This window comes from Lolium rigidum, chromosome 1 (assembly GCF_022539505.1).
Source record: "Lolium rigidum isolate FL_2022 chromosome 1, APGP_CSIRO_Lrig_0.1, whole genome shotgun sequence".
Lineage (NCBI taxonomy): Eukaryota > Viridiplantae > Streptophyta > Magnoliopsida > Poales > Poaceae > Lolium > Lolium rigidum.
Window position 1 is genome coordinate 62,618,696 of NC_061508.1, and position 56,846 is coordinate 62,675,541.

The following is a 56,846-nucleotide window of genomic DNA, read 5'->3' on the forward strand; positions in this document are numbered from 1 at the left end:
TACTTTGTTTTTGTCTTGCTTTATTTTATTTACTACTTTGTTTGCTGCACTTATATCAAAACACAAAAAAATTAGTTGCTAGCTTTACTTTATTTGCTATCTTGTTTGCTATATCAAAAACACAAAAAAAAATTAGTTTACTTGCATTTACTTTATCTAGTTTGCTTTATTTACTACCGCTAAAATGAGTAATCCCGAAGTTGAAGTTCGTTCATTTAAGCAACAAGGGGGAGAATGTTTAAAAGATGCTTGGTATAGAATTAGTGATGCCCATAATAGGTGCACTAAGAAACACTCCACCACTATCCTACTCAGGAATTTTTATGTTGGTATCTCTAGCTGGAATAGATATGTTCTTGATTGTCTCGTGGGAGGTAACTTCCTAGGTGCTCCCGCTTTAGAAGCTAGTTGCATTATTGAGAGTTTATTTGGAACATCACCTGTTAATGAAATTAAAATTGAAACCTCCCTTGAGGATGTTATGAAAAAATTGGAAACCATAGAGAAAAAGTTTAGTGTTGAAACTAAGTTGGAGATGTTACTTGTTAAAACGGATAAACTTGATAAATCCTTAGGAGGAATTGATGAAAGAATTAGTGTCCTAGGAACTTGTGTTGACCATGATAATCAAATTAATAGGATTGGCAAACTTGAAAAAGCTATGGGAACCTTGGGTTCAACCTTTTCATCTTTACGAGTTTAGAGAGAAAGCTTATGTGGGGAAGGAGCAAAAGTTTATGTATGCCTCTAAAGTACCTAAACCAAAGAAATATTATTATAGGCCTAAAGCTGACAAAGCCCCTAGTACCACTGCTAATGGGGGAGCTTATGATATCAATGCTTCAGCCTCTTGATGTTACTTGAGTTACAATTTACTAGCGCCTAGGTGAAGGCGTTAAAGAAAAGCGCTTATGGGAGACAACCCATGTTTTTACTACAGTATTTTTGTTTTATATTTGTGTCTTGGAAGTTGTTTACTACTGTAGCAACCTCTCCTTATCTTAGTTTTGATGTTTTGTTGTGCCAAGTAAAGTCTTTGATAGAAAAGTAAGTACTAGATTTGGATTACTGCGCGAGTTCCAGATTTCTTTGCTGTCACGAATCTGGGTCTATCTCCTGTAGGTAGCTCAGAAAATTAAGCCAATTTACGAGCATGATCCTCAGATATGTACGCAACTTTCATTCAATTTGAGCATTTTCGTTTGAGCAAGTCTGGTGGCCTAATAAAATCCATCTTTACGGACTGTTCTGTTTTGACAGATTCTGTCTTTTATTTCGCATTGCCTCTTTTGCTATGTTGGATGAATTTCTTTGATCCATTAATGTCCAGTAGCTTTATGCAATGTCCAGAAGTGTTAAGAATGATTGTGTCACCTCTGAACATGTGAATTTTTATTATGCACTAACCCTCTAATGAGTTGTTTCGAGTTTGGTGTGGAGGAAGTTTTCAAGGATCAAGAGAGGAGTATGATGCAATATGATCAAGGAGAGTGAAAGCTCTAAGCTTGGGGATGCCCGGTGGTTCACCCCTGCATATTCTAAGAAGACTCAAGCGTCTAAGCTTGGGGATGCCCAAGGCATCCCCTTCTTCATCGACAACATTATCGGGTTCCTCCCTGAAACTATATTTTTATTCCGTCACATCTTATGCACTTTGCTTGGAGCGTCGGTTTGTTTTTGTTTTTTGTTTTGTTTGAATAAAATGGATCCTAGCATTCACTTTATGGGAGAGAGACACGCTCATGCTGTAGCATATGGACAAATATGTCCTTAGGCTCTACTCATAGTATTCATGGCGAAGTTTCTTCTTCGTTAAATTGTTATATGGTTGGAATTGGAAAATGCTACATGTAGTAACTCTAAAATGTCTTGGATAATTTGATACTTGGCAATTGTTGTGCTCATGTTTAAGCTCTTGCATCATATACTTTGCACCCATTAATGAAGAAATACTTAGAGCTTGCTGATACGTCTCCGACGTATCGATAATTTCTTATGTTCTATGCCATATTATTGATGATACCTACATGTTTTATGCACACTTTATGTCATATTCAGTGCATTTTACGGAACTAACCTATTAACAAGATGCTCGAAGTGCCGGTTCTTGTTTTTCTGCTTGTTTTGGTTTCAGAAATCCTAGTAACGAAATATTCTCGGAATTGGACGAAACGAAGACCCGAGGTGCCTATTTTTCCACGGAGCTTCCGAAAGACCGAAGAACATACGAAGTGGGGCCACGAGGTGGCGCCACCACAGGGCGGCGCGGCCCGGGGGGCCCGCGCCGCCCTATGGTGGGCCCCTCGTGTGGCCCCCGACTCCGCCCTTCCGCCTACTTAAAGCCTCGTCGCGAAACCCCTGATGCGAAAAACCACGCTACGGAAAACCTTGCCGAGACGCCGCCGCCGCCAGTCCCATCTCGGGGGATTCCGGAGATCTCCTCCGGCACCCTGCCGAGAGGATTCATCTCCGGGAGGACTCTACACCGCCATGGTCGCCTCGGAGTGATGAGTGAGTAGTTCACCCCTGGACTATGGGTCCATAGCAGTAGCTAGATGGTTGTCTTCTCCTCATTGTGCTTCATTGTTGGATCTTGTGAGCTGCCTAACATGATCAAGATCATCTATCTGTAATACTCTATGTTGTGTTTGTCGGGATCAGATGGATAGAGAATACCATGTCATGTTAATTATCAAGTTATTACATATGTGTTGTTTATGATCTTGCATGCTCTCCGTTATTAGTAGAGGCTCTGGCCAAGTTTTTGCTTTTAACTCCAAGAGGGAGTATTTATGCTCGATAGTGGGTTCATGCCTGCATTGACACCTGGGACGATGATGAAAGTTCTAAGGTTGTGTTGTCTGTTGTTGCCACTAGGGATAAAACATTGGCGCTATGTCTAAGGATGTAGTTGTTGATTACATTACGCACCATACTTAATGCAATTGTCTGTTGCTTTGCAACTTAATACTGGAAGGGGTTCGGATGATAACTTGAAGGTGGACTTTTAGGCATAGATGCGGTTGGATGGCGGTCTATGTACTTTGTCGTAATGCCCAATTAAATCTCACTATACTTATCATGTCATGTATGTGCATTGTTATGCCCTCTCTATTTGTCAATTGCCTGACTGTAATTTGTTCACCCAACATGCTTTTATCTTATGGGAGAGACACCTCTAGTGAGCTGTGGACCCCGGTCCATTCTTTTATACTTGAAATACAAATCTGTTGCAATACTTGTTTTACTTGTTTTCTCTGCAAACAATCATCTTCCACACAATACGGTTAATCCTTTGTTACAGCAAGCCGGTGAGATTGACAACCTCATCTGTTTCGTTGGGGCAAAGTACTTTGGTTGTGTTGTGCGGGTTCCACGTTGGCGCGGAATCTACGGTGTTGCGCGCACTACATCCCGCCGCCATCAACCTTCAACGTGCTTCTTGACTCCTCCTGGTTCGATTAAACCTTGGTTTCTAACGAGGAAACTTGCCGCTGTGCGCATCACACCTTCCTCTTGGGGTTCCCAACGGACGTGTCAACTACACGCATCAAGCAAATTTCGGCGCCGTTGCCGGGGAGATCAAGACACGCTTGCAAGGGGAGTCTCCACTTCTCAATCTCTTTACTTTGTTTTTGTCTTGCTTTATTTTATTTACTACTTTGTTTGCTGCATTATATCAAAACACAAAAAAATTAGTTGCTAGCTTTACTTTATTTGCTTGTCTTGTTTGCTATATCAAAAACACAAAAAAATTAGTTTACTTGCATTTACTTTATCTAGTTTGCTTTATTTACTACTACTAAAATGGCCAACCCTGAAAATACTAAGTTGTGTGACTTCACTAGCACAAATAATAATGATTTCCTATGCACACCTATTTCTCCACCTGCTACTACAGCAGAATTCTTTGAAATTAAACTACCTTTACTTAATCTTGTCATGAGAGAGCAATTTACGGTGGTTAAGTGTTCCACACCTGTTAATAATTTTCCTTGAACATAAGTGTAAGTCTTGAATAGTCGTGACATTTATAAAATTAAAATTGTTTCCTTTCTCATTAAAGAGGAAGAGCTAAAAGATTAGTTATATCTCTTGCCTAAGAATAGTGATTCTTAGACTAAATGCAAGGATACTTTTGTTGGTAAGATATTATCCCCCCTGCTAAAATTATATCTTTGAGAGTAGCATAATGGATTTTTTAAACAATTGGACTTCCCTCGAAGACTGTTGCGATCCCCTATACTTGTGGGTCATCATTATGTCTATGCTTGCGAATGGTAGATCTAATGTTGATCCAAATAATGTTCCTTTAGCTTCATTTGTTGCCTAAGAAGAACATGTTGATGTGAACTTCATTAAAAACAACAATTTCAATAACAATGCTTATAGGAATAATTCTGGTAACAACTATAGGCCATATCCTGCTGCTAATGGTAATAGTTATGGTAATTCTTATGGGAATTCTTACAACAATAATAGGAGTGTACCCCCTGGTCTTGAAGCCATGCTTAAAGAATTTATTAGTACACAAACTGCTTTTAACAAATCTGTTGAGGAAAAGCTCAATAAAATTGATATTCTCGCTTCTAAGGTTGATAGTCTTGCCTCTGATGTTGATCTTTTAAAATTGAAAGTTATGCCTAATAGGGATATTGAAAATAAAATTGTTACTACAGCAAATGCCATCCAAGTTCGAATTAATGAGAATATTAGATTGATGGCCGAATTGCATGCTAGGTGGGAAAGAGAAGAAAATGAAAAACTAGCTAAAGAGAATAATGTAGCTAAAGTTTGGACTATTACCACCACTAGTAATGTTAATGATTCACATGTTGCTATACCTCCTACTATCAATGGTAAAATAATTGGTGTTGGCAATGTTACTACTCCTAGTGCAAAGCGTGCAAAATTGCCCGAAACTGCTAAAACTGCTGAATTTTTTTAAAATATTTGGGATAATGATCCCATTGCTGTAGATCATAATGGTTTAGACTTTGATGATTGTCACATCTCTGAAGTTATAAAGTTCTTACAAAAGCTTGCTAAAAGTCCCAACGCTAGTGCTATAAATTTGGCCTTTACAAAACATATTACAAATGCTCTCATAAAAGCTAGAGAGGAGAAACTAAAACTTGAAACTTCTATTCCTAGAAAGTTAGAAGATGGTTGGGAGCCTATCATTAAGATGAGGGTCAATGATTTTGATTGTAATGCTTTATGTGATCTTGGTGCAAGTATTTACGTTATGCCTAAGAAAATTTATGATATGCTTGACTTGCCACCATTGAAAAATTGTTATTTGGATGTTAATCTTGTTGATAATGCTATAAAGAAACCTTTGGGGAGGATTGATAATGTTCGTATTATGGTTAACAATAACCTTGTCCCCGTTGATTTTGTTGTCTTGGATATTGAATGCAATGCATCTTGTCCCATTATATTGGGAAGACCTTTTCTTCGAACTGTTGGTGCTACCACTGATATGAAGGAAGGTAATATTAAATATCAATTTCCTCTCAAGAAAGGTATGGAACACTTCCCTAGAAAGAGAATGAAGTTACCTTATGATTCTATTATTAGAACAAATTATGATGTTGATGCTTCGTCTCTTTATGTTACTTGATACACACTTTCTGCGCCTAGCTGAAAGGCGTTAAAGAAAAGCGCTTATGGGAGACAACCCATTATTTTACTTCTGCAATTTATTTTATATTTAAGTCTTGGAAGTTGTTTACTACTGTAGCAACCTCTCCTTATCTTTATTTTATTGCATTGTTGTGCCAAGTAAAGTCTTTGATAGTAAAGCCAATACTAGATTTGGATTGCTGCGTAGAAACGATTTCTTCTTCGTCACGAATTTCGACCTGCCTCTCTGTAGGTAGCTCAGAAATATCTGCCAATTTACGTGCGTGATCCTCAAATATGTACGCAACTTTCATTCAATTTTGGCATTTTCATCTGAGCAAGTCTGGTGCCACTTTAAAATTCGTCTTTACGAACTGTTCTGTTTTGACAGATTCTGCCTTTTATTTCGCATTGCCTGTTTTGCTATGTTAGATGGATTTCTTTGTTCCATTAACTTTCAGTAGCTTTGTGCAATGTCCGGAAGTGTTAAGAATGATTATGTCACCTCTGAATATATGAATTATGCACCGACCCTCTAATGAGTTTGTTTCGAGTTTGGTGTGGAGGAAGTTTTCAAGGGTCAAGAGAGGAGGATGATACAATATGATCAAGAAGAGTGAAAAGTCAAAGCTTGGGGATGCCCCCGTGGTTCATCCCTGCATATTTTAAGAAGACTCAAGCGTCTAAGCTTGGGGATGCCCAAAGCATCCCTTCTTCATCGACAACTTATTAGGTTCCTCTAGTGAAACTATATTTTTATTCTGTCACATCTTATGTGCTTTGCTTGGAGCGTCTGTTTGTTTTTATTTTTGTTTTGTTTGAATAAATCGGATCCTAGCATTCTTTGTTTGGGAGAGAGACACGCTCCGCTGTTTCGTATGAACACATATGTTCTTATCTTCATCTTTAATGTTCATTGCGAAAGTTGAACTATTTCATTCATTGTTATATGGTTGGAAACGGAAAATGCCGCATGTGGTAAATGGTTTAATGTCTTGAATAATGTGATACTTGGCAATTGTTGTGCTCATATAGATCTTGTTTAAGCTCTTGCATCATGTACCTTGTACTCATTAATGAATAACTACATAGAGCTTGTTAAAATTTGGTTTGCATGATTGATCTCTAGAGTCTAGATATTTTCTGGTTGAGGTGTTTGAACAATAAGGAGACAATGTAAAGTCTTATAATAGTTACAATATGTTCATATGTGAGCTTTGTTGCACCTTTTATATACTTGAGTTTGCTTCAAACAACCTTGCTAGCCTAGCCTTGTATTGAGAGGAATTCTTCTCGTGCATCCAAATCCTTGAGCCAATAACTATGCCATTTGTGTCCACCATACCTACCTACCACATGGTATTTCTCCGCCATTCCAAAGTAAATTACTTGAGTGCTACCTTTAAAATTTCTATTCTTTGCCTTTGCAATATATAGCTCATGGGACAAAATAGCTTAAAACTATCGTGGTGAAGAATATGTACTTATGTGTCTTATTTCTTAATAAGTTGCTTGTTGAGCGGTAACCATGTTTTCTGGGGACGCCATCAACTCTTTTACCTTTTTTGAATATCATGTGAGTTGCTATGCATGTTCGTCTTGTCTAAAGTAAGGGCGGTTTTCACAATCAAATGGTTTGAGTATGCATACTGTTAGAGAAGAACATTGGGCCGCTAACTAAAGCCATGATTCATGGTGGAAGTTTCGGTATGGACAGACTAATCCTCAATCTCTTATGAGAATAATAACTGTTGTTGAATGCTTATGCATTAAAGAGGAGTCCATTATCTCGTTGTCTATGTTGTCCCGGTATGGATGTCTAAGTTGAGAATAATCAAAAGCGAGAAATCCAATGCGAGCTTTCTCCTTAGACCTTTGTACGAGCGGCATAGAGGTACCCCTTTGTGACACTTGGTTGAAACATATGCTATGCAATGATAATCCGTGTTAACCCAAGCTAATTAGGACAAGGTGCGAGCACTATTAGTATACTATGCATTAGGCTTGCAACTTATAAGATGTCTTATACATAACTCATATGCTTTATTACTACCGTTGACAAAATTGTTTCTTGTTTTCAAAATGAAAATCTCTAGCACAAATATAGTAATCAATGCTTCCCCTGCGAAGGGCCTATCTTCTACTTTATTGTTGAGTCGGTTTGCCTATTCTTTCTATCTTAGAAGCAAACACTTGTATCAACTGTGTGCATTGATTCTTACATGTTTACCTATTGCACTTGTTATATTACTTTGTGTTGACAATTATCCATGAGATAAATATGTTGAAGTTGAAAGCAACTGCTGAAACTTATATCTCCTTTGTGTTGCTTCAATGCCTTTACTTCGAATTTATTGATTTATGAGTAACTCTTATGCAAGTCTTATTGATGCTTGTCTTGAAAGTATTATTCATGAAAAGTCTTTGCTATATGATTCATTAGTTTACTCATTATCTTCATCATTGCTTCGAATCGCTGCATTCATCTCATATGCTTTACAATAGTATGATCAAGATTATGATAGCATGTCACTTCAGAAATTATCTTTGTTATCGTTTACCTACTCGAGGGCGAGTAGGAACTAAGCTTGGGGATGCTTGATACGTTCCAAACGTATCTATAATTTCTTATGTTCCATGATACTTTTATGATGATACTCACATGTTTTATACACATTATATGTCATTATTATGCATTTTCCGGCACTAACCTATTGACGAGATGCCGAAGAGCCGATTCTTTGTTTTCTGCTGTTTTTGGTTTCAGAAATCCTAGTAAGGAAATATTCTCGGAATTGGACGAAATCAACACCCAGGGGCCTATTTTTCCACGAAGCTTCCAGAAGACCTGAGGACTTACGAAGTGGGGCGACGAGGTGGCGCCACACTAGGGCGGCGCGGCCCAAGCCTTGGCCGCGCCGGCCTGTTGTGTGGGCCCCTCGTGTGGCCCCCTGACCTGCCCTTCCGCCTACTTATAGTCTTCGTCGCGAAACCCCCAGTACCGAGAGCCACGATACGGAAAACCTTCCAGAGACGCCGCCGCCGCCAATCCCATCTCGAAGAATTCAGGAGATCACCTTCGGCACCCTGCCGGAGAGGGGAATCATCTCCCGGAGGTCTCTTCATCGCCATGATCGCCTCCGAATCGATGTGTGAGTAGTTCACCCCTGGACTATGGGTCCATAGCAGTTGCTAGATGGTCGTCTTCTCCCCATTGTGCTATCATGTCAGATCTTGTGAGCTGCCTATCATGATCAAGATCATCTATTTGTAATCCTTCATGTTGTGTTTGTTGGGATCCGATGAATATTGAATACTATGTCAAGTTGATTATCAATCTATCATATATGTTATTTATGTTCTTGCATGCTCTCCGTTGCTAGTAGAGGCTCGGCCAAGTTGATACTTGTGACTCCAAGAGGGAGTATTTATGCTCGATAGTGGGTTCATGCCTCCATTAAATGCGGGACAGTGACAAAAAGTTCTAAGGTTGTGGATGTGCTTGTTGCCACTAGGGATAAAACATCGATGCTTTGTCTAAGGATATTTGTGTTGATTACATTACGCACCATACTTAATGCAATTGTCTCGTTGTTTACAACTTAATACTGGAGGGGTTCGGATGATAACTCTGAAGGTGGACTTTTTAGGCATAGATGCATGTTTGGATAGCGGTCTATGTACTTTGTCGTAATGCCACGATTAAATCTCATAGTACTCATCATGATATATGTATGTGCATTGTTATGCCTTCTTTATTTGTCAAATGCCCAACCGTAATTTGTTCACCCAACATCTGCTATCTTATGGGAGAGACACCGCTAGTGAACTGTGGACCCCGGTCCTATTCTTTACATCCGAAATACAATCTGCTGCCATTGTTCTTTACTTGTTCTTCGCAAACAATCATCATCATCCACACTATACATCTAATCCTTTGTTTACGGCAAGCCGGTGAGATTGACAACCTCGATGTTACGTTGGGGCAAAGTTACGTGATTGTGTTGTGCGGGTTCCACGTTGGCGCCGGAATCCCTGGTGTTGCGCCGCACTACACTCCTCCGCCATCAACCTTCAACGTGCTTCTTGGCTCCTACTGGTTCGATAACCTTGGTTTCTTACTGAGGGAAAACTTGCTGCTGTGCGCATCATACCTTCGTCTTGGGGTTCCCAACGGATGTGTTAATTACGCGCAATCAATAGGTTAGTCCCGGAAAATGCATAAAATCATTATAAAGTGTGAGCAAAACATGTAGGTATTGTCATAAAACTAGCATGGAACATCAGAAATTATAGATACGCTGGAGACGTATCACCTAGCTAATTAAAGCAGAAGTCAGAAGTGATAAAGATATATGTACATGATGACCTTAGACGTGGGATCGCTGAAAGGTTGAATATATGTTTATTCTATATTAAATATTGTGTTAGCTAGAATTTGACCATTAGACATTGTGAATACGCTAGACAACTCAACCAAAAGTCCTAACTAAATAAAAATTGCCAGATAACATGTTTTAGCATGGTCTTAGAATATTTAACAGTGTCTTAGAATTTTAAATGCTAGACAACTCAACTATGAGCATTTCGCGGAAAATGTATGGAGTGAAGAAGAAATACACATAGAACCAACTTGTGATTGTATAGTTAGGAGGGCAGTAGCACCCCTAATCCGTCAGGAAATAAACCCCATGTTGACGATTTGGTGTCTCATAAAAATATGAAATATTATTTTAGTAGAAGGCAACATTTGAATCAATAGGAAGATATATGTGGTGACTTCGTTAATTTTAAGACCCACTAAACTAGTCTCTAGTATACCTGGCCATGTGTCAGAACCGGACCAAGCCTTGGGCCAGGCCGAGAAAAGCTCTACGCTGTAAAATAGGCTCAAGCCTGACCCAGCCAGGCCAAATCCCCACAAACCTCGCCAGGCCATGGGCCAGGCCACAGTGTTAAATGCGGCTTTTGGGCTACCCAGGCCCAGGCCAGCTCGGCTGTTGGGCCATCATTTTCAGGCACAAGCCCGAGTTTTTTGGGCCCGCCTGCAGGTGCGGTCTCTAGTATATCCAGGGGTACGTATGGAAGACACGGTGATGGCGTGGATTCCCATCTCTCACGTGGCCATGTGGGATACGTTCTTTATTTGGTTTTTCCCTTTTGTGTCTCTACCATGACCTCTACGAATATTGAATTGGCCGAGAACCTGACCTTTGCTCCATTTAAGTTGACTACTGCCAGCCAAAACAATATCCTCCCTGCCCAACGACCTAGCTAATCACTCGCAGCCTTTTGCACTGGTCTGCCTCCGACCATTCTCCCTCGCACCCGTTATGTCGTTGCCACGGACATTTACACGAAGAGGTTGCAGTTTAAGAAGAGAACTAGATCGATCCATCGAGTCGTGGCATCGCGCAAAACAAATGGCGCGATTCGAAAGGGCTAGCTGCAACTTGCTGATGCTTCCGGCCGGCCGATAATAATATAACTACTACTCACTTTACAGAAACACCTTTTTATTGTCATTTGACACTTGGATTCCTAAAGATGGATTGCTCGATTTGTGACTCGTGACTCGAAGGGAAAAAAATAATGATATAAGTGTTTCTTCAATTATTTTTTCATAAGCAAGGGAAAGATAATGCCTAAATTCTAAACGACAGTAGAAGCTCAAAGCCTAATAAATTTAATTATCTCTTCTATTTCATGGACCCAAGAATGCCACTGTTAGCATGAATCATACCGAAATGTAAGTAGGTATTCAAACAAATATTCAGAGTCGGCTTAGTTCTGACTAATAGTTTTTGGCAAAGTGAGCAATAAAAAGACATATCAGGGTTGGCAAAGTGAGCAACAATAATATTTTTTTATGTCGCACAATGTTATAAAAAGATGGATGTTGTGTTGAGAGATGTACTTAGACCTCACCGCTAAATATAGGATCCAGACATACTTTTTCGGAGGATAAATGGGCAGCATGGTTGCAGCTAGTAGAAAGATTGATGGGGGTTGTTTTGACTAATGAGGCTGATAAATTTTGATGGAAATTAACAACATCAGGGTTGTCTTATGGATGGCAACACTAGATATTTGCGCTGGTACCTATGAAAGCTAAAAGTTTGACTCAAAATAAAGTTTCTCATGTAGTTCTTAAATAGACAATTGTTTCTTACTAAAGGTAATTTAATAAAAAAGATGGACATGGTGCAGAAAATGTTTTTCTATTCACAAGCATCGAACATCTATTTATTTCTTGTCGTTTCCGATATCTGTTTGGAGAGTTGTTCATTTCACATTTAACATAACTCCATCTGGTAATGTTATTAATATGTTTGGAAATTGGTTGAATGGTATTGAACACCTATCCATTTATGCTATATAAATTTGTTGGTAGGATAAACTATTTCCTTCCAAAAACTTAAAAAAAGTAATTTTTTTAAACTAAGTAGGGTAATTATTTACCTTAACTTCTTTGTAGTATCATTCGATTTGAAAAATAGACAGGTTAGCAAGAGAGACTAACAGAAGTTTGATTTAAACATATCAATGTGTCTTGTGTAATTTCTGTAAATGTCACAACTACGGTTGAAGAAGATTGTTCTATCCCTTTAGGCATCCCTAAATTACCTAGGAAATCAACTGGCCATTGATCATTAAGCAATGATCATGTATGTTCCGGGAGTTGAAATGATTATCTACATCTAATTTTTATCGGTGGACATTTACAAATTCACTAATATGAACTTCTTATGGAGCAGGGAACAAGTGGTGGCTGGCTAATGCAGTTGCGAGGGCAACAACAAGGTTCATCTTGTCCCCGCACCATATCGACGACATGGCTGCTTCGGCGGCGCAGCTGACGGCGTGGTCAACGCTCTCCAGCTAGATCAGGGTGAATGACGTGGCCCTGTGGCTGCTACGCATAATGGTGGTGAGGTGGTCCGCCAGTGAGAGCCAGGCTCCGATGTTGTCCGAGCCGATGATGGCCGTGGTGGCGGTAATTTCCTGTGTATAAAATTCACATTGTCTATCTGTTATACATGTCTAGTGAGCGACGGGAGATGTCATGAAGATGCAAAATTTTTGGGGGTAATATTTCATTTATGTCTCTATTCTTGATTTAATTTTGTGGTATCTAACTATGAGAAAAAAAAGACTTCGTTTACATTCCATGTGTCTATGTTTCATGTCGTATCAGGTGGTTAACTATGTTCCATACTATGTTTTCGTGGAATATGCTTGTTACTGTATACTTTTATATACCAAAATTCATACCAGTGACTCATCACAAAATAATAGGCCAGTCATGGGAAAACCCAATATGTTTGCGGTCTTTGATCAATGGTAGTGACATAAATCTCTTATGTATGCACTAGATACACCTACTAGTGACAGGCATCCTGCCCGTCACTAGACACTATACATACTAGTGACGGGCAAGATGCTCGTCACTGATGAGCAAAATGTGCTTGTTACTAGTAAGGATTTCTGCAACAATGCTTGCTTTTCGAACAAAAACCACCTGGGAACTCGTGGGGATCCTCCTCTCGTGGTGTTGTTCTCGTCTCCCTCGCTATTTTCCTCATTGCCGTACACAAGCTCGACCACTTGGTTTCCGACAGATACATGCAAGGGCTTGAGCTTTTCCACGGAAGGCCAACTCGCACGGGAGGGTAGCGAGCTCAAGCCCTTGCGTGCATATCGGGTTGTACAACCAGTACCATCTCAAGCGCGGTGCTGGAGGAGGACATGTCTCCTAGCTAGAGCAGGTGGTGGCGCCCATGACTCGCAAGGTCACTGTGGCTTAAGTTGCTTATCAATTTTAATTAACTTACTCACTGCTACTTTGTTAAGATTCTTTATGGTAATGTTTAACATGGCTAAACATTGATACTAAGTTGCTTTCTAGGTAATATTAAAGTTGTATTAACATTGATGCTAAGTTGTTTACCGAGTAATGTTTAAGTTGTGGAAACATTGATAAATACTTGATATATATGCAATGTATAATTTGTGTAAGAATTGATGCTAAGTTGTCTGAGGGATAATGTCTAAGTTGTATCAACTAGCTAGTCATGAAGTTGATGATCTGGATATATTTTCCATACCACAAGACATCTTTAGCTTTTCTTTGGCCTATATGTTGGACAAGAGACATAAACAAGTTAGTAATGATAACTTTGTAATTTTCTTGCTTGTTTTGGTGGAAGGACTATCTCGTGTTGTTTTTCTTGGTGGAAATCTTCTGTTGTAGAGAATATGATGGTGGAGACCAAGATCAAGGAGGCTTGAAGATACGGGTGAAAACTTTCCTTTTTGGGGGAGAGGTCTGGGTTAGACAAAACCAGTATCAGTCATGCAATTGGGATCTTTGGATCCAACAAAATTGTTGCAAGGGGTTGTTTGTTCTCGATGCTAATGATTTGGGGTTTAATACGAATTGTGTACCTAAGTTCATGCAGATCTGCACTTTGTTGCATTCATCTGGGATCTTAATTTGGATCCAACAAAGTACGTTGTGGCAATGATTGTTTGTTTTTCAATGCAGAAGATCTATGGTTTCTTTGCATTTTGGACCTATGTTCATGCATGTTTGCACTTCATTGCATTCACCTGTGATCTTTGGATTCAATAAAGTTTTTAGAAGGTGTAGTTCTTCTTCTTGGCAAGGATGTAGGGTTTCTTTGAATTATTATGTTCAGAATTGCAGCATTCACCTGGGATCTTAGGATCCAACAATGGTTAGTTTGAGACCAACTTTGGGGGATTTATTTTTGATTTCCTTGGGAGCACAGGGAAATGTCCTTTATTTTTTCCATTCTCGTCGGTCAAGCAACCACGAGTCCTTGACGATCCTAGAGAAGGGGGCGATGCGGTAGTGGATATAGGTCTCGATAAGGGTGGTTGGTTGTAGGTGCTTGGTTTGGGTGGCATGGAGCGTCGATGTTGTACGCATGTGGTTGTGGGACGTTTTCTTCCCGCCCTTTCCAAAAAATTGGGTTGGGTGGGTTGGACTAACCGGCCCTCGTTTGATCCATAGTTGCCATATTTCCGGTACGGAGGGTACGGGGGACGGAAACGGGGATGGTAATCAGAGGATGGAAAAAATAGGAAACAGTAGGGATACACATCTCTAGATCGAATCTTATACGTCGGGGACGCGAACCGAGCCATTTCGGCAGTGAACCCGGTACGGTCATGTGGTACGGGAGAAGAAATTGAAGGAAACTTGGGATTCCAGCTACCTCCCTTAATGAAGAATTGAAGATATGGAAGGGAAACGAGGAGTCGAATGGGAGAGGAAAAGATACAGCGTCTCAGGATTCTACCTCGGGAGTTAATACGATTTAGGGAAGGGAAACTTCTATCTCACCGTTTTTTTCTAAGTCGTTGAACCTGGGACGATCCCAAGTAGAGGAAACGCGAATCTGCTGCGATTTTGACCGAATCGCGAGGCATATCCGAATCCGTTTCCGATTCATCGAATCCGGTACAAGGGACGGACCACCGTACCCCGAATCCGACTACTATGGTTTGATCACCCAAAAGCTTATTTCAAATTATTTGACACTTATAAATTAAAATTTGAGAAGTGGTATCATGTATATATATTTTCCTCTCCAAAAGCATTGGACAACTCGTACGAGTATGATACTATATACTCCGTACTAAAGAGGACAGATCACATATGCAAAGTTTTTGCCAAGTTGACAATTGTTCTACTATCCCCATGCCATGCCCAAGCAAGTTGCCAAGTTGACCATTGTATTACCACGCCCACCGGGATTATGAGCCAGGCAGCGTCGTCAGCAATGATGTCAAAGTCAGTTTCTCCGCTACTTCTGTTTCTTGAAGGAAACTCTTTGGCTACTGCTCACTCCACTCCAAAAAGCTGCAGGCATATATACATTCATTCGGTAATCGGCTTAGCCATCGAATTAATTCAAGCTCACAATCAAGCACACCATAGTCTTCACAGATCAGTAGATACAAAATGCAACCGCAGGACGCCACCGAGGACATCGTCATTGCTGGCGCCGGCTTGGCCGGCCTCGGCGTTGCCCTGGGTCTCCACAGGTATGCCTGGAATCAGTTGAATTCCTCGTGTTCCGCTTTTCATCGTGCTGTCTGAACTTTTCCCGTGGATGCAGGAAAGGCGTTCGGAGCGTGGTGCTGGAGTCGGCGCCGTCGCTTCGGACATCTGGGTTCGCGTTCATGACATGGACGAACGCCTTCCGCGCGCTTGATGCCCTTGGGGTAGGAGACAAGATGAGGAGCCAGCATGTGCAGGTTCAAGGGTACATCTCGATCTAGCTAGTCACTCAACCTTTCTGTCCGTTCTTCAGCCGTGATGCATGACCGTCTGATCTCTGATGTCGTCCTTGACAGGGTGCGTGTCATGTCTTCGATTACCGGCGAAGTAGTGCGAGAAATTGACATACGGGTGCAGGGAAAATGGTGAGAACGACCTTAATCCGAGCTTCCTTTACACATGAACACTGAACAACTCTGTTCTTCCGTGAAGAAACTGATTCTTGTACTCCCTGATGCAGCGGGCCGCACGAAGCCCGGTGCGTGCAGCGCAATGTTCTGTTGCAGGCACTTGAAGAGGAGCTGCCGAGAGACACCATCCGCTACTCATCCAAGATCGTTTCCATCGACCAAGACACCGGCAGCGATGCCAAGATCCTCCACCTCGCCGACGGCTCGACTCTCAGGGCGAAGGTTGTGATCGGGTGCGACGGCATCAACTCGGTGGTGGCGAACTGGCTGGGGCTCGCCAAGCCGTGCGACTCGGGGCGCAGGGCCACGCGGGGACATGTCAAGTACCCTGACGGCCATGGTTTCCAGCCCAAGTTCATGCAGTTCACCGGCAAAGGCTTCCGAGCTGGTCTGGTGCCCTGCGGCGAGACAGACGTCTACTGGTTCTTGACATGGTCTCCTTCCTGTCCAGATGAAGATGGTTAGTAGGAGTGTACTTCCTAGTGCAGGCACTTGACATGAATCTAATCTAATCAAAGATTGGATCTGAATCTTAATATGTCCATTGTCCAGGCAAGGATGACGTCGAGCAGAGTGCGGCGGCGATGAAGCAGTTCGTGCTGACCAAGCTGAGGAGCATCAACGCCCCTTCCGAGGTGCTGGACGCGGTGGAGAGGAGCCAGATGAACGACGTGCTCGTGGCGCCGCTGCGCTACCGGCCGCCACTCTCGCTCCTGCTCGCCAGCATCAGCAAGGGCAACGTGTGCGTGGCCGGCGACGCGCTCCACCCTACGACGCCGGACCTGGCGCAGGGCGCGTGCGCGGCGCTCGAGGATGCCGTCGTCCTCGCACGCTGCCTCGGCGACGCCATCGTCGGAGACGGGAGCGAGAGCGTCGAGGCGGCGCTGCTCAAGTACGCAGGGATCAGGCGGTGGAGGAGCGCTCAGCTGATCGCGGCGTCCTACATGGTGGGGTTCCTGCAGCAGAGCGAGCACGGCGTGGTGAGGTTTGTGCGGGACAAGTTGCTGGCCGGGGTGCTCGCCAAGGGGCTCCTCATGATGCCGGACTACGACTGCGGAACGCTCTGATCCATCGCCCATTTCAGTGGGTGACTCGCTATCAGACTATACCATCAGTTGTTCAAAGTGTACTATATTTTCGTCACCTCAGAGACAAAGATTGGCCCAGCGTTTTCGGAAAACTAATTCTCCATGTTCCAGTTCAGTTTATGTAAAGTTGTGTAGGCCACTTCTTTTTGAGTTCAATTATCATAGATAAACTGGCTCATGGACTCCGGTGGGGTGAAACTCCAACAAGCTATCCCTCCTATTTTCTTGGACGTGTGTAGGGAGCAATTTTTTTTTAAAAAAAGGGTCTAGGGAGCAAATGTTGGCTCGTTAGTCAATTCCAACCCTCGTTAAAATATGACAAGTTTCCCTTGATGTCGAGTGAAGAATTAAAAGTCATGTATCGTGTAGTCCTACTTGATAATTATATAAGGGCATCACATAAAACGTAAAACGATGCCCAACTTAACCATCTGCATTGGCTGAAGTAGTCGAATTCGATGGCATGTCCGTTCGCGCATAGGGATGGCCCGGCGCAATATTTTTTTTAATTTTGCATTCAAGAGAAACATGAACTCCCGTTGCAGAAACTCCAAGAAGCTATCCCTCCCTTTTTTTCCTTGTTGGGCGTGTCTAGTGAGCAAACCTTGCCTCGTTAGTTAATTCCACCCTCGTTAAACTATAGAAATTTTCCCTTATTCCACCACACCACTAGGAACGGCCATCTACTAAAACGGCCAGTAGCCAACCAGGTGTGGTGGGACAATGTCGATTGAGATTCAAAGTCGCATGTCATGTATCGTGTAGTTGTAGTTGATAATCATACACGAGAAACCTACAGAATCGGAAGTGCATCAGGTAAACATCTTGCATGTTTTAAAATGTTTAGTAGTCATATGGGTGATGGCTTAACGCGTCTGGTGCTCTTGACGGCTCGGATCAATTGCTTGCTCCTAGGCAAAAACAACGCAAACCTACTCAAGCTTGAGTGAACATGGTATATTCTGGGTAGCTCCATTCGTGTTGCGAAGGCCTTGTCCAGTCAAACTCTCGCTTGTGAAAGGATTCCCACCGCGTGCATCGGGATTTTCTCCACACCGTAGGCATGGAAATCATCCAGTAGAGCGTAGTGGATACGATTTCCGGACCAGTAGATTTGATCAACGGGTCTTACCTTCACATCGAGTAAGCCCCATTGTCATAAATAAGGCAAAAGTGCCGCTGCACTTGTAAGCATCCAACCACGGCTTGGTTGTCATATTGCATACATCTATACCACAGGCTACCCGTAAGTTCTCATGCAATTTCAAATTTTTGTGACGTGCAACTTACTTGACTTACAATTACAATATTTCCGTTGGGAAAAGCAAATCACTACATTAACCATCATGTAAGACATCGTACAACACACACACACTTTTGCAGATAGTTTCCAGATTCCATTCCCTTGGGTTCGTAATTCGTACTGAAAAGAATCACGCGTTTCTCTTCAAACCAGCGTGGCACACCCGGACGTCAAGGGGTCGAACAGGGCAGGAAGCAGGCACTTCCTCCCGCGCGCCCCGTTGGCGTTGTAGCTCGCTCCGGTCACCTTATTAATCAATAGCTTGCCGGCGTTCCCGGGGTACGCGCCGGTACCGTATACCCCCTGGCACGCCGTCGCGGCCTCCAGCGGCGCCTGGCGTTCTCCCTGGTAGAACCCGTCGCCGAACGGGTTGGTCACCGCGCCAGCGAGCATGCTGGCCACGTTGATCACGAGGCCGTCCATGCCCAGGTCGCCGTTCGGCGGCACCACCGCCGGATCCCCTTCCTTGAACGGCCACGCGCACTGGGCGGGGCACTGCGCCGCCGAGTTGCCGACCCACACGTAGGCGGTGCCGGCCTTGGCGTCCGACCCGTGCATGCCGCACCGGCTCATGCAGAACCCTTCCACGGCCACGTCCTGCGCCGTGAGCACCAGCGCGACGCCGCCTTTCGCGGGCTTCGCCGCTGCCGCCAGCGCCGGGAGCTGGGACAGCGTCAGGCTCCGTCCCAGCGAGCACCCCTCGTCGGAGAAATTGCCGGAGAGGAACACCCGCGTCTTCTCGGCTCCCTTCTTGCCGACGGCCTTCACCTTGGAGTGGTACAGTTGGACGATACTGCTCCACCACTGCGGCACGGAAGGGGAGGGGTACGCTCCCGGCGCGGCGGCGAGGGAGACAAGGAAGTCGGAGACGATGTCCTTCTGCGCCGCCGTGAAGTTCCCGTACCAGAGGATGGACACGGGGATGTCGCCGCTCAGCACGGTGCCGTTGTGGTACGTGAGGCGCTCGCTGAGATCGGGCTCGTACAGCTCCATGAGCCTCCTTGCTCCCATGGAGCGGTGTGCCAAGCTCAGGAGAGCTAGCACGAACACACCCAGGACATGGTCTCGGAGATGGAAGCCGCGCGGAGCTGACTCCATCTATCTATGCACCTGTCTCCTAGATGAAATCCAAGTAAGATGTGTGATGATAAACATGCGACGAGCAGGCTATTTCTAGTGCGTTAAAAACTTAAAATTGACTTTATTTGCGATCAGAGTCAGATGATCAAATCGAGCAGCATCCTTGTAGGCGAAGCAGCGGGCAATCTTTACTCTAGTGGTTTTGTGCATTGCAAGTACGAGATGGCTCTATTGGCACATAAAGATCGATGCAAGGTTGATTTCACTCAAGAATCTTCTGTGTCTTCTGATGTCCGGAACGGAAGTTGCAGTTTAGCGGTGGCCAGCGATTTTGCCGGAATGGCAGTTAACCTATAGTTTTATTTTAAGATTGGACTTGTGAGTTGTGACCTAGCACGTATGACGTAGATGGAGTTCTACCTTCGAAAATCTAACGTGATGTAAGAATACCAGAGCATCTGCTTGCAAAGTGGGCAAGTGTGGAAAAATATTCGGGCTTTCACGACCTAACATAAAGGGGGTGGCAGTAGATTTTCTTGGGATAAAATCATACATCTTTTCATTGGAAATCAATGTACTCCATCACTTAGCATCAGAGGAACACTGACATAGGGGTTCATCGATCCACAAAGAAGTTGCAGTAGTAGAATGTTCCTCATCTATTTATTTTTTTAGAAGTTGTTCCTTATTACCTTTCTGCACTGTCTGTTCACATAGGTTTACTTTCTTTCTTGTGTTCCTTTGGCCCATGATGGCCATCGTGGGCCGAGTAAAATCTGAGGCAGATCCTTTAACAGAAATCTTTCTTGTGTTCCTTTGGCCCATGATGATTTGCATTGTTTGCACTGAGGCAAGCAAGCCGGATTTGGGCGCCGCATTTTCTCTGTGGCCTACTACCTACTGTGGACCGCAGGTCTTAGGAGTTCATGGTGTTCTCATTTTGTTGGGCTACCCTTGCACAAGCTGCTTTCGTCAGAAACACTAGGAGGATACCCCGCGCGTTGAAGCGGAAATTGATAAGGGAGACATTGTATGCATATGAAATACTAATCCCCCGTCCTAGGAAACATGCCGAAGGTTTGTCTAAATTTGGATGTATCAAGCTACTGTTTAGTGTCTAGATGTATCCGTATTTAGACAAATCTTCGACATGTAATCAGTACTATATGTTTTCGTTTCCTTAACAATAAATTAGGGAATTTGATCATGGAAGGTAAATGATTTTATAATGCTATACTATTTCTCAAAGGGATATTGAAGAATGTGAATATGAATAGTTATTTAAGCTATGTGAGCATGTTTTAGCACTCGATTTGTGTAACCTCTTTATTTGCTAATATTTTTCACGTATCATCACACAATAGCTATGGCCATCTCAAAAGAAAAGGAGAGCAATTATGGTTTTCAACAACCAATATAAGCCCGTAAGACATCTATCAACCTCATGAAATTAAATTAGCACCATGCTGTCATGAAGTAACATCCCGAAAAACTAAATAAGAACATGAATATAAAATTTAAGAAATGTTCATAATAACAATAAGAGTTTCAGGAAAATACTTACAACGATAAATGACCAAGGATAGGGGAAATATTTAGATATGTAGTAAGCTTATGTAGTGTCATGATGCATTGGAATGCCTTATCTGGACAGACCGAGAAGCAAACACCACACTATCAGGATTCATGATTAATACCTGTTCAGCATGCATATCGAAAGGGATTCCCCATGATTTAATCTTTCGATCACTGCAGTGTGCTAGATAGACATAGCAAGGTGAGAGAGTAAGCCCTATTTCACCATGCAAGAAACATTGTTCTTTACAAACTACAACGGTTCTTGGGAAGAACACTGTAAGTAAGAAAATATATGTTTACATCCGTAGTGCATAATGGTTTGTCATAAGAAAGCAGAACACTCACACATACGCATCCTCATGATAAACGAAAGCCAATTTTGAAACAGAAATTACCCTTTGGAGAAACGTATGTACACAATAGAACCCGTTTTGGTGGTTTGACACTTTCGCGCCTGGTAGGCATACTGTTTGTTATTACTCACTTTGAAAAGGTTAGAAAGAAACAACTTGTATGAATCAATCAGAATTATTTTCACACAAAAGGTAAGTCCAAACTTCATTTTGTAATACCTTGGCTTCAGAGTTCTTTACTTCCGTGATGCATAGCCAAGATAGTAATACGGAGAATTGCAGACAATGGAGCCAGAATCGTACCACATACCGAGCGAAGCACGCTGACGGGATCAGGGAGGGAAGCGTGGGAATGGCGTTACGTGTACTGAACGACACAGACTGACTGGCCTTGTCGACAGTCGAAACCAACGGAGAAGAGGCCTCTCCAAGAAGAGGGTCAGGCAGCGCTCCTCCATGATTTTGCGCTAGAACTGGCCTTTGAAATGGAGAAGCCGGAGTGCAGGCTGATGGTGGCTCCGTGTGACCTAGGGCAGGAAGAATCTATGGACGGTGAACTGAGGACGACAGGGAAGGCATAGATGAATAAAAAGGCAGCCGGGCTGCCACCTCCTGATTGCATCGCCGGTTACACGTTCAAACCATTCGGTTCCACCACTACAACATGGAACAGAAGATTGAAAGACCGCCAACTGCTTGGTTTCCGAGTATCGAATAAATTCCTGCACATATCGTGTGGAGAGGAAGAAGATCAATAGTAATCAGCAGTTATAGTTGCTCGTGCATGTGTGATTTTTTCCCAAGGGAGCCTGTACGGGGGAGAAAAGGAACGTGTGGGCATGTCAAACATATAAACATATAGGGAGGTCATATTGGACGGATGGAGATAATAATCGGATGGCTACCATTTGTTGATGATGTGGCTAGTGTGCATGTTGAGATAGACTACTTAAATGATTCTCTAGTGGGGTTTTTCTTTATAAGAGATATAGATTGGACACTTCTGTTTTGGTTATAGTTTTTCTAAACAAAGTTGTTAATTCTCATTTCCATGTTTTTTTTTCGTAAGTAACAGTCACCAAAATTGTATGTTGGTAGCATAAAGTTGCACATTCGAAATTGACCCACAATTCATATATGAAATCGATCCATAATATCACAAGAAATATCCCTAGTGTGATATTTCCATCGAGAGAGCACATGTATCCAAGAATCTACCACATCTGGCTGACTGATACACATTACACATTGCTTTCTGAATTTGAAAATTCAAAATAAAAATACATCCTAATTGTTAATCCAAGTAGGTGACCTTACTCAAGTGTTTCCAACAACTAAGAGATGATATGATGCCACCAGATTACTATCATGCAACGCTTGCACTATTGAATAATGATGTTTAGGGATCTCAAAACAATGTTATGATAATCTGAAAGCCCAGCAATACCTCTTAAGTATTATAACTTTTTCTAGGTACAGATATATCTAGATACATCCGTCACCGGCATCCCCCTCCCCACCGAAATGGACTTTGGGGTCCCTGCAAAAAAGAGACCATACACTACTAGGAAAACCATTATAGATACGAATGTATTATGTGGCGCACCTAAAGTGTGTGCTCCACAAAAATATTCCTATGGCGCATAGATACATATGCTCCACGGAATTTTCAAATTTCGGTGGCGCATGAAATATTGGTGCGCTACAGAATTGTGGCTTTCTGTGGCGCATGTGAAGTGATGCGCCATAGAAACTCTATGGGGCCCACGCAGGGTCCAATACTGCACATGTGCGAAAGAAATTATGTGAGCATGTGCCAACATGCCCTGCAGGAAGTTGTACTTCGGTGGCGCATGTTGGCATATGCGCCACATAATTTCTTGTGGCGGGCCCATCCCTGACAGTACGAGGCCATATTTCTATGGCGCATATGCCAATATACGCCACAGAAGTGCAACTTTCTGTGGTGCGTATTGATCTTTGCGCCACAGAATGTGCACAATGGATCGCCTTTTTAGGTCTGTAAAATACAAAAGAAATAGATAGAAATTTCAAAAAATAAAATCCTTCGAGGTGCCATGTATTATGTCATCTAGTGCCAATGAGAATTAACAAATATGAATGTCGACTTTTTTTGCAAAATTGTGTTGCTAAATCAACAAACTGGATTTGTGGTTGCATACAAACTCGAAAAAAAAACGCATGACCGGGAGAAGATTCTACATCCGAATTCACCCGGGGTTACCCGGTTAGCTAATTTCTAGAATCGGCAAAATCAAAAAAATCCTGAAAAAAATAAAAAAAAAATTGAAAAAAAAACTGTGGCGCACCAAAATGCGCCACATAATTCTTTAGCTGAATTTTTTTATTTCGGGGGCATCCTCCTCCTCCTTCCCCACTTCTCCTTCACTTCTCCCTTCTCCTCCTCCTCCTCCACTTCTCCTCTCCTTTTTTCCTTTTGACGTACTGACGATGCCTCGGGTTGCGCCACAATCCACAAGGAACAACTGTTTAGTGCGGACGACATTCACATATACAAATCTCTAAAGGAACTCAATAGCTTACTACCTGAATGTACTCGTCCGCCGTATTTTCATCAGTAGTATAGAAGCAGCAACCATCTTCGCTCCAGTCCAGATTGCCATCGGTTTTCATCTTCAGTATGACGCTCCACTTGGTCATCCAGTTTCTGATGTGGTTGTAGAGCTGAAGAGTGGTCACATGTATGCCAGCGAATGCAAGAACATCAGCAACTACCTTCTTCATTTGTTGCTCTTTGAATCCCATGTTGAAATAGACTCCGCTACGGATGAGCTGAACCAATCGGTTCAGCACAAACTCTGATAGCTCAGGTTTCCAAACCATGGCTGGTTTGCTTGAAATCAGAGATTGCTCAGCATTGACAGTAGGAGCAGAAAGATCAGGGGAGCCCAATGGTATGATGCCTACATCACAAACACTACCAGATCAATGAACTACCACTACCACATCCACATCCTTAAGCACTGCCACTACCACATCCACATCCTAGAGTAGTACCACATCAATGAAGAGCGAGAAAAGTAAGATCAACCTTACAGTCAGAGGAGCCACACGCAGCACCGAGGTTCCCCGTCGAAGATGCATGCAGCACCAACGTCCCAGTGGTAGAGTCAGATGCAACCTGAACAACCTCCGCAACCTCGACCGGGGACGAAGGAATGTCCTACAATGGATTCGTTCAGACCATCCCTGTGTACCCACAAGATCAAATCTAAGGCTAGGGTTCGCTGAAGCTTACCACAACCGAAGTTATCGACGCAGAGGAAGAAGACGACCATCCGTGGCCAGTAGCCGTCGCCACAGCCACCGTCGCCGCCGCAAGCTTCGCTAACCGTGCGGGTGAGGAAGAGCCGGCCATGTCGCTAGATCGGGAAGGGTGGAAGAGCTCGAAAAGGGGGAAATAGGGGATTTATATTTGGCGGGGAGAGAGCTGCCTTCATATACGGTGGCAAAGTTTCAAACGCGGTGACCTAATTCATCCTGTCGAGATTTCGCCATCCCGCGCGAGCTCGCGCCATCTCTCGCGGTGGCTCTGCGGGAAAGAGGTGTTCTCAAGTTCTGCCGAAACGGAGGTGACTCGCTAGAAACGAACCGAGCGTTCCTTCATGGCCTAGCCGAGGATGCTTTGAAAAGCGATTCATGCAAGAACGTATGCTAGACCAGATAATCAAACGAACCAAAAATGCTAGCCAAAGATGGCCCAGGCTACCAAACCCGCCCACTATTTCTTCGTGGATGCATGCATCTCCATTGTAGCTATAGCTGTAGCTGGTAAAGACCGTACGTATAGGAAAACATGACCCAGGCCAAAGATTTTTAAGCCATCATGGTCCACGGACCGTAAGCGATAGACCGCACCTTAGGGTTTTGGGTCGTGCTTGCGTCCGTGCAGATCGAAAATGCGTCTGGTACCCGCTCCGGTGGGATGATTCATAGTGACCGGTTGCAGCGACGCAAACTTGGTCCAAAAATGCGGCAGATTTGCGTCTCTGCGGACGCAGCTGTCATCCGCCCGGTCCTCGCACGGGTCTGTCTGGCAGCGGCACAAATGATTCGTCTTCCACGGCATAACTTAAGGGCGGCGCGCTGCAACTTTTTAGGGCCGCGTTAATGGCGCGCCTCGGCTTCCGCGAGCATGCACTGGTGGGCGGCGTCGCAGTGGCAGGACATTGAAGACGAGATGGCGTCCAAGCCTCTTAAAGGTTCGCTGACAGCGCCCATTTTCCCGACCACACCATTGCCAGAGTCCACCCTATCCACCCGACCGACGCCATGGGGAAGAAATGTTGTCCGTTCCGTAAGACGAAGAACGACCACGATGCTCGCGGTCCGGCAAGAAGTCGCGGGTTGGGCGGTACGTCCGCATCGAGTTCACACGCCGTCTCTCGGAGGAAAACCGGCCGGTGCCATGGCCGAACGCAAACCTGTCTGGAGGAGGCTGGTACCTCAACTCCAGGCGCATGCCGGTCCCCCCACCCCCCTCCGTGCCACGCGAGGGCCGAGAGCGCCGTGACGAGGTGCGCCGCCACCGAGCGATCTTGTCGACCGATCTCCGAGAAGATCCGGCGTACGCGCTGAACTCCTACAACTCGATCTCGTTCGGGACGTGGGAGTTCGACGCGCGCCGTCAAGCTAGATACCTCGTCGACCTCTACTAGTTCGACCGCGAGATCGCGCGGAAGAAGAGGAGAACAACGACGAGGACGAGGATGCGGACGAGGACGAGGCAGAGCGCGCAGACAACGACCACGACGACGGCGGGCCGGCGTGGGATCCGGAGACCCAGCCGCCGGACAATAGTGAGGACGAGGCCATTGGCATGGCACTGGCCAATAGCGAGCTCGACGAGCTCAACAAGCTCGCTATGTGTGACGGCCTCGCAATCCAGTTTCGCGAGTCAGCGCTCGCGCAGGGGAGGTCGGCGACTCCTCTGGGCACGCCGACGCGTTCCAACAACCGTGCGCCGGTTGCTTCTCCTTTAACGGCCAGGTATCCGTGGACACCTTCACCACAACCTCCTGCGCCGCCGACGGCCTGGCCGTAGTTGCCGCAGTCTGCCCTTCCTCCACCACCGGCGTACCAGCTTCCATGGCCTACGCCGGAGTTCATCGACCTCATCACTGACGACGAGCAGTAACCATTAGCTAGGTTTTAGCAGTCCTTTATGGATTTTTTAAGTCTTTTTTTTATTTTTTATTAATGTAAATTATGTCTTTTATCAAACAAGAAAAAATATGCATCGTACCGCTGGAGGCACCCCGCGACGCAAAAGGACGCGCGGTCCATTTCGATTATTTAGGCCGGCGAAACCGACTCCGAGATGGGTCGCCCGCTCGAGATGCCCTTATCCTGCACGAGCCATGGTGGTGGTCCCATCCATCGTTGAGGGGAACCGTGAAGGTACCAACCCTCGCTGACCCGTACGACCCGGCCGGCTAGCCCGTGAGCTCCGCGACGATACAATGCACGGTGGCCGAGAGCCCGAGACCAAATCATGCCGTGTCGCCGCCCTTGGAGCAGCGGCTGGTTTGTGCCGTGCAAGCATACGTGACCCATGCCGGCGTCGACGACGGTCGTCGGCACTGCCGGTGTCCCCGTCGTGCCCGCTCACAGAGAGCAGCCACAGGCGGCAGGAGCTGTTTCTAACTAATAGACCCCTCAACCTCCCTCTGGACGCACTGCACCTCGCCGGCTGCCGCTGGCCGTGAACGGAACCGAGCTTGATTATCATCCTTTCTCTGTCAGTGTGTCAAGCACCGCTTCATTCGTGGAAACAGTACGCGCGAAATGGAGACGAAACGGACGGAGGGAGCATGCGGGGACGACCTGATGGCGGCTGTTTACTCGATGGTCGATCCCCCGCGCGCGCGTGCGTGTTCCCTTGGACGAGCGACGTCGTCGATGTCAGCTGCAGACGCATGGGAGGGCTCATGCTCGGATGCTCCCTGGCCGCCGGTGCCTCCACGACATGTTCTCCTCTCTCGCCAGCTGACTGGATTCTGCCGGCATGATTAAGTCCTCGATGTTACCCAATTTTGGTTGAATACTTTGCTTGCCTTTTTCTCAATAATCTATGTAAATGTGTCAAGCGGACACGCATTCTTTTACTATTGAACATATAACACAGTGGTATAAAGGGGACACGCCAGCATTCTTTTTTCCAACAGTCCAAATGTTTTGTCTTTTATATATATCTAGTCCGTGGAGAATCCGAGTATATCAAGATGGTTCGGTGTTATCATGACAAAAAATATAACTATATAGAAATATGTTTCTGTAAGTTGGCAAACTTCTTTTTCAAATAAACTGCATGTCATCTGAGTATATATCTACATTTGTAGATGAACATGCGCTTTCCTATTCTGCAACATTTTAGAGGGACATTGTTAAAAACATGAGAACCAATCAACACCATTTGCATTTTTCTATATTGTCCACATCACGCAGTGATTCACGCTGAACCAATACAACGATCATTTGTTTCTCGTTATTTTTTCAATAAATTCTTGAAACAACTTTTAGATCTAATAGAACTTATTGATTTTATACTAAAATTTTGTAGTTGTTCATATTTTTTATCCAAAAAACATGGTTATATACACATCAATGTCACAAAATATTAATTATTATTTTATTTAGCCACAACATCAATAATTTAGAATTACATCGTGATTTGATAAATATAAATTGTATTTTACAACAATGATTGTGGAATTTGGATTTATTTTCGATACATGGTCTCTTGAAGATGTTTAAGTAAATAATTTTAAAATAAGATAAAGCATAAAAGAAAAATTCCAAGCATTAGCGGATTAATCAGTGCACTTGTATGAAATATAACCTCTTTCTTCTCTGTGTGTGCGCATGCCCTAGTGTTTGTCGTGTGTAATTGATATAATGTTAGCAGAGCCCTATTGCGTTGTTCTAAACAATATCTTGACCGTAGTTTCTAGCACATGAATGGGTATAAGGAAAATACAAAATTCTAGGGTGTATAAGGTGTCCACAAGGAGCTTGCAATTAAGTGCTTGTTTGATTCGTAGGATTTTTTCGAACATAGGCACCGAAAAACTGTAGGATTAGAATATCATTTTTTTGGAACCTACATGATTTTTTAAAATAGTGTTTGACTCAAAGGAAAAATGGTAACATGAGAGGTTTGACTGAATGGAAATTGTCCTTAAAAATATTGTGCAATGCAATTCTATAGAAAAAATTCATGTGCATTCCCAAGGATTCCTACCCTACAAAACAAACAATATAACTAGCAAAATTCCTAACGATGAAAATCCTACAAAATTCTTCTAGTTGATTTAATTAATTCACACCATGTTTCTGCCCCTTTATTTAAGATAGGAGTGAATCACAGATCTTTGATTCATCGTTGCTGCCAAAGCATCTTCATCGGGCCGACTTTAATATACTGAGGTTTTACGTTTTGGTCCACGCGGACAGGAGGAAAGGAAAACTCAACCTAGCTAGCGGCCCGATGCAAGCGAACGAGGGTCTGAGACTGACACATTGATAGCCGAAATTTAGGCTGAAAATCCGTCTAGACAATTCATGCGTCCTCCCGTGTCCGCCTCAGGCCCGCAAGTCAGTGACGCAACACTGAATTTTTAATTACGTCTGGCCTAAATTAACCATAGTTACAAAGAGGGTTTAGCCGACAGGGACAAGATAAAAGTAGTGAAGAAACAGTCAAACCCAAATCGGGCGGCTCCATTCCTAGAGTAGATCAGTAGCGCGCTCGGCAGGCCATCGTACTGTAACTTCATTGATGCATGCATCTCCGTTGTGGCTGTAGCTGCTATGGACGGTACGTACAGAAATACATGAAGCCTGGCCAAAGTTTGAGCAATCACGGTTCGCAAGCATGCATCCGGCCAGCCCCACACCTTATCCTGCCCACGACCACGAGTAGGAGCCGAGCCATGCGTTGATCTGACCCTGATCTCTTGGTCCATCATTCATCCACTAGTGGAAAACTGCTCTTTTGCACCGGTTCAAAAGGCCCATATGCACCGGATGGCCAACCGGTGCAAACCATCCGGTGCAAAAGGCCCCCCCCCTTTTGCACCGATTCTCTTACGAACCGGTGCTAAAGGGGTCTCCACGTGGCCGGCTGTGGGGCGCTCGGCGGGGGAGCTTTTGCACCGGTTCGTAATACGAACCGGTGCAAAAGGGTTGGGCCGCGGCAGGGTTTTGGTGCCATTCCCTGCCGCGGCAGGGTTTTGGTGCCATTCCCTGCCGCGGCAGGAATTTTCACTAAAACGCTGCCGCGGCAGACTCTGCCTCCATTCGAAACACGGTATAATATTAATGCAAACAATTCAAATATATATATAGGAAACCATTGTATTACATATATCGATCAAAGTGACACACGTTCATGCATATATATATATATATATGTCTACATCAACTTTGATATTGGCGGTTGTCCACATAGTGTTCTCCATCTGGAGCTATGACTTGCTCAAGTAAGAACCCCGCCAGTTCTTCTTGAATTGCTCGTACACGCTCTGTTGCTAGAAGACCGTTCCGCAACCGTTGGATCTAATAATTTGAAGAAGCTACGGTGGTCAATATATATATGTGTGTGTATGTGAATGAAACACAAGGTGATAAAATAAAGCCACGAATGTTGTTTAATTACTTACATCAAGTTGTTCCAAAATGTCCCTCACATGATGGGTATTCGGCGGATGAACTCGCAAACGTAGAACCCGCATAAATTATTCCCGTCCTCTTGCCTCAAGCACTTTACGAGAACAAAGTTCAATCAAAATAATATATATATAATCAAGGATGATAATAATTGTATTGAAACTAGAATCAAAGAGATGCGCGGCCTAGCCATTAGTACTTACCGGTACATGTTTTATTCGAAGTTCTTTATTCTTTAAACCCGGAGCTTTGTTGGTGAACCGTTTCCAAGCCTTGTGGAGGATATCAGCCATGTCCCCCACGCCTCAAGGGGTTTACTCTTCGAGTCCATGACTTCTACTATCCCGGTGTCGGGTTCAATGACTAGCGAGGATATAGTGAAACCTGCGGACACATATATATATATATATATGCATAACTCATCAATTACACTTAACACATGGAGTAAGCGAAAAAGATTTAATGTGTGAAGAGAGTAACACTCACGCGAAGTTGTAAGGAAAAAGTATTGCCCTTTTATATGAGTTTATCCTTAAGACATGTACCAAGTTATTCTCTGTGTCCTTGGGAGAGTTGTCGACAGTATACCCATTCACGGTGTATGGGTCAACGAACCCAAGATCATAGATTTTGCCCCTTGCGGCATTCGCGAATCTTCATTCTGCATAATACAGTGAGAGTATGGTTATATGCATGCAATAATGGACGAGCCGCGGTAGAGACTTAATTACATAAATAATACTTACAGGCAGTATGCACTCAGCAGAGATTTGTCGAGGGCGTCTTGGTTGAATAACTGAAATAATTCACAAAATTCGATGTTCATCACGTCAGTTCGCCCGTAGTGCTCATCTTTTATTGCCACCATGATCCAGTTCTGCCGTCCTTACATGCATCCAAGTACCAATTATGTAGTCTTCGCAGCTGTGTTGATAGATTAGGCAACTCCGCAGCTCGACAAGAGGTTCCCCGTATGTGTAATGGTATGCTAATTGGACATCGTCCGTGGCCATGAATTCGATGCGGCTTAAGTACTCGGGAATACTCATACCGGCCGCATCTGCCTCATCTTTGTATAGTTTTACCATCGTTGGATCAAGGCACGCTAGGACATCGGGATACACTTGGAGCGGGGGGCACGAGTTTTTCCGGGCTCCAAGCCGGGGAACTCGGTTTCCCATCTACCTTACTTTTTTCCCACCGCTCTTTTGCTAACACATTTGACTTGCGAATAGACCGGTCATAGTTCGATGAAAGACTTGGCTCGAGGTTGATGAAGGTTCTTCAGCAGTTTCAACTTCTTTTCCGGAGATATAGCTGGCTCCGGCTCAAGCCGGGGCTTTTTAAGTTTCAACATTTGTTGCTTGTGCTTCGTTCGGCTACGATCTTGGCATTTTCCTCAACCGTATAGTCATAAGGTCTCTTGGGAGCAACCTTAGGCACTCTTGGGAGGGGCTCTTGTTTGCGTTTCGGTGATTTGTTACGACTCAGGCTGTGTCGTAGCGGTCCGCCTAATTTTCCTCTTATAGTTGGGCGGCGGAGAAGGCTCACGCGGCGGCGGAGATGGCTCACGCGCCGGCGGGGAAGGCTCACGCGGCGGCGGAGATGGCTCACGCGCCGGCGGGGAAGGCTCACGCACTGGAGACGGCCGCATCGGTGGAGAATGCTGGCTCGGTGGAGACCTTGTTGGCGCCTTCCAACCCGGAATCACAATGAATTCCTTTCGCCATAGAACCGTAGTGTTCTTGGCCTCTCCCGGCTCTAGCAAATCCCCTTCACCGGCGAGGGTGGTCAAGCCTCGGCGGCCCATACCCATCCATAACTTGATCCACCCCGGCAACGGCGTATCCAGGTGGAACCGGCTTGAAGTGATATCTTTGATCGAGTACCGGCGGTAAGACATAGCCGATCGCCGCCTTGAGCGTTAAGTAGCCCATCGTTTGGAAATGTAGCTCACAAGGTGTCGACTCCGTGATAAAGTCCACGGGGTAGAGATCGGAAGGCATCCGCGGATCCACAGGGGAGGGAGGAGCCATCCGCGGATCCACATCTCGCATCATCACCGAGCAGCTCCGTGGAAGCCACGCTGCTCTTCCGCCGAGATCCCCGGCCGGTAGCATCGAATGCAACTTCTTCTATCCGCGGATTAGGTTGAGGTTGGGTGACTGTGACTGAGCCTGACATTATCATCCTCACTTGCTCCTCTAGCTTAGCAACGCGTTCTTGAACCACATCCTTAGTTTATATACCCCTTTTATCCCGGTTACTGGCTGGAACCGGTGCTAAAGACACGGTTGATTAGTTTATATACCCCTTTTATCCCGGTTAATGGCTGGAACCGGTGCTAAAGACACGGTTGATTAGTTTATATACCCCTTTTATCCCGGTTACTGGCTGGAACCGGTGATAAAGATGGTGGATTAGTTTATATATCCTTTTATCTCGGTTCCTGGCCGGAACCGGTGCTAAAGATGGGGGGGCTAAATCTGGGGGGGCTTATCCGTTATTTGCCTTATCCGGGGTGGTTTCATCCGGGGGAGGGGATTATCCGGAGGCACACACCGCTATATATAGCCCCTCCGGGGAGAGTAGAGAGAACAAAGAGAGAAGATGCAACGACCAAGAAGGAAAGAGCCTCTCCGGCGAAGTTTCTCGAAGATGTCTTAGATGGCTGGCCGTCTTAGACATCTTCGGAAACTTCGCCCGAGAACTCTTCCCGCAAGCTGCTAGTATACACCCAACAAACGAGTATCTCGGGGTAAGGAGGGAGAGCATTGAGAGCTTCCAGTGGAGCTGGTATATAACCCGACGACGGCGACCTCGAAGGAAAGAGCCTCTCCGGCGGAGTTTCTCGAAGATGTCTTAGATGGACGGCCGTCTTAGACATCTTCGGAAGCTCCGCCCGAGTAACTCTTCCCGCAAGTCCCGCTCGGAAGCTGCTAGTATACACCCAACAACCAGTAGGTGAGGATAAATTTCCAAACATGTGTATCTAGGAAAATAATAAACTTGGATAATCGCATTTAGTTCAAACGACCAATGTTACTGATACATATCACAACAAACGCTTCACAATATGAGCTCAAGGTACAGGATAATAATTAATACATTATGACCGCTTCGACCGTAACCATGGAGTATCTTCAGCATTTAACGCGATGGTTGGATCAATGTTCACTTTGAAGGGCGGAATTTCAGCAAACTTATTATAATCTTCTGACATGTCTGTCTTGTCCTTGACTCCCACGATGGTTCTTTTCCCTGAAAGAACTATGTGACGCTTTGGCTCATCGGATGAGCTCGTTTCCTTATGTTTTCTTTTCTTCGGTCTAGAGGACATGTCCTTCACATAGAAAACCTGAGCCACATCATTGGCTAGGACGAATGGTTCGTCTCTCGTAACCAAGATTGTTGAGATCCACTCGTTGTCATTCCGTACAACCGGTCTACCTTTACCCCTTTTCCATCCAAGCTTGAACCATTTACACCGAAATAAAGGGACCTTAAAAGAAGGTCCATAGTCAAGTGCCCATATCTCCCCTATGTAACCATAATATGTGTCCTTTTTACCACTGCTAGTGTTTGTTGCATCAATGCGGACACCACTTGTTTTGGTTGGTGCTCTTTTTATCTTGGGCGAACGTGTAGAAGGTATTTCCATTTATCTCGTACCCCGGAAAGTCACTATAGTCGAAGATGGTGACCCAGCCAACATGTACAACTGATCTACAATATTGTTGTTATTAATGAGATGTTCACGGAGCCAACCGCCGAATGTCCGCATATGTTTATGCGTAATCCAGTCTTCGGATCGCCCCGGATGTTCCGAGCGCACAATATTCTTGTGATCGTTGATATACGGGGCCACCAAGGTGGAACTTTGTAGAACCGTGTAGTGTGCTTGAGTGAAAGAAATGCCGTCCCTACATATCATTGATTTCCTTCCTAGCGTGCCTTTTCCACTTAGTCGCCCCTCATGTCGCGATTCAGGAACACCAATCGACTTAAGGTCAGGAATGAAGTCAACGCAGAACTCGATGACCTCCTCTCGTTCCATAGCCCTTGGAGATGCTTCCTTCGGCCTAGCACGGTTATGAACATATTTCTTTAAGACCCCCATGAACCTCTCGAAGGGGAACATATTGTGTAGAAAGGCAGGACCGAGGATGGCAATCTCTTCGACAAGGTGAACCAGGAGATGTGTCATAATATTGAAGAAAGATGGTGGAAACACCAACTCAAAGCTAACAAGACATTGCACCACATCCTTCTGTAACCTTGGAAGACTAGCTGGATCGATTACCTTCCGAGATATCGCATTAAGGAATGCACATAGCTTCACAATGGGTATTCGAACATTTTCCGGCAGAAGCCCCTCGGTGCAACCGGAAGCAACCGCGTCATAATAATGTGGCAGCCATGCGACTTCGTGTTACGGAATGTTTTCTTCTCCATATTTATAATTCCCTTTATATTGGAGGAGAAGCCGGACGGGACCTTGATACCGTAAAGGACTTCAAAAAAGATATCCTTCTCTCGCTTTGGTAAGAGCGTAGGCCGGCAGGACTTAAGCGACTCCCTGTATCCTTGTAATCCCGTTCTTGCTTGTCTTTTGGGACTTTCATACGATACCGGTCCTCCCGTGCTTCCGGTGTATCTTTTGTCTTCCCATACACGCCTAAGAAACCTAGCAGGTTCACGCAAAGATTCTTCGTCACGTGCATCACGTCGATTGAAGAGCGGACCTCTAGGACTTTCCAATAGGGTAGATCCCAAAATATAGATTTTTTCTTCCACATGGGTGCGTGTCCGGTAACGTCGTCATTCGGAACAGATTGGCCGCCAGGACCCTTTCCAAAGATTACTTTTAGGTCCTTGACCATATCAAGTAAAGCATCACCGGTACGGAGTTCAGGCTTCACCCGGCGATCTGCCTCACCTCCGAAATGATTGCCTTTCTTTCTGACGGGGTGCCTCTTTGGAAGAAATCGACGATGCCCCGTGTACACAACCTTCTTACATTTATGCAAATAGGCACCTTCGGTCTCATCTAAACAGTGCGTGCATGCATTGTATCCCTTGTTTGTCTGTCCGGAAAGGTTACTAAGAGCAGGCCAATCATTGATGGTCACGAAAAGCAACGCTCGTAGGTTAAATGACTCCTGTTTGTACTCATCCCATGCATGTACACCTGGTTTGCTCCACAACCGTAAGAGTTCTTCAAATAATGGTTGTAGGTACACATCAATGTCGTTGCCGGGTTGCTTTGGGCCTTGGATGAGCACTCGGCATCATAATGAACTTCCGCTTCATGCACAACCAAGGCGGAAGGTTATAGATACATAGAGTTACAGGCCAAGTGCTATGACCGCAGCTCTGCTCCCCAAAAGGATTCATTCCATCCGTACTTAGGCCAAACCTTAAGTTCCTCGCGTCATCCGCAAAATCCGGGAACTCTCTATCGATTGTCCTCCACTGCGACCCATCAGCGGGGTGTCTCAAGCATCTCGTCTTTCTTACGGTCTTCTTTGTGCCATCGCAACAACCTGGCATGCTCTTTATTTCTGAACAGACGTTTCAACCGTGGTATTATAGGAGCATACCACATAACCTTGGCAGGAACCCTCTTCCTAGGGGGCTCGCCCTCAACATCACCAGGGTCATCTCGCCTGATCTTATACCGAAGTGCAGTGCATACCGGACATTTTTCCAAATTTTCATACTCAGCGCGGTAGAGGATGCGATCATTAATGCATGCATGTATCTTCAGCACCTCTAATCCTAGAGGGCAGAGAACCTTCTTTGCTTCGTACGTACTCGTCGTGCAATTCGTTATTCTTTGGAAACCTCCTCTTCATTATTTTCAGTAACTTCTCAAATGGCTTGTCACATATACCAGCCTCTGCCTTCCATTGCAAACAACTCCAGTGGTGGCACCGAGCTTTGTGTTGCCATCTTCGCAATTTGGGTATAACTTCTTTTTGTGATCATCTAACATGCCCTTTAACTTTCGCTTCTCGTTTTCTGTTTCGCATCTTCGTGTGCGTCGGCGATGGCCCGACGAAGATCATCATCAACGGGCTCATCCGATGCCTCTTCATCTTGATCACCTCCTCCCGCATCTTCATCTTCATCATGCCCCGTTGCGGTATCACCGTAGTTAGGGTACATATCATCATCCTCTTCTTCTTCTTCGTCGTCTTCCATCATAACCCCTCTTTCTCCATGCTTGGTCCAACAATTATAGCTGGGCATGAAACCTTTCCAAAGCAGGTGTGAGTGAATGACTTGCCATTCGGGGTATTGCTTCAAGTTATGGCAATCAACACATGGACAACACATAAAACCATCCGCCCGTGGGTTTTCCCGAGCCACACGGATAAATTCTTCCAGGCCCGATCCGAACTCGGGTAGACGTCGGTCAACGTACATCCATTGCCGCCGGTTCATCTACATCAAATAATTAATTAAGTTTATCAATAAACAATTACAAAACATCATAATATTTATAAATAGTGGAAATTAGCACCGTACAAATGAAAGGGTTAAGTTGTTGCTTAAACCTTGATCGAGGAGGAAAGAAAGAGGAGAAAGCTTAAGTGTCGCTCCGGCACCTCATCTCATTTTTGTTGGGTGTAAAATCAAGCGGCATCACTCTCTCACACATTTCATCGAGCACCTTATGTGCATGCCAAAGAGAAGCAACTTAGCACTCAACACACACACCTTCTCCAAGCAAAAATGAAGTGAGTGGGCCGTTTGGCAGTGTAGCTGAGCTGAAATAGGACTGGGGACCTTTAGCACCGGTTCGTGTTACGAACCGGTGCAAAAGATATATCATTTGCACCGGTTCGTAACACGAACCGGTGCTAAAGGTTCCTCGGCCGACACGTGCTCTGGCCACGAACCTTTTGCACCGGTTTGTGTTACGAACCGGTGCAAAAGATAGATCATTTGCACCGGTTCGTAACACAAACCGGTGCAAAAGGTCCCTCGGCCGGCTGCTCCCCTCGAACCGGTGCTAATGACCCCTTTTAGCACCGGTTCGTGCCAAATCCGGTGCAAATGACATCTGGGGCAAAAAACCAAAGCCCTTGTTTCTACTAGTGATCATTGAGCCGGAAGGAGGTGGGAGGAATGGAGCCGTGAAGGTACACAAGACCCGTACGACCCGGCTAGCTCCCGAGCCCTGACAAAACTCCCCGACGATACCATGCCGGCGTCGACGACGGCTGGCACTGCGCGTGTCCCCGTCGTGCACGCTCGCATAAAGAAGGCACAAGCGGCGGCAGCTGTTGCTAATAGACCCCTCAACCTCCGCAGCTCACCTGTCTGAACGGAAGCGCGCTCGATTATCCTTTCCCTGTCTGCGCGCGCGCGCGCGTGCAAACAGTGCGCGTGAAATGGAAACGAGACGGGTGGAGGGAGCACGCGCGCGGCGAAACCAGCCCGTGCAAAGACGACCGTACCTGATGGCGGCTCGCCGCTCGATGCTCGATGGCCGACGATGATTATCTCAACATCGGCCAGGCTGCTGGTGTCGCACGGTTTTATTTCGACTAATGGCGACAGGCGCAATGCGCGCGTGCGTGTTCCCTTGGACGCGCGCCGTCGTTGCTCTCAGCTGCAGGCACAGGAGATGGGTCCTGCTCCCTCCCTGGCCGCCGGTGTCTCCACCACACGTCCTCCTCTGGCGGCCGGGATCTGCGACGCGACGCTGCATACGCACCAGCTGGGCTGCGCGCGTGCGCCACATATGAAGCTGTTCTCGCTTGGTTAGGTGCTTCCATGCTGTTTTGGTTAAGTGCTCTACTCGCTTTGTCGATAATCTTTGTCAATCTGTCAGGCCACAATAGCTTTTCTCAGCCACTTCAGATGTTCGTGTTTTATGTACTGGTCGGTGGAAAATCAGCGTATTTGAAGACGGTTCGGCGGCACCGTGCAAAAAAAAAAAAAAACGATGTGACCGTGTAGATATATGTTTTAAGAAATATGTAAATTGATAAACTATTTTCGTCAATAAACAACCTATCAACCCGTATTGTTTAAGTTGTGGTAGTGTTTATAGTTACTTAAAACTATTTCAATACACACACATGACTACATGAGCATATATCTATTATCTAATATTTCGGATGGCCTTCATAAAAAAAACTCCATATGAAAGCGACAACAGTTGCATTTTACTATCTTCTCGACATAAACCTGCTAAATCATGCGTCTAAATCTGATGAATCATTGGGTCCTAATACACACTAGGTAGCGACTGGGCTTAAACCACTGCATGAGGGTTCTTTTTCTCGCTCTTTTTCGAAAAGATGTCTCAAAACAACTTTTATATGTAATGGAACTTGTTGATTTTATGCTAAACTCTTATGCTTACTCGTATTAGTTATTAAAAAACTAGCACATTTAGCTACACAACAATGTCGCAAAATATTGATCATGCTCCTATTCAGCCCCATCGTATCTATAACTTAGAAGTACTTCATTATTATATGATAAAATATAAATTGTATTTTACAACAATGGTTGTGATTTTTGAATTTATTTTTGATACATGGCCTCTTTGATATGTGTAGCCAAATAATTTCAAAGGCGTGTAAAACAAAAAAGAAAAATTCCATGCGTCAACCAGGTTAATTATGTGAATGTGTATGTGATGTGTATTACTTGATATAACGTTAGCAGAGCCCTACTGCGGCATTCTAAACAATATCTTGATAGCGGTGTGTACCGCATGAATAGGGTATAAGAAAATACAAAATTCCAGAGTGTATATATAAAGTGTCCATGTGGAGCTTGAAATTAAAGCATTGGAATGCTGCTTTATAGATTTTCTCAAGTTCAAGTGCGTATTAGGTGTTCTAGTAGTTTCAATTAGTTGACTAGAATCAATCATGATTTTCAAATTTGATTCATCATTGTTGTGAGCTGATGACACGGGGGCCACCGATGGAGGACCACGACACGTTCTCTTCCCTCCAGGCCCATACATGGCGCTGCATGCACGACAACTAGGCTACACCCGACTTGATGTTGGCTCTGGTTAAGGGCATCTCCCACGTGGCCACCCAAAATTGGACACAAAATATGTTTAATTTGGTCCGTTTGTGTGGCCATGTGTATATCTCCTCCCCTTATTCGTTTGGGTCGCCGGTTGACCCCAACACAAACAGCCGGAAGGTCGTGGGAGAGGTGGCGGAAGGATGGCGGCATGTCGAACACGCTTCATGGTCGTTCTCCCCGAACCAACGCTTTGGGGCCATGGTGGCTAGGCCTTGCGGGCGGCAAATGTGGGCAGGAGGATGTGGAGTGTGGGGATAGGGTTTGGTCGTAGAGACGAGTTCCCGTGGTCATATTAATAAGACCGTGAAGGGTCGTTATGCCATTGACGGTGGGTCATGAAAGGGCAACATGCGGACACAGCCCGTTAGGCCATGCCTTTTGTCCGCGGAGACCCATTCAAACACGGGCGGAACAAATTCATCATGTGTTGGAGCTGCCCTAAGTGCTCAATGTTACTCTATTATGGTTAAGTGCTCTGCTTGCTTTGTCGATAATGTTTGTCAATGTGGCTAAGCTAGGAGCAGGTTGGGCACTCATGGTCATGTAGATCTGCTAGCTGTCTAGCTTGCACTTGTAGGAGCTCAGTGTATTGCTATTTTTTCTTTTGGAATGTTAGGTGCCTACCCAGTGACAATCATCACAGTATACCACTGTTCTATGGTATAGTAGTACCAGTAGGGTCTTTCTGCACTCCGGCTAGGCAATATTCCCGAAAATAACGAAGGGGAAGAAAATTTAAAATCATTTAACAATAGACGATGATTGAGTGTTGGAAAACAAATGGACAATGATGACTGTTCTCCACACTGTATCCCCAAAGAAATGCATTCTTCCATCTCATTCTCAGGGGAGGATGGACAGGGGCATCCAGCGGCCCGTCCATCATATGATAGGACGACTGGATCACGATTGTCATCCTCTGATCCTCTCACACTTGCACCCATGCATTGCATGTATGTATATCGACATATCCGTCAAGTTCCGGCAACAACCGTTCTGTTCCCCAAGGATAGAAAGCCAGTTTGTGCGCTGATGATGGTTGATGGGAGGCCACCGTCTCTTCTCGGAAGATAACATCGGCACCCGCGTGCTCCTTCAATTATATGTTGCGGACTGGTCCGCGCGCACCCGGTAGTACTTGGTTGACTTCTACGTCCTCGAGTATTGTAGTTAAGAGATTAGCAAAGCGTTCTAATCCTAGACCATGCTGTGTACATGCTTGCATAGCACCACTGATTATTGATTTCCAACCTGTTCTGGGTAGAGGCTGTGATGGTGTTTGCCATGTGTAAAATGAATTTGAATTGCAACTTGTCACACCATGAGTGCTTGACATTACAAGGTTTAGTTGATTCATGTATTTATGGATTACTATTGGATTATGGTTGTGTTGACTATTCCGAGTCAAATTTGGCACCCATCAGATGGGATCCAATCATCAAAGATTGTCCCCACGCCCGACACAAAATAAAAGCAAGATAATCACATAATTCAAAATTGTATGCCAAATGCAGGTTTTAGGACATTGACATGGTCTTTAGAATGAAATTAATTTATACGCTATTTTATTTTCGTATATAAAATAATTACATATTACAAAAGGTTTTTGTATGAACCCGGGCGATGTCCCCACCGATATGGTTGGCGCCATTATCAATCTTCCTGTGTGACAGTCTACTAATGCAATTGCTCATGGACGTCTGGTCCTCAATGGGACTTTGTAGGTACTTTAATGGTTGTATTTCTCGATGTTATCGATCATTAGCGCGAGCTAAGGTTACAATCTCGCTTTGTTTCATGGTTGTTTCAATCCGGGTGGATAAATAATTATCTTGTCCTATATAATATTTTCTTGATAAAACACAAGCCAAATTTTAATTCAAAAAATTTAGGTCGAATATTTTTATGCTTTATCATCTACAAAATTTAATATCCACAAAATCATATTTATGTTATTATATTTGTATAAAATAATTTTTTATTGGGTGTATCTATTTTTATTATGAAGAACATATCAATTTTCTAAAAAGGAAACTGAAACCATGGACCTGAGAAAACATGGATTAGTTTATTTCTCCCGCTTGAGTGAGCTCAGAAGGAAAAACTAATATTTATAGGTGTAGTTGTTTAAGTGATTTATGGATTTGTATTGGATTATGGTTACCCCCGCAACTCCAGTCAAATTTGGCAGCCAGATGGATCCAGTCACGAGAGATTGCCTCCACATCTCAAACAAAATGAAACCAAGATTACTACAAAATGGAAATAATTCTATCCAAAATATAGGTTATTAATGACTTTGACATGTCCACATCAATCTATACACAATAAGTTTTTTGCACATGAACACATTTATATACTGTTAAAATTATTTCATTTTTTTTATAAATGAAAAGTATTTCTTGGAAAATGCGATTACAAATTTTACACCATAGTACATATGGTCTCCCTTAATTAAATGGATAAAATGGAAAATATTTGATCCATAGGACCTATATCTTGATTGGAGATAAACCTTTATAAAGCAAAAACGGGAAAATAAATGAGAATACAGAATTCGCCATAGCTTGCGTATAAAAATGATACATAATTTTAGTAGTACTACATCTGTTTCAAAGCTTAAGTCTTATTTTTTTAAGTCAAATTAAATAAGTTTAACCAAACTTTTAGAAAAATCTATCAATAAATATGATATTTCATATATATCAAATGAAAATATATTTCATTATCTATTTAATGGTATTGAATTTGTATTTTGCATGTTAACAAATTTTGGTAAAATTTTGAATTTAACATAATTTAACTTTCTAAAAATAATATTAGTCTTAAGTTTTGGAATGGAGGTAATAGAGTACAACATTTTTTTAAACTAAATACAACTGGTGAGTACATTTTAAACAAGTGGCTGGATTGAAGCACACCCGTTGAGCATTAGTACGTATGACTTCCTCCGTTTCATGAAACATGTCGGAGATTTGTCGAAAAATAGATGTATCTAGACACTAATTCATGTCTAGTTGCATCGGAATTTAGATAAATTTTTAATATATTTCATGGGACGGAGTAGTTTGGTTCTAACACCTACTTGGTACGTGGTTCTTTCGGTAACAGGAAACGGCTTGCTTACAATGTAGAACAGTCAACAGTCTAGCAGTCATATTAAGCACCGGGCTCCCCTATATAAACAGCTCCCCGTTCGCCTTTGCTTCCCACACACTAGCAAACAACACCATTTCAACACGCACACCTACGCAAAACCTTCATCCAAAATCTTGAGCTCTCTTGTCTTCCCCAAATGGCCAAGGAAAGCCTTCTCATCCTGCTACTAATGGTGGTTGCCACAAACATGGCAGCCGCGTCAGTTACCACCAGGAAGCTCATGTTCCTGGTCCAGCCCCAGCCCAACCAACTCACGTACCACAACGGCTCCGTGCTGCATGGGGACATCCCCGTCTCCGTCCTCTGGTACGGCCGCTTCACGGCGGCGCAGAAGGCCATCGTCTCCGACTTCCTGGTCTCCCTCTCCGCCGCGCCGAGGGCGGCCCCGGCGCCGTCTGTCTCCCAGTGGTGGAGCAGCATCCACCAGCTGTATCTGTCCAAGGCGGCGGCCACCGTTGGCAAGAGTGGAGGACAGAGCACAGGCGTTGCCAAGATCGCGCGGGTGGTCCTGTCCGGCCAGGTCTCCGACGAGGCGTGCTCGTTGGGAAAGAGCCTGAAGCTGTCCCAGCTCCCGGCGCTGGCGGCCAGGGCAAGGCCTGCGAAGGGCGGCATCGCGCTGGTGCTGACGGCGCAGGACGTGGCCGTGGAGGGCTTCTGCATGAGCCGGTGCGGGCGGCACGGGCCCGTGGACGCGAAGGCCGACACAGCGTACGTCTGGGCAGGAAACTCGGCGACGCAGTGCCCCGGGCAGTGCGCGTGGCCGTTCCACCAACCGGCGTACGGGCCCCAGTCGACGCCGCTGGCGCCGCCGAACGGCGACGTGGGCATGGACGGGCTGGTGATCAACGTGGCCAGCATGGTCGCCGGCGCGGTGACCAACCCGTTCGGCGACGGGTTCTACCAGGGCGACCGCGCCGCGCCGCTGGAGGCCGCGACGGCGTGCCCGGGGGTGTACGGCAAGGGCGCGTACCCAGGATACGCCGGTCAGTTGCTGGTTGACACGGCCACCGGGGCTAGCTACAACGCCAACGGCGCGCACGGCCGGAAGTACCTGCTCCCGGCGCTGTTCGATCCAGCCACGTCCGCCTGCTCCACGCTGGTGTAGTAATAGTACGTGCTGGCACACAGTACCACAGTGGTAGCGACGAGTGATCCTAACAGCGAATCTGGATGCTGCTAGTCCTGTAGTGCATATATGTGTAAATAGTTCGCCCATAAGCTCGGCCTACTCAGTACTACGTATTTTCTAAATTTGTCTATGTTAAATAAAATGGTGATAATTAATTTGGATCAGATGTACTCCTACCAATATTTTGAAACTCACATTAAGTAGGTATATATATATAGATCTATATTGTTGTATTTTGGAAATGCACTTCTCATCTTGGGTGCATATGCTCCTGCCGCACAAAAAATATTTTAAAATAACAAAAAAAAATCACATGCACACTTGCCAAGTTTCCCAGAATACAGACATTTTTTTGAGTGTATTGTATAGAAAGACAAGGAAATGTCTTGTGGAGAGCTTATTTTTAGTATCAAATTTTGTCTTTTTTACACATGACCAGAAAATATCAATTTTTCGTGAAACTACTATGCGAACACATAGAACATCAGGATGTATGTGCGGCATTTTTTGTCGAAATTTTTGGGATTTTGTAATACATTTAAAGTTTATTTCAAAAATCCAGAGCATGTTCTCCTGGGTGCAAAAAAAATGCCCTGTCCGATTTGAGCTGCAATCTCTTTTATTCCATTTTTGATAGAACAATTGCAATGTTAAATGTAATCACTGGCAAAAAAAACTTATCAAAATGTGTCAAAATCTAATATAATTTTAAATATATCTTTGGTAGCGGTGAAAGTGAGCCGGCTTAACAATTTGTGAGACAATTTTTTTGAATGTTTCAAAATTGAATGAATCTTCATTAATGACATAGTCCCGTGCACAAAGTCTCTTTGGGTGCATGTAAATATGATGTGATTGGTAGCCCACATCACTTTCAGACAGGTCCTAGGGAGAAAAACGAGTCGATTGGTTGTCCGGTTCATACCCATGTTGTCCCCAACGTGCGTCTAAGCATCCCGCGGCTAGGCCGTTCCACCAGAGGCAGGTCCGGAAAGCAAAATTTTGCATCGAAGTCTACACCCGTCGCATGCGCAAATAATCGTAGGAGACGCGACTTAACTCCCCTGCCTACTCCTCTCACTCTGGTCACCGCTCCAGTGTCACACTCCTCTTTCCTCCTCACATCCCATCAACTGCCTCTTGAAGAGTTATGGGGGAGCATGTGTGAGTCTTCACGAAGTAACGATGATCAAGTGAGACATTCCGGCTTGAGTGGAGCTTGAAGAGTTATCATCAAGATCAAGCGGGAAGCGCGAGGCAAAGGTATGGCCTTGATAGGTTTTCCTTTTACCGGTCTCAAGGTGGTTGATGGGAGACCGGATTATAGGATAGATAGCCGCACTATCAAGAGGGGCTTTCGGTTTGATAACTTGATCACATCGTCTTAGGGAGCTCAATCCTCTGCATACTTTGCATATCCCTATTGCTTCTTGGTGTTTCTCTATGAGAGGTTCTTGAGCTTGTTGCTAGCTTTACAACAAGCCCAAGTTCATTGAAAACGGAATCTGCATGCATCTTCTATTGCGTTTTCGAGTTTGGACATCTTCACCGTTTCTTGACGGTGGGAGACTCCCTCTCTAAAAACATCTAAAAATATCCTGTGAGGAGTTTCCATATTTCCAGTTCTTGTTGGGGTTCTATTCGTCGTTATCTTTCCAACAAAATTGCTTTCATGTCAATCGGGGTCCGGACACAAAAGTTATCACAGTTTTTGTATAACATGTTTTTCTTGCTGGCCCGGTTTCTCGCCCGGCGTGACCGGCCGTCCCACCGAATGGCCCGGTTCAAACCGGCCGGTGGACTGGTGCCAACCGGGTCATGTACTGTAAGACACAGAAGTGTCCCGGTCATGGCCCGGTCACAGGCCCGGTTTGGACCGGCCGGGTCCGGCCTGTGGCTCGGTCTGACCGGCACCTGGACCGGCCGGTCCGGCCTGTGGCCCGGTCTGACCGACACCTTGTCCGAACGGCCCGGCCCTAGGCCCGGTTGACCGGCCTCCTCGAGTGTGCTGATCTGAAACTCACCCAACGGTTATATTTCTCCCTAGACTATAAATAGGCCTTCTTCCACCTTGGGCTGAAAAAGTTCTTCCACTCTCTCCCCTCCATTGTTGTCTTTGAAGAACTTGCGCTATCTCTTGATTCCCCCCATGATTCTTGCTCATTCTTGAGAGATCTAAGAGAGGAGATCTAGATCTACAATTCTCACCAATCCATCTCTCCTCTAATTGAGGGGAACCCTTTGGATCTAGATCTTGGAGTCATTTGTTGATTCCTCTTTGTTCTTCCTCTCTAATCTCATCCTAGCATTTGTTGCTTTGGTGGGATTTGAGTGTGAATGATTTGAACACCTCTAGTGTTCTTGCTTTGCATCATTGCATAGTGTTGATCTCTCCACCACGATTTGTTCGAGTGAGAGACCGTGAGCTTGTTACTCTTGGAGGGAGACCTCCTAGTTGGATTGGCGGTTGGTGCTCCGGTGATCTCTTCAAGGAAGATTGTGAAGAGGTCCGGGCTTCTCCTTCGTGGAGCTTGTGAAGTGGTTGTGAGCTTGCCATCTCCGGAGTGGAGGAAAAGCTAACCATAAGGAAAGGGTCATTATCCTTTGTGGGTTTGGCTCGGAGAATAGGGTGAGCCTTCGTGGGACCTCCACTCCTCCAAACGTGACGTACCTTCTTGCAAAGGAAGGGAACACGGGAATACATCCTCGTCTCCGCGTGCCTCGGTTATTTCTATACCCGAGATTTCTTTCCTTGTGATAGCCATCGTGCTTGAAGTACATATATCTTGCTATCACATGTGCTACATATATCTTGTGCCTATCTTGCTTAGCTCTAGTTGTTGTTGTTGCACTTAGTTGAGCCTAGCATATTTAGGGGTTGTGCTTGTAAACTAAACGTTAGTTTAATTTCGCATTCTTACAAGCCAAATCCGTAAGAGTTTTTAACGCCTATTCACCCCCCTCTAGGCGACATCTCGTCCTTTCAATCATGTCGGCCCCCATCCCGGCGTTGGGCGAACTGGGACCTGCCTTTGCTCGACGCGATGATCAATACGACCGGCCCGCTTTGGAGCTCCCCTCTAGCCGCAAGGATCGCGAAACTCGGGGCCCTTCCGGCCCGCGCGATGAGGAACGCAGCCTGATACGTCCCAAACGTATCTATAATTTCTTATGTTCCATGCTACTTTTATGATGATACTCACATGTTTTATACACATTATATGTCATATTTATGCATTTTCCGGCACTAACCTATTGACGAGATGCCGAAGAGCCGATTCTTTGTTTTCTGCTGTTTTTGGTTTCAGAAATCCTAGTAAGGAAATATTCTCGGAATTGGACGAAATCAATGCCCAGGGGCCTATTTTTACACGAAGCTTCCAGAAGACCGGAGGACTTACGAAGTGGGGCCACGAGGTGGCCAAACACCAGGCGGCGCGGCCCAAGCCTTGGCCGCGCCGGCCTATTGTGTGGGGCCCCCGTGGCGCCTCTTGACCTGCCCTTCCGCCTACTTAAAGCCTCCGTCGCGAAACCCCCAGTACCGAGAACCACGATACGGAAAACCTTACAGAGACGCCGCCGCCGCCAATCCCATCTCGGGGGATTCAAGAGATCGCCTCCGGCACCCTGCCGGAGAGGGGAATCATCTCCCGGAGGTCTCTTCATCGCCATGATCGCCTCCGGATCGATGTGTGAGTAGTTCACCCCTGGACTATGGGTCCATAGCAGTAGCTAGATGGTCGTCTTCGCTCATTGTGCTATCATGTTAGATCTTGTGAGCTGCCTATCATGATCAAGATCATCTATTTGTAATCCTACATGTTGTGTTTGTTGGGATCCGATGAATATTGAATACTATGTCAAGTTGATTATCAATCTATCATATATGTTATTTATGTTCCCGCATGCTCTCCGTTGCTAGTAGAGGCTCGGCCAAGTTGATACTTGTGACCCCAAGAGGGAGTATTTATGCTCGATAGTGGGTTCATGCCTCCATTAAATCCGGGACGAGTGACGAAAGTTGTAAGGTTGTGGATGTCTTGTTGCCACTAGGGATAAAACATCGATGTTTTGTCTAAGGATATTTGTGTTGATTACATTACGCACCATACTTAATGCAATTGTACCGTTGTTTACAACTTAATTCTGGAGGGGTTCGGATGATAACTCGAAGGTGGACTTTTTAGGCATAGATGCATGCTTGGATAGCGGTCTATGTACTTTGTCGTAATGCCTTGATTAAATCTCATAGTACTCATCATGATATATGTATGTGCATTGTTATGCCTTCTTTATTTGTCAATTGCCCAAGCTGTAATTTGTTCACCCAACATACGTTATCTTATGGGAGAGACACCACTAGTGATCTGTGGACCCCGGTCCTATTCTTTACATCTGAAATACAATCTACTTGCAATTGTTCTTTATTGTTCTTCGCAAACAACCATCATCATCCACACTATACATCTAATCCTTTGTTTACGGCAAGCCGGTGAGATTGACAACCTCGCTGTTACGTTGGGGCAAAGTTCTGTGATTGTGTTGTGCAGGTTCCACGTTGGCGCCGGAATCCCTGGTGTTGCGCCGCACTACATTCCGCCACCATCAACCTTCAACGTGCTTGATGTCTACGGGAGCTTCTATTCTTGTAGACAGTGTTGGGCCTCCAAGAGCAGAGGTTTGTAGAACAGCAGCAAGTTTCCCTTAAGTGGATCACCCAAGGTTTATCGATCTCAGGGAGGAAGAGGTCAAAGATATCCCTCTCATGCAACCCTGCAACCACAAAGCAAGAAGTCTCTTGTGTCCCCAACACACCTAATAGGTGCACTAGTTCGGCGAAGAGATTGTGAAATACAGGTGGTATAAATAAGTAGTAGCAACGGCACCAGAAAAGTGCTTTGCCCAGAACAGTAAACAAGCAGTAGTAACGCAGCGATAGTAACGCGGTAAAACGAGTAAACAAGCAGCGATAGCGATATTTAGGAACAAGGCCTAGGGAATAGACTTTCACTAGTGGACACTCTCAACATTGATCACATAACAGAATAGATAAATGCATACTCTACACTTTTGTTTGATGATGAACACATTGCGTAGGATTACACGAACCCTCAATACCGGAGTTAACAAGCTCCACAATAATGCTCATATTTTAGTAACCTTTAGTGTAAGATAGATCAAAAGACTAAACCAAGTACTAACATAGCATGCACACTATCACCTTCATGCATATGTAGGAGGAATAGATCACATCAATATTATCATAGCAATAGTTAACTTCGCAATCTACAAGAGATCATGATCATAGCATAAACCAAGTACTAACACGGTGCACACACTTGTCACCTTTGCACACGTGCGGGAGGAATAAAACTACTTTAATAACATTGCTAGAGTAGCACATAGATAAATTGTGATACAAACACATTGCAATCATAAAGAGATATAAATAAGCACCTCACTATGCCATTCAACGAGTGAATAAGTATTCGTGAAATATAGCCTAAGAGACCCACACGGTGCACACACTTGTCACCTTTACACACGTGGGACAAGGAGTCTCCCGGAGATCACATAAGTAAAACTCACTTGACTAGCATAATGACATCTAGATTACAAGCATCATCATATGAATCTCAATCATGTAAGGAAGCTCATGAGATTATTGTATTGAAGTACATGGGAGAGAGATGAACCACATAGCTACCGGTACAGCCCCGAGCCTCGATGGAGAACTACTCCCTCCTCATGGGAGCAGACAGCGGTGATGAAGATGGCGGTGGAGATGGCAGCGGTGTCGATGGAGAAGCCTTCGGGGGCACTTCCCCGCTCCGGCGGGGTGCCGGAACGAGAGACTCCTGTCCCCCATATCTTGGCTTCGCGATGGCGGCGGCTCGGAAGGTTTTCCGTATCGTGGTTTTTCGCCTCGGGGGTTTCGCGACGGAGGCTTTATATAGGCGAAGAGGCGGCGCGGGAGGGTCGAAGGGGTGGCCACACCATAGGCTGGCGCGGCCGGGGCCCAGGCCGCGCCACCCTATCATCCGGGGCCCACGGGGCCCCCTCCGGCGGCTCTCGGGTGTTACGGATGCTTCGGTGAAAATAGGAACACTGGGTCTTGATTTCGTCCGATTCCGAGAATATTTCGTTACTAGGATTTACGAAACCAAAAACAGCAGAAAACGAGAAGCGGCTCTTCGGCATCTTGTTAATAGGTTAGTTCCGGAAAATGCACGAATATGACATAAAGTGTGCATAAAACATGTAGGTATCATCAATAATATGGCATAGAACATAAGAAATTATCGATACGTCGGAGACGTATCAAGCATCCCCAAGCTTAGTTCCGCTCGTCCCGAGCGAGGTAAAACGATAACAAAGATAATTTACGAAGTGATATGCCATCATAACCTTGATCATACTATTTGTAAACATATGTAGTGAATGCGGCGATCAAAACAATGGTAATGACATGAGTAAACAAGTGAATCATAAAGCAAAGACTTTTCATGAATAGTACTTCAAGACAAGCATCAATAAGTCTTGCATAAGAGTTAACTCATAAAGCAATAAATCAAAGTAAAGGTATTGAAGCAACACAAAGGAAGATTAAGTTTCAGCGGTTGCTTTCAACTTGTAACATGTATATCTCATGGATAATTGTCAACATAGAGTAATATAACAAGTACAATATGCAAGTATGTAGGAATCAATGCACAGTTCACACAAGTGTTTGCTTCTTGAGGTGGAGAGAGATAGGTGAAGCTGACTCAACATAAAAGTAAAAAGAATGGTCCTTCAAAGAGGAAAGCATCGATTGCTATATTTGTGCTAGAGCTTTTATTTTGAAAACATGAAACAATTTTGTCAACGGTAGTAATAAAGCATATGAGTTATGAAAGTTATATCTTACAAGTTGCAAGTCTCATGCATAGTATACTAATAGTGCCCGCACCTTGTCCTAATTAACTTGGACTACCGGATCTTTGCAATGCACATGTTTTGACCAAGTGTCACAATGGGGTACCTCCATGCCGCTTGTACAAAGGTCTAAGGAGAAAGCTCGCATTTTGGATTTCTCGCTTTTGATTATTCTCAACTTAGACATCCATACCGGGACAACATGGACAACGGATAATGGACTCCTCTTTAATGCATAAGCATGTGGCAACAATTATTATTCTCATATGAGATTGAGGATATATGTCCAAACTGAAACTTCCACCATGAATCATGGCTTTAGTTAGCGGCCCAAAGTTCTTCTCTAACAACATGCATGCTCCAACCATGAAGGTGGTAGATCTCTCTTGCTTCGGACAAGACGGACATGCATAGCAACTCACATGATATCCAACAAAGAATAGTTGATGGCGTCCCCGAAGCATGGTTATCGCACAACAAGCAACTTAATAAGAGATAAAGTGCATAAGTACATATTCAATACCACAATAGTTTTTAAGCTATTTGTCCCATGAGCTATATATTGCAAAGGTGAATGATGGAATTTTAAAGGTAGCACTCAAGCAATTTACTTTGGAATGGCGGATAAATACCATGTAGTAGGTAGGTATGGTGGACACAAATGGCATAGTGGTTGGCTCAAGGATTTGGGATGCATGAGAAGTATTCCCTCTCGATACAAGTTTTAGGCTAGCAAGGTTATTTGAAACAAACACAAGGATGAATGGTACAGCAAAACTCACATAAAAGACATATTGTAAACATTATAAGACTCTACACCGTCTTCCTTGTTGTTCAAAACTCAATACTAGATGTTATCTAGACTCTAGAGAAACCAAATATGCAAACCAAATTAGCAAGCTCTAAGTGTTTCTTCATTAATGGGTGCAAAGTATATGATGCAAGAGCTTAAACATGAGCACAACAATTGCCAAGTATCACATTATCCAAGACATTATAGCAATTTACTACATGTATCATTTTCCAATTCCAACCATATAACAAATTAACGAAGAAGAAACTTCGCCATGAAAATTAAAAGCTAAGAACACATGTGTTCATATGAACCAGCGGAGCGTGTCTCTCTCCCACACAAGCATTTATTCAAACAAAAACAAAAACAAAAGCACACGAGACGCTCCAAGTAAAGTACATAAGATGTGGCCGAATAAAAATATAGTTTCAAGAGAAGGAACACGATAATTTGTCGATGAAGAAGGGGATGCTTTGGGCATCCCCAAGCTTAGACAGCTTGAGTCTTCTTAGAATATGCAGGGGTGAACCACGGGGCATCCCCAAGCTTAGAGTTTTCACTCTCCTTGATCATAGTATATCATCCTCCTCTCTTGACCCTTGAAAACTTCCTCCACACCAAACTCGAAACAAACTCATTAGAGGGTTAGTGCATAATCAAAAACTCACATGTTCAGAGGTGACACAATCATTCTTAACACTTCTGGACATTGCTCAAAGCTACTTGGAAGGTAATGGAACAAAGAAATCCACCCAACACGGCGAAAGAAGCAATGCGAAATAAAAGGCAGAATCTGTCAAAACAGAACAGTCCGTAAAGACGAATTTTAAAAGGGCACCAGACTTGCTCAAATGAAAATGCCCAAATTGAATGAAAGTTGCGTACATATCTGAGGATCACTCACGTAAATTGGCATAATTTTCTGAGTTACCTACAGAGAATTAGAACCAGATTCGTGACAGCAAAGAAATCTGGAACTGCGCAGTAATCCAAATCTAGTACTTACTTTTCTATCAAAGACTTTACTTGGCACAACAAAACATAAAACTAAGATAAGGTGAGGTTGCTACAGTAGTAAACAACTTCCAAGACTCAAATATAAAACAAAATACTGTAGCAAAATAACACATGGGTTATCTCCCAAGAAGTTCTTTTCTTTATAGCCATTAAGATGGGCTCAGCAGTTTTAATGATGCACTCGCAAGAGATAGTATGTGAAGCAAAAGAGAGCATCAAGAGGCAAATTCAAAACACATTTAAGCCTAACATGCTTCCTATGCATAGGAATCTTGTAAATAAACAAGTTCATGAAGAGCAAAGTAACAAGCATAGGAAGATAAAACAAGTGTAGCTTCAAAAATTTCAGCACATAGAGAGGCATTTTAGTAACATGAAAATTTCTACAACCATATTTTCCTCTCTCATAATAACTTTCAGTAGCATCATGAGCAAACTCAACAATATAACTATCACATAAAGCATTCTTATCATGAGTCTCATGCATAAAATTATTACTCTCCACATAAGCATAATCAATTTTATTAGTTGTAGTGGGAGCAAATTCAACAAAGTAGCTATCATTATTATTCTCATCAAGTGTAGGAGGCATAGTATAATCACAACAAAATTTACTCTCCATAGTAGGTTGTACCAAAAGACCATTATTATAATCATCATAAATAGGAGGCAAAGTATCATCCAAGAAAATTTTCTCCTCAATGCTTGGGGGACTAAAAAGATCATGAAAACCAGCTTCCCCAAGTTTAGAACTTTCTATATCATTATCAACAATGGTGTTCAAAGCATTCATACTAACATTACTACCAGCATGCAAATAAGATTTCATAGGTTTTTTAATTTTCGCATCAAACAATCCATGTTTTAAATCAGGAAATAGAATAAGAAGCTCATTGTTGTCCATTATGCCAAACTAGTGTAAACAAGAAACAAAAAGATGCAATTGCGGGATCTAAAGGAAATATCTTCGAGCACAAACACAATGGCGCCGAGAAAAGTGCTTGTTACACTGGAACCGGAGTATGAGTGCCTTTTTACCTTTCCTCCACAGCAACGGCGCCGAGAAAAGTGCTTGGCGCGTAGTTGACGAGGGAGGAAAAGTGCTTAGTTGCCGGGCTTGCCAATGTGTGAGTGCCGTTTACCTTCCCTCCCGGCAACGGCGCCGGAAAAGTGCTTGATGTCTACGGGAGCTTCTATTCTTGTAGACGGTGTTGGGCCTCCAAGAGCGAGAGGTTTGTAGAACAGCAGCAAGTTTCCCTTAAGTGGATCACCCAAGGTTTATCGATCTCGGGGAGGAAGAGGTCAAAGATATCCCTCTCATGCAACCACTGCAACCACAAAGCAAGAAGTCTCTTGTGTCCCCAACACACCTAATAGGTGCACTAGTTCGGCGAAGAGATAGTGAAATACGGGTGGTATAAATAAGTAGTAGCAACGGCACCGAGAAAAGTGCTTTGCCCGGAGACGATAAACAAGCGGTAGTAACGCAGCGGTAGTAGCGTGATAAAACGGTAAACAAGCGAGCGATAGCGATATTTAGGAACAAGGCCTAGGGATTAGACTTTCACTAGTGGACACTCTCAACATTGATCACATAACAGAATAGATAAATGCATACTCTACACTTTTGTTGGATGATGAACACATTGCGTAGGATTACACGAACCCTCAATGCCGGAGTTAACAAGCTCCACAATAATGCTCATATTTTAGTAACCTTTAGTGTAAGATAGATCAAAAGACTAAACCAAGTACTAACATAGCATGCACACTTGTCACCTTCATGCATATGTAGGAGGAATAGATCACATCAATATTATCATAGCAATAGTTAACTTCGCAATCTACAAGAGATCATGATCATAGCATAAACCAAGTACTAACACGGTGCACACACTTGTCACCTTTGCACACGTGCGGGAGGAATAAAACTACTTTAATAACATTGCTAGAGTAGCACATAGATAAATTGTGATACAAACACATTGCAATCATAAAGAGATATAAATAAGCACCTCACTATGCCATTCAACGGTGAATAAGTATTCAGTGAAATATAGCCTAAGAGACCCACACGGTGCACACACTGTCACCTTTACACACGTGGGACAAGGAGTCTCACGGAGATCACATAAGTAAAACTCACTTGACTAGCATAATGACATCTAGATTACAAGCATCATCATATGAATCTCAATCATGTAAGGCAGCTCATGAGATTATTGTATTGAAGTACATAGGAGAGAGATGAACCACATAGCTACCGGTACGGCCCGAGCCTCGATGGAGAACTACTCCCTCCTCATGGGAGCGGCAACGGTGATGAAGATGGCGGTGGAGATGGCAGCGGTGTCGATGGAGAAGCCTTCGGGGGCACTTCCCCGCTCCGGCGGGGTGCCGGAACGAGAGACTCCTGTCCCCCGGATCTTGGCTTCGCGATGGCGGCGGCTGCGGAAGGTTTTCCGTATCGTGGTTTTTCGCCTCGGGGGTTTCGCGACGGAGGCTTTATATAGGCGAAGAGGCGGCGCGGGAGGGTCGAAGGGGTGGCCACACCATGAGGCTGGCGCGGCCGGGGCCCGAGCCGCGCCACCCTATCATGCAGGGCCCACGGGGCCCCCCTGCGCGGCTCTCGGGTGTTACGGATGCTTCCGGTGAAAATAGGAACACGGGTCTTGATTTCGTCCGATTCGAGAATATTTCGTTACTAGGATTTACGAAACCAAAAACAGCGAGAAAACAGGAGCGGCTCTTCGGCATCTTGTTAATAGGTTAGTTCCGAGAAAATGCACGAATATGACATAAAGTGTGCATAAAACATGTAGGTATCATCAATAATATGGCATGGAACATAAGAAATTATCGATACGTCGGAGACGTATCAGAAACTTGCTACTGTGCGCATCACACCTTCCTCTTGGGGTTCCCAACGGACGTGTCAACTACACGCATCAAGTAAATTTACTGGCGCCGTTGCGGGGACACGAAGAAAAGTTACTCCACAAAGATTTCTAACTCCCACGTCAACCGCTGACAAGCAAATTTACTGGCGCCGTTGCCGGGGAGATCAAGACACTGCTGCAAGGGAGTCTCCACTTCCAATCTCTTTACTTTGTTTTTGTCTTGCTTTACTTTATTTTATTTCTTGCTTTGTTTGCTCTTATATCAAAAACACAAAAAAATTAGTTGCTAGTTTTACTTTATTTCTTTGTCTTGTTCTCTATATTGAAAACACAAAAAAATTAGTTACTTGCATTTACTTTATTTAGTTTGCTTTATTTACTACTGCTAAAATGAATACTCCTGAGAACACTAAGTTGTGTGATTTCACTAGTTAGGCTTAATGGAAAATAACAAAAATATTAGAGATCTTTATAGTATTTATCTTGATTTAGGACATGAGGTGTTCGAAGAGAAAATTAAAAAACCCATGGAACTTTGTTTGCAAAATAGTTGTAGCAATGTTATTAGCATGAACTCTTTGAACACTATTATTGCTAATGCTATGGAAGAATTTAAGCTTGGGAAAGCTGGTTTTGATGAGCATGATATTTTTAGTCCCCCAAGCATGGAGGAGAGAATTTACTTTGATGACACTTTTCCTCCCATTTATGATGATAGTGGTATTTTGGTGCCACCTACTATTAAGGATAAAGTTTATTATGATTATACTATGCCTCCTACATTTGATGATTATGGTGATGAGAATAATAATGATAGCTACTTTATTGAATTTGCTCCCACTACAATTAATAAGAATGACTATGCTTATGTTGGGAGTAGTAATTATTTTATGCATGAGACTCATGATAAGAATGCTTTATGTGATAGTTATATTGTTGAGTTTGTTCATGATGCTACTGGAAATTATTATGAGAGAGGAAAATATGGTTGTAGAAATTTTCATGTTACTAAAACACCTCTCTACATGCTGAAAATTTTGAAGTTACTCGTGTTTTATCTTCCTATGCTTGTCACTTTGTTCTTCATGAATTTATTTGTGTACAAGATTCCTTTTCATAGGAAGTGTGTTAGACTTAAAATTGTTTCTTATTTGCTTTTGATGCTCTCTTTTGCTTTAACTCTTATTTCTTGCGAGAGCATCATTAAAATTGCTGAGCCCATCTTAATGGCTATAAAGAAAGCACTTCTTGGGAGATAACCCATGTTTTTTATTTTGCTACTGTTTTGTTGAGTCTTGGAAGTTGTTACTACTGTAGCAACATCTCCTTATCTTTATTTTATTGCATTGTTGTGCCAAGTAAAGTCTTTGATAGTAAAGCCAATACTAGATTTTGATTGCTGCGCAGGAACAGATTTCTTGCTGTCACGAATTTGAGCAGTAGTCCCTGTAGAAAAATCAAAAAATCTGCCAATTTACGTGCGTGATCCTCAGATATGTACGCAACTTTCATTCAATTTGGGCATTTTCATCTGAGCAAGTCTGGTGCCACTTTAAAATTCGTCTTTACGAACTGTTCTGTTTTGACAGATTCTGCCTTTTATTTCGCATTGCTGT

At 44.2% G+C, this 56,846-nt stretch overlaps 3 protein-coding genes across 4 annotated transcripts; 2 read left to right on the forward strand and 1 right to left on the reverse strand.

The window, feature by feature from the left end:
- Window positions 1–15,622: 15,622 nt before the first annotated feature.
- On the forward strand, window positions 15,623–17,339 carry LOC124674226 (monooxygenase 2-like). Its single transcript, XM_047210267.1, has 5 exons — window positions 15,623–15,705; window positions 15,780–15,926; window positions 16,018–16,086; window positions 16,182–16,576; window positions 16,684–17,339. Exons 1-5 carry the CDS (start codon window positions 15,623–15,625, stop codon window positions 17,196–17,198), a joined length of 1,209 nt encoding a protein of 402 aa, XP_047066223.1. The 3' UTR covers window positions 17,199–17,339.
- A 1,327-nt stretch (window positions 17,340–18,666) lies between these two features.
- Window positions 18,667–19,609, reverse strand: LOC124674235 (protein PHOSPHATE-INDUCED 1-like). Its single transcript, XM_047210278.1, has one exon. The coding sequence runs from the start codon at window positions 19,531–19,533 to the stop codon at window positions 18,667–18,669; it is 867 nt and encodes a 288-aa protein (XP_047066234.1). The 5' UTR covers window positions 19,534–19,609.
- Window positions 19,610–42,539: 22,930 nt separating this feature from the next.
- Window positions 42,540–43,766, forward strand: LOC124674246 (protein PHOSPHATE-INDUCED 1 homolog). Of its 2 annotated transcripts, XM_047210296.1 has the most exons (2): window positions 42,540–42,908; window positions 42,951–43,766. In XM_047210296.1, exons 1-2 carry the CDS (start codon window positions 42,610–42,612, stop codon window positions 43,576–43,578), a joined length of 927 nt encoding a protein of 308 aa, XP_047066252.1. In that variant the 5' UTR covers window positions 42,540–42,609; the 3' UTR covers window positions 43,579–43,766. The 2 variants fall into 2 exon arrangements, with proteins under 2 accessions (XP_047066252.1, XP_047066245.1); XM_047210289.1 differs by having other exon boundaries at window positions 42,540–43,766.
- The last annotated feature ends 13,080 nt before the right edge of the window (window positions 43,767–56,846 follow it).

Coding starts and splice junctions, on each gene's coding strand:
- LOC124674226 (XM_047210267.1), top strand. CDS start 15,623: ATGCAACCGCAGGACGCCACCGAGGACATCGTCATTGCTGGCGCCGGC. Junction 15,927..16,017: donor CAGCATGTGCAGGTTCAAGG/GTACATCTCGAT, acceptor CGTCCTTGACAG/GGTGCGTGTCATGTCTTCGA. Junction 16,087..16,181: donor ATACGGGTGCAGGGAAAATG/GTGAGAACGACC, acceptor TCCCTGATGCAG/CGGGCCGCACGAAGCCCGGT.
- LOC124674235 (XM_047210278.1), bottom strand. CDS start 19,533: ATGGGAGCAAGGAGGCTCATGGAGCTGTACGAGCCCGATCTCAGCGAG.
- LOC124674246 (XM_047210289.1), top strand. CDS start 42,610: ATGGCCAAGGAAAGCCTTCTCATCCTGCTACTAATGGTGGTTGCCACA.